At 48.7% G+C, this 72,089-nt stretch overlaps 1 protein-coding gene across 3 annotated transcripts; it reads left to right on the plus strand.

The window, feature by feature from the left end:
• Positions 1-17,406: 17,406 nt before the first annotated feature.
• LOC139760628 (uncharacterized) lies at positions 17,407-29,402 on the plus strand. 3 transcript variants are annotated; one of them, XM_071684033.1, is made up of 5 exons: positions 17,407-17,658; positions 18,396-18,637; positions 18,787-19,039; positions 19,150-19,344; positions 27,381-29,402. In XM_071684033.1, exons 1-5 carry the CDS (start codon positions 17,655-17,657, stop codon positions 28,061-28,063), a joined length of 1,377 nt encoding a protein of 458 aa, XP_071540134.1. In that variant the 5' UTR covers positions 17,407-17,654; the 3' UTR covers positions 28,064-29,402. The 3 variants fall into 3 exon arrangements, with proteins under 3 accessions (XP_071540134.1, XP_071540136.1, XP_071540135.1); XM_071684035.1 differs by having other exon boundaries at positions 18,826-19,039; XM_071684034.1 differs by lacking the exon at positions 17,407-17,658 and adding an exon at positions 17,677-17,902.
• The last annotated feature ends 42,687 nt before the right edge of the window (positions 29,403-72,089 follow it).

Raw genomic sequence — 72,089 nt, forward strand, 5'->3', positions numbered from 1 at the left:
GCTCCTTAGCCGTCTTTATCATTCACAAACGACAGAATAAAGATGATGTCCCCCGTCCGTTCGTGGAACCCAGTCTGTATATGGCATCAGACATCTCGCCAGCAGCACCGATCCTTCCTTGTCTGCTCCGTCGAGGCCTTTCGTGGACCCTAATCTGACTTAATAGGTCGCACTTTTAACGCCTTGGACAAAGCAGAGGTGTTGAGCCTCGCTGACCTGGCCAGACCCCCTGGGACAAGCGATCAGGACACCTGCATGTCGGCTGGAGGGGGGTGGATCACGCCGTTTGACCTGCCACATGGGTGACCTCCTACCGACCATCAATCAATCTCAGTCGTGAAGTTCAGGGGACATTTATGAGGTCATACGGTTTACCGTATCTATGCGAAACCCCGGGGGCACAGTTACGCTACAGTAGTAGTGACATCACGAAGACGTACTCCCTAATGTCGAGTACACCGTTGTATGAGCAAAGTGGGAGAGGGTTGGCTGAGGTGGTCTACGACCATTAAGCACCTGGTTACTAGACTTGGGAATATGAATTGACCTCGCATCATTACGTCCATGGAGTTGACCAACGCTTGTCGTGTTCATGAAACTTAAGATGCTAAAGATCCGCGTAATCTTTACTTTCACAGTGAGACGATTATTGATCCTCTGTGAGAGAGGAATAACAGAGAATGAGGGAACTGTAGACCGCCCATTCCTCGTTAGTGATGACCCCATTCTGGTCGTGTCCCCGACTATGGTCCTAGTCTGGGTCTCTCTAATGATGGCCCTTATTCCGGTCCTTTCTGACCACAGCATCATTTCCATTCCTCTCAGTCTATGGTTTTCGTTTCGTTTCGCCCTTATCTTAGTCGTTGGAGGGGTCCTCTATGATATGGTCTTCTCTAAGATGCTCTAAGATGGTCTAAGTACGATCATCTATCGAACGGCGGCTTTTTGGCCTTTGTCTATTTCTGATGTGGTTTAAGTCTGATCGACTCTCACCCTCGTTCTGGTCTAACCATATGTGTCTATTGTCCTCATTGGGTCTTATGTGTTTGTGACTCTAGGTCACAGGTCTTCCTGACGATGGTCCTCGTTTTGGGCCTGGTGTGGTCCTCCCTAAACGTGGTCCTGGTCTGGTACCTGCTTACTTTGGTCCTAGTGTGGTCCTATCTAACATGGTCCTACTGTGGACTCTTCCGAACCCTGGGTGATGGTCTGATCCCGACCACATTGTCTTCTAATAAACAACAGATCACTTAATGACGCTGCTTATAAAGTTCTGCCATGTGTTTACTTTACCTGTTTCTCGACACCGAAGGTAGTTCTTACTCGCTACTGTCCACGACACCCTGCCTCTTCAGCCTCCACTCGGCCTTTGTGAAAAGTGTCAAAATCTCCCTTGAAAACCTCCCCTTTGTGTACAGCCAGGTCCCGCGAGGTCACGGGCGAACATTGGGCACAGCTCACACACACACACACACACACACACACACACACACACACACACACACACACCAGGACAGTAGGAAATGGTTTTGGGGGGGATGCTGGAGGTCAAGGCCATAAATCTGTTGTGTACTGATGGGAGGCCTTCTGTTGACCATTCGCCACAGAACCTCCGGATTTCAAAGAGCTGCTACCTTCCAAAAATACACAACGAAGAATGGAAGGTAAAGTCATCGTAAACAGTGTTAAGGATGAGAACACAAGGAATAAAGAAAAACGCCTGAGAGGGATACTAACCCAGACGAGGCAGTCCCTATACACACCCAGTCATTCATAAGTCATTTATCTGTATCTAAACCTAAAGTTGAAGCCTCCTGACGTATTCATGTTTGTGACCTCTCGTGGTAACTTGTCCCACTTGAGTAAACCTTCGCACCAACTTCGTTTCTGAATCTAAATCTTCCTCCTTTGATCCCACTGTCACTAGTTCTCTTTTACGATAATATATTCAGTGTTACCCTCATTATTCACCTCATCTTTTATTTGTTTGCCTCTTACCAAGATGTTCCTTACTCTGTGGCTCTCGAAAGAACATGAAAGTCTAGTTTTCTTAATCTGTCTTTGTATGGGAGGATTCTGATGCCTGGTATTAAGTTTAGGCCATCATTCTCTATGTGATCTCGAGGGAACTCCAATCCATTCTTTTAACAACAGTGACCAAATTTGCTCCTCGTAAATGTAAGCTGAGTCAAACTCATGCTGGTTGCGGCTACAACAATATATCCTTGGTCTTAATGCTCCTACGTAGGAAAACCACTCACTTGCCTGTTAAGTTCTGTACTTTACATTACGAAACTGTTCTCTTGGTTATATATCTTCACTGTGTCTGACATAGCTCCCTGAAAATCCCCCTCTTGCCAATCTGCACGCAACCGTGAGGATGTGAGGTTACATAACTAGAAATCTAATCCACAAAAAAACATGAGAGTGAGACGCTCACCTTTTACACTGGCCTGGGTAGATGGTATTCGGAAGTAAGGGCGTTCAATTCTGGTCATCAACCTGGTCAAAGATAAAGAGAACACTTGAGAGCAAATCCAGAGATGAGCAACGAAACTAATTCCTTTAATCACATATAAGGTTTATGAGGAAAGACAAAAAAGACAAAATCATTTTCCCCTTAATAAAAGATATTAGGCAAAGGTTCCGAGGTTGAGCTCTTACGAGTGTTCAAAATATTAAAATTTCCATGAAATATCATATCAGAATTTTCTCACCTTAGACAAAGACTGACTGACCAGCAATAATGGTATGAAGATAAAAGAGAGAATAAAACAGAGAAGATGTTGTAGCAACGAGGGTAATTTTCTTAACGTACAGAGTTGTGAAGCACTGGAGTAAAATTCCTTCCAAAGTGGTAAACTCAAACACTAAAATCACATGTAAATCGAGGGTACGCAAATATTCCCTGACATCCCTAATCAGTAAGGGAACCCCATTCTCATTATTTTCTTCTTCTCTTTAGAACCCAGTCGCCGAGCAGATGTCATAGAACCTGTAGGGGTATTTCATTCGGGTTCACAATTCCCTACTAAAAATTTTCCATGGTTGTATCTTACCCCAATACTGCATAGCGTTATTTTTTAACATCTCTTTCCTGTCGGCAGTTGAGCCGGAGTGAGAGGTGGGAGGGGAATGGCATTCTGCATTGCTAATCCTGTTTCTTCTGCTATATTAATCTTTGTTTTATTTCCTTTCACAGATAACCTTGTTATGGACCATTAGGCCTGTTATCTGTTCTACTTTAAGGCACATGAAACCCACACACACACACACACACATACAAGAAAATGTTCTCTTCCTTTTCCTCACGCTCGTACAAACATAAATACATACAGACATAAAAGGACATTTGCACAGAAATCTAAGCTTACACAAACACACACACAACACACACACACACACACACACACACACACACACACACTACACACACACACACACACACACACACACACACACACACACACACACACACAAGCGCACGCGCGCGTACAAAAATATGCACACAAACACATATACAAAGACACACTCTGTCTCCCCCTTCTCTTTCTCAAACACACTCGGTGAAAAAAACAGAGACCCTCAAACACTAGCGGATACTTGTAAACAAACCATCCTCCGACAGCCTTCCGAAGCATGAAGCTCTCCACCTGGCTGTTTACTCGGCTAATTGTTCAGATGGGCTAAACTACCAATTACTAATTACCCGAAGTGTGCTATTACCACTCTCCCGGCGAGGGTTGACGCAGGGCAGGAAGGAGGGGAGGTGGAGGTGAGTGTGGTCTACAACAGTTTACCTCTCCTGAACAAACCTCTCCCCCTTGGACATGACACTGGTCACTGGAGGAAACTAGAGAACAACGCCTCTATGAGAGCGGGGCCTTCAGGAGACGAGGTAAAGTTATGCGTAATGATTATTGATCTAAATTCACCAGGGTTGCTAGTTCACCGGCAGGGTATGTACTGAAGAGAGGGGGATTCGTTCCCTCGGTTCATCTGAGTCAGCGAAGCTTCGTTTGGTTCGTCGTCGGAGAGAGAGAGAGAGAAATTCCTCTCGGACATTACAAAACTGATCCTTAAGGCGACGAGAACAACTCCGTGCTAGGCTGAGGTCACTGTTGGCTGGCGGGCTGGCTGGGTTGTGTGGTTTGCCCTCGGAGGTACCGCCGGTAGCGGGCGGAACCTCGGCGGGTCCAGGGGAAGTAAATCAGAGTTGATCCCAGCGGCCAGGTAGGTGGCGGGATGGGGTCGTGGCAGGGGGCCCGGCGAGGAGGCTCCGCCGCTACATCCGGCTTGTGTTCGAGTGAATGCCGCCGGGGCTGGAATGCTGCCCGCCAGAAAGTGTTGGGGCTTGAGGGGAGAAGTGGTAGTGAGAGGAGCGGTGTGTGGTGGTGTTGCTGCTGAGGGAGGATGAATGAAGGATCCTGACTGGTGTGGAGCCGGGAGAGTGGTGGAGAGCGCCGGTGTTGGGGATGCCACGGTGGAGACGGTTTGCTCTATGGTGGAGAGAGGATAGTATTGGGATGGACGGGTGCTGGAGGGGGAGGGGAGGATAATGGGGAGTAGATCTGGTAGGGGAGGGCGGTAGAGATGGGGGAAGGAAAGTGTTGGTAATGGGGGGAAGGGTTTTGTTGCTGGGGGAAGCGTGATGGTGGCTGGGTTCACGTGATGGTGCTGGACGGAGGGGGTGAGTGATATCGTCACTAAGTGTGAGGTAATGTTCCCAGCGGACACAAGTCTAAGGAACTGTTGTTTAGGGGGTAATGTTGGCACCTGGGTTCACCACGCTCTGATGTCGCGATGGCGGAGGTGGTAATACTATTGAGATGCTTATACAGCACGTATCATGATGTTCAGGGAATGTCACTGATGTTGAAAATTGTATACGTTTCGACGATCCAGGTCTCGCTAGCAGTTCATTGGTGGACCCCCACAACTGCCGGGGATGTATGGGGATGCAGAGAGACACAATTCAAGGTGTGTGGCAGAAGTTGTTGATGGCTGGGGGGAACAGCGGTGAACAATGAATGTTTAGCGAGAGGTGTGGTGATGAATGAATGACGGTGGGAGGCTGCTGTTGACGTGGTGTATGGAAGAGTCTGGGTGAAGGAAGGGGCCACCGACCTGGAGGCTGTTCCACGAACACAAGTGGCTCTCCTGCGTGAGGCTGGTGGTGGTGGGGTGCGAGAGAGACAGTTCATGATGCGGTCCGGAACCCAACTCAGCCAAGCAGAAAACCTCCGGCAAACATCACTTACCGACGGTTACAGCCTGTGTTTATCGGGGTATCGGACCTTCCCCGGCACCCTGGCCCCCACCATCAGAGGAGGAGGAGGAGAGGTGGGTGTTGGTGGTGCTGGTGGTGGGGGTGATTAAGGGCGAGGAGAGGAGGGGGAGGGGGGGAGGTTGTGTGTGATGAAGGAGAAGGAGTGGTGGTAGAGGTGGCGGTGGTGGGAGAGGAGGTAGATAGTGGTGAACGTGTTGTTGGTGGTAATGTCTAGTGGCGAAAATGGAGATGGTGGTGGTGATGTTGGGGATGGTGGTGGTAGTGGTGGTGATAATGGCAATGGTGTAGGCGGTGGAGATGGACGAAGAGGGTCTTGTCGTTGGGGTGGTGGAGAAAGGATTGATAGTTTTGGTACTGGTGGTGATGGGTATTGGTGGAGGAGGGAGCGGTAGGGGGGGGTAGAGGTGGTGGTGGAGGTGGCCGCCAACCCCGGGTCCTATGACCGAGACTTCCGGTCCTTCTGCTTCACAGGACGAGTGACAAACTGGATTACGTTACCTCGCGTCACGGGGTGAGGGCGACAGCGCGTTACGACGCAGGGGCGACGGTGCGTTATGGCATGGAGGTGACGGCACGTTACGGTGTCGGTGTAACGACACTGGGAGCGGTGACGGACGGCTGACTACCCGTTATATACCAAGCAATATGCGTGCCGGGAGCGTAGAGCATCATCCCGCAATGGGAGGCGAGTCCTGAGACGCTAATTCAGGACTTCGATCATAATTCATGTGTGGCTCTACTCCAAAACCATCGCAGTGCCCGTTTTAACCTTTACATACCTCGATAGATAGCAAATATGTTTATATAAACATCTTGCGACGCAGACGTAAAGAGTATTTCGATCTGACTGATTCTCTGGGATCTGTAAACCACGAGAAGTACTCCATGTAAACTTACTCCCCCACATGCGATGGGCCCGGCACAGACAGCCAGAAATACTGTAGCACACGAGGCAGTCTCCCGTCGCCGCCGCCACACTTGCTATGCTCTTCAAAGAGTGAGACAATTTTCCAATCCAGGCAGCCGCGGCCTCCTGGTCTTATCGATGGAAAGCCAATTCCAGCTGATATAAAAGTTCTTTATCCATGTTTAACTTTGCCAAACTCGATACTTCTCACCTCCCATAAGTAAGCCACCTCACTCGCCACCCACGTATGGCACTAACTGGCCCGTCTTTGAGTCCTCAATGAGGAGACGTCATGAATACATACATCCTCTGCCTCGCACGTAGCGCACGGCTCCGGTAGAGGCGTCGGATTAAGGGAGTCCAGTGTTATCGGGGTCGGTGCGTGGCCACCACCACATCCCCCCCACTCCCCTCACATATTCTTATCACACAAGCTGTCCTTTGTGGGGACCTTTGTCAAGCCGGGTGTAGGAGCTTTCTTGGGTCGTTCCTGAGTTCTTTCTTGCCATGACCACCGCTTTCTTGGGTCCTTTCTTCCGGCACACAGGGTCTCCGGAGCGCTCCATAAAGTTGCTGAAAGAACCCGAGGGGTCGGGTATTGAGGTCCGCAGCGACGCGTCACTCCTCCTTTCAGCCTTATATTTCGGCCACCTTTTTTTTTTTTTTTTTGGCTGTTGGTGCTGGTGTTGTTTTTGACTTTATTAGACAACTTTTTTATTCTTTTCTTGGAGGGGCTGGGGAGGTGCGGTTGGGTGGTTCCTGTTCATCTAATATATTTTCGGTGGACTTCATTTTGCAGCAGCTGTCTGAAAGTACGTTTATGAGAGAGAGAGAGAGAGAGAGAGAGAGAGAGAGAGAGAGAGAGAGAGAGAGAGAGAGAGAGAGAGAGAGAGAGAGAGTAATCGACTGGAATCAACCGTTTGCCACGTCTCTGCGTCTAATTCTACATGAAATGACACCAAACAGTTGCAGGACCTGAGAACCAGCAGGACTCAGAGGGTGCGGTGTGTCTCTCCCCCGCTGCTGCTGCTGCTGGCCTTAGCATCATATTAATTGTGTGTGGCAGCGGCCGCGTCCTGAGCAAGTTTACGACGGAGAACATAAGTGAAGGTTTTTCTTCTCGGCGGATCGGACGAGGTTCCCTTGTTTATACATGCTGGTGCCCTTGTCTCTCTGCCTGTTTGGAGGGAGGCAGGGGAGGCGAGGTGGAGTGTCCTCCGTCCTCTGTGCCTCACTGCTGCTGCTTGCTCCTTCGTGTAGCCATGTGGTCAACGGGTCTTCACATAAGTCACATACACTGAGAAGGGAGAACAATCAGGACAAGAAGCTTTATGAAGAATTTCCCCTTTTTATATATATATATATATATATATATATATATATATATATATATATATATATATATATATATATATATATATATATACAGAGAGAGAGAGAGAGAGAGAGAGAGAGAGAGAGAGAGAGAGAGAGAGAGAGAGAGAGAGAGAGAGAGAGAGCGTATGGCATCTGCAGGTCAGCCCCGCACCAAGCCTCACTCACCCACGGCAGTATCGCCCGTGACATAACAACTCCCGGTCACTCCGATGGTGACTTCATGGTGGAACCCTGCAAGAGTGCGCGTGTTGGCGGGGCCCAGGACCTGCACTTCTGCCTCCCCACCTACAGCCCCACTCAGGATGCCACAGATGATGGCACAGGTAGGTAGAGGCGAGGAAGAGGAGGAGGAGGAGGAGAAGGACCCTCGTGGTGGCTTGTTATCGTGGCCTCCCCTCCCCAGGAGACCAGGTCCCCCTGTTATGCGTTCTTTGTGTGAGAGGCGCGCGAGGAACAGAACCGAGGTGAAGAAGAAGAACCTTCATCGTCAATGCCGGAAACCAAGTGTGATGATCCCATTTCCAGGTCAACTGTTTACCGTTGTGGTCTCCAGCCTGAAGTATGTATCAGCTTTAAGGTTACGAAATATCCTTTTTCGTCAGCAACTACAAAAGAAAAGAGATTTTTTTCTCAACCACACCTCGAGACATACTTTCTCACTGAATCTCATACTTTCCTGAAAGTATTCAATATTCGAAAGATTTTGACAACGTTTTTTTGTGGTGTTGTATGTACGAAGACAGACGAGCGTGGCGACTGCGTTGCTAAATCTAGAGTCATGGTGTCGCTTCTTAGAGGACAATAAGCGATCACTTCCCATCACATCAACCCATACATTAAGCACTCACTACCTCATCCTCCATCACCTCATCCCTCACAGTAAACACTACTTACCCTCCATCACATCATCCCCTACCGTAAGCACAACCTACCTAACCCTCCATCACACCATCCCCTACAGCGAGCACTTACCTCCCCCCTCCATCCTATCATCCCCCTACAGGAAGCACTAGAACAAACCCGTCCTTTATAAAGGGATCAGTGTGTACAATACCCTTGTGTTACCAATACCTCAACACCCTCAGTTAAAAACTCTGCTACACACTAGCACTAAGAGCAGCCCCTCAATGGCCTGGCGTAACACTCTCGCCCTTCACTATACATCGACACTGTCATCTCCATTCATAACCCCCCTAAACACAGCCGGTCTCCCCAATCTCCCTCTAACTGATGTGACTGTTATGCTACATAATGCTGCTAGGTTATCACTGTCGACCCCCATTCTATCGGCGAGGGAGGTCCACACTGGAGGTATAGTGACATGCACAAAGGTCCGCCGGAGAACTCCACAATGAATGACGCCCCGGCCACCGTCACCAGCACGTCCGAGCGCAAATGTCACGCCAACCTCTCTATAATAACACTGGCTGCCTTAAACCTAAGGTTGGGTTTGTGCGTATCAGCAGCTGGTTCCAGGCGAGAGAACCTGCACCACCCCTCGATAATGATTCTTCTGGTGGTCTCTTAAGGCAGACTTTGAAGAAGGCCAAAGGTTACCTACCCCTCAAGCAGAGGAAGAGGAGGAGGAAGAGGAGGAGGGAGGAAAACGTTGGCTACGGTGGCTCCCCTTTTTCTCTTGTGGGAGGCGGCTTTTGGAATGTCGGCTCTGAGTGACTTCGGTCGTGAATGCCTGTCTGTATGGGCTGTAAAGTTACCGTTTACGCATTCATCTTGAATCACAGGTAGTTGAGGACACAAATAATTCCATTATCCTCATTTTTTGGCTCGAACCACCGCACTCTAAAGCCCCTTTTGAAACACCCTTTGGAGGGACATGAGCTCCTTCTGGGATACGATATTCATCTATGAAGTAACATTCACAAGGATTAGCCTTTTGTCTGTTGTGTGTGTGTGTGTGTGTGTGTGTGTGTGTGTGTGTGTGTGTGTGTGTGTGTGTGTGTGTGATGATAGAGAACAGTTGACCTATAGCCTTAAGGGCTAAATGGACTGATGTGATAATATGCGCAATTGCTCCGTGAGATAACCTGTTCACTGTAAGGCCTTTTGCCAAAGGAAAAAAAATATGAATAGATGGATAGAACAGATGATCCAGTAATAGTGTGAAATTATAACTTTATATTTTCTACACCTCACGCAGACCCTGATGGCAGAGATATTGACAGCATCTTCAGGTGAAACTGTTTGTTTCAATTCAGATTCTTCTGAATGAAACACTATGGCGAATATCCTAAAAGAGAACCTGATATATATAACACGGTATTTAGCTCCAGAAGATACATTCGATCTTCAACGCTCTTTTGAGCCCCGAAAAATGAAACATAAAGGTGTCTCGAACTCCGAGAGTCCAAGCTAACGCGAAGCAGGATCGAACACTATTCGCGAATCCGCGGATTCAAACGGCTGCTGAGATACGATGGAACGGATGTGAAAAACACATGGGAATACGTCAGGTCGTATGATCCCCCACACAGCTGCTTTTAAACACAGCTGACCGGTACACACTGCAATAACCCTCTCAATAACATCCCTATCAATCTTTTCCTGGCGCTATCCCGCTAACGCTAGAAACGGCGATCAAACGTGAGCGTATGTGTGTGTGTGTGTGTGTGTGTGTGTGTGTGTGTGTGTGTGTAGATAGATAGGCAGATAGATACATACATACATACATACATAGATACACAGATAGATAGATGGATAGATGATAGATAGATAGACGGATAAACTAACTTCATGGAACACAATCCCAAAAGAAGTTAAGGCTAGCCTGAAACTCTGAAGACTTGTAGGGGAGGGTTACCAATCCCAACTCCCTCCCTCCTATCCCTCTTCCCTTCCAGCAAATCCCTAATCCTTTTCAGGGAGCACTATGGAATGTTCATTAACTCTGTACCCTCGCACACAGCTCCCAAATGCTTCCCGATGACCCCTAGATCATTGTGGCCTTTCATCTCCCAGGGTATAGGAGATGTTTCCTTTTACACCAGTGGTTACTGGCCTATTCAAGTCTAAGGCGTTTCCAAAAGGATTAGCGCCGTCGGTACGGCCGCTTGGAGATGAAAGGAGTTGATCGTGTGTGTGAGGGCGAGTGACTGGTCCTGGCCAGCCGACGTTCAACACTGGACTGGCTTTGTCTAAAGTGGTGAGGCAACTCGTTGAAACTCAGTGGGGAAAAAAAAAAAATATTTTGAGGTGGTCTTGATCGTTGAGCCTCGCTCGTTGAGCGATGATGTTCCTTATTTTTTCTTTCTTGGTATCCTCGGAGAGTAGATCTATAGGTCTCCGAACATCAAAGCAATGAAAAGAAATATTGAAAATTACCAGTATCGTATTCCATTTTCCAATATCTCATTTCTGAATGAATACTCATTCTAATCACGTCACTTTGGATTACATCATTTCTTGGCTGAGGCTGGTCACTTTGTCCTTAAGTTCTCGTGCGTGTAGGAATGGCCTTGAGTGCCACAGTCTGTGCAGTGGATGTTCATCAGACCTGACACTTACCCCCTTACAGACACAGGTGCCATTAAGTCTTTGCATCTCGAGGCCGACGGAGTCTGTTAAGTCATACAACATAGCAACTTCCCCCCCACTGTATGGCTTTGCTAAACTGAACTTCCTCAGTTATTTTCTGTGATCCAGGAGCTGTTCCACTCCGCGCCTGGTCTTACCCTCTGGAACCAACGTTCTGCGACAGTCTTAACACATAAAGACTCCACTTGAAGGAGAAGGAGGAGGAGGAGGAGGAAGGAGGAAAGTCTTGGAACAGCAGCTTCAACTGAAGACCTCTCTCTCTCTCTCTCTCTCTCTCTCTTCTCTCTCTCTCTCTCTCTCTCTCTCTCTCTCTCTCTCTCTCTCTCTCTCTCTCTCTCTCTCTCTCGCCTTGTTATGGTGTGCACACCGCTGGAGGTTGTTCTTTCAAGAGCCAATGCGTTGCTAAAGACAAGGCTGCCAGTAACAACCTACAGCGCCCCGACATACATTCCATTGAGAGGCTTGCGTGGAGCACTGTGGTTGCTGGGCGTTCAGCTAGGGAGGGAGTACTGCTGGCTTAAGTGTTGTTAAACTATACGTTCTTAGCGTGCGACCTCATGGCTCGGTGGCTTTGAAATGCCTCATGGTTTTGTGGTGACTGGCCACATATGGCTAATTGGACTTTAGTTACAAGACCTGGCGATGTTTAGCCTCGTGGTGTGGTGGTAGTGGTGTCCAGCCACATGGTGTGGTGGTGTCCAGTCACACGATGCGGTGGTGGTGGTGGTGTCTCGCCACATAATGCTGTGATCTTCCAGGTATCACGAGGTTAAACAACCATCCCTTGCCAGCAACTCGGAATGGCTTTATGGAACCACACTTTTGGACAGTGTCCAACCACACGAATTTGATGGATGGATTCCAGCCACACGAAGGCTTGGTTTAAGCACCACGTGTTTTATGAGCCAGACCAAATCATCTGGTGAATTCGGTACGGCACAGGGAGATTTATTCACAGGGGCTTGAGTAAGCCGATCTTCATGGGAAAATTGATCCAGTATCTCGTGCACTGCGACTCACGGTGATGTGGCTTTCTTGGTTTGGCCCTTTCATAACGGTGAGCGCAGGCAGATGTCTTGGTAGGTTTAGCTAACTGGTTTACCGGATCCAGTCAAATGGGCTGGTGGGTTTAATTGACTTGTTTGGGTCAGTTTAGTCGCACGGTCTGGTGGGAATCCGGGCATTGTGGCTGTGAACGATACACATGGCTTAAAAAGTTTACCAGTACCGCACCAAACATTCATCCACGGGATAGAAAATGCATATTGAAAGGAGAGAGAGAGAGAGAGAGAGAGAGAGAGAGAGAGAGAGAGAGAGAGAGAGAGAGAGAGAGAGAGAGAGAGAGAGAGAGAGAGAGAGAGAGACTATCTTAGCTAGCAGAGTCTCCTCTGGTAAAGAAAATGAATGAAAACAAATTGTCAATTTGTACTACGATGACATCACCTCCCTGGATGAGTGTTCCCGCTGGCGGCATGACGACCCAGCCTCCCTCACGCTGTTGTCGCCCAGCTGTCTCCTGGACGGACGCAGGAACCAACCAACCCCCGTGCACTGGCGGCAGTTATTGCACATCAGATGAGCCAATGACCCACTCAGGATTGTGGGTCAGAGCTCATCTGTCGTCTGCCAGCGAGCGAACAAAACCAGCGACAGTATTCCCTTGCTTGGACGCGTTGCGACTGAATAAGGAGTAAACGCATCAAACTCTTCGGTAATGATGACTGATGACTTAAGCACCAGCGCCTCGTAGTCTTCAGGATAAAGTAGCCTATAAAGTAGCAGAGGAGCAGCGTCTTTCCCCCCGGGGCCTGGTCATCCCAACACATTCGCCCCAGATAACGTGAACGTCGGCAATTTTCCCCGCCAGGGTGTTGACAAAGGTCGGGGTGAGCCGCGCAAGGGCGGCCAGGAACACAAGCAAGCCGGTGGATCCCGGCCAAAATACTCCCTCAGATCTTCCTCTACCAACACTCGCGTGATGTACTCCTCAGTAACCCATCGATGGAGGGGGTTTTAACACGACGGGAGTGTGAGGAGTAAGATAGGGGCATCTTGCTCGGGGGAGACGGAGGCGTGTTGGTGTCGTCGTCTGGCTTATGAGATGAGGGTTTTTTTAAACCGGGTTTCGGGGATCTATTGAGACCCTCGGGAGTGTGGGGAGGGGAGGAGGGTCGCCTTTATTGAACGACGTCACGCCAAGTAGAACCTGTACAGTTCACCCTCGAGGGGAGTAGTAGCAGGGGGAGGGGGGGGGAGAGGAGGAATAAGCCCAGAGGCCAAGCCAATGCCCAGGGGCTAGGCCTACCACACCGTCGCCTGGCTGGCAACAATGGTCGCCTCCATCCCTCCCCACCCAACCTACTCACCTCACCAGGAGACGTCCTCCCCCTAACCACAATGCACTCCCGGTCAGAACAGGTTGATGATCATTAACAAGTGCACGTCAGCGATGGCCCGGATGATAACTGGTGTGTTGCAGCCACTTGCTACCGTGCGCTGGGTGACTTGCGCTGGGGTTGAGGTGGCGTAGAATTAGGCTACGTCACGACCACCGCAAAACCACTGCAAGTTAGGCCGGTGTGTGTGTGTGCGTCTCTCTCTCTCTCTCTCTCTCTCTCTCTCTCTCTCTCTCTCTCTCTCTCTCTCTCTCTCTCTCTCTCTCTCTCTCAGTGGCATCGGTCATAACACTTCATCCCAGTTGGTTACTGTGTTTATATCTCCACAATTTACACTTTCATCAACTGGTTTCTGTAGGTACGTAAATCGATATGATGCAAACATAACATCTGTCTTGAATAAGCTAATAAACGCCTTCTGCATCTTTCTCAATCCTATATTCGTACATGTTTGTGACCTTTATCTTATATGATGGTTATAATGGTCATTCAGCAGGGGGATGTCTGCTACCAGAAAGGGCATCATAAATACATATAACCTTGTGAGGTAACGTATCAAGGAATTCCCCTCATTCGTGTGGAGGTTCAAGTTCAAGCTGTGGGTAGCGGTGGACGCCTTCCTCCAGGCTGTGGGAACTGGCTGTCTTCATAATAATCTATCACCACAAGTTGTGTTAGGTTGGGACTCATTCCGTTGCATGTTGTGGTCGTGTTATGTTGGGATTCACTGCATCATATGTTGTGGTCGTGTTATGTTGGGATTCACGGCATCATATGTTGTGATCGTGTTATGCTGGGATTCACTGCATTAAAAGCGACGGTCGTGTTATGGTGGGATTCATTCCGTCACATGTTGTGGTCGTGTTATGCTGGGATTCATGCCATCATATGTTGTGGTCGTGTTATGTTGGGATTCATGCCATCACATGTGTGGTCGCGTATGTTGGGGATCCACTGCATCATATGCTTTTTCCCTTTTCCATCAACCCAACCGCAGCCTGCATTACGCAGCGTGTGGTAAACATAGTAAGGCAGTGAGCATAAGGCAGCATGAGGTACTATGTGGCATGCAGCATGAGGCATTACGTGGTAAGCTCTATGAAACATCATGAGGCGGACAGCATGTGGAAGGTAGCACGAGACAAGTGGCATGAGGCAGCATATGACAGCATGACGCAGCCGTTGAAAGGCAATATGGAGCAGAATGTGGGGAAATGAGACAGCATGTGGCAGTAGCATGTGACAGTCATCATGTGGCTGAAAGCACGTGGCAGGCAGTATGTGGAAGGCAATATGAGGCAGCACCGGGAAGGCAACATGAGAAGGACAGCATAATGCAGCATGCAACAGCATGAAGCAGGAAAACAACACGAGGCAGCATGTGGTGGGCAGCATAAGGCAGAGAGCATTTGGAAGATGGCACGAGGCAGCATGAAGCAACATACGGCCGGCAGCATACGACTGCATGTGGCAGACAGCATAAGGCAGCACATGGCTTGCAGCATGAAACATCGCGTTGGATGTAGCATCAGGAAAACAGCACAAGGCAGCATAAAGCAGCATGTGGCAGGCAGTATGAGGCAGATAACACGAAAAGCAACATGTGACTTGAGGAAGACACCACAAGGCAGCACTAAGACAGTATGTGGCAGGCAGTATGAGGCAGCATGTGGCAGGCAGCATGAGGCAGATAACACGAAAAGCAACATGTGCCATGAGGAAGACACCACAAGGCAGCATAAAGCGGCAATGTGGCAGGCCTATGGAGCACGAAGCAACCACACCTCTGCTTCCTGCGCCACCACGGACCCGACCATCCTCTGCGCTGCCACACACACACACACACACACACACACACACACACGCATACACAAATTCTGGACCAAAACAATACATTGCGTCGTTAGTCGAGAGATTCCTGTTGATGGTGGAGGGAGGGAGGGAGGTATGTGTGTGTTTGTTGGCCACGTGAGGCGAGGGCGCCCCTGAGAGGCTCGCCCTCAGCGGGGCAACAACACCTGGCCACAACACCTCTGCGTCTCCCCCTTGGGTATAGGAGACCCACAGCATGTAGCACGAGCAGTAGCGAGAGAGAGAGTTCCTCCCACTGCTGCTGCTGCTGCTTGTATGTATACAAAGACAAAAAAAAAAAAAAAAAAAAAAATCGAAAAATTGAGTTCTTTGGATCAACATAGAAACGCGTCAAACTGATTCGATTATTTCTTCGGAGGGGGGGGGGGAGGGAATTTCCCGTAGGCATTTTAGCCACAACGTGCCACTGACCTGACATGACCTGCTCTCTCTCTCTCTCTCTCTCTCTCTCTCTCTCTCTCTCTCTCTCTCTCTCTCTCTCCGGGGCCCGGGTGTATTGAGGACCCGATGTATAATTTTTGTGTACCGAAGACAAACAAAAGCTTCGGGAGTACATTAATCTCCCGCTACAGTTGCTCCTTACTGATGTCATTGTCCCGGTTCTGCGCTCGCTGGTTAAGCGGACCGCTCGCTCGTGCTCCCCTTCCCCCTTCCCCCACTCCGAGGAAACCATCACGATCGTTTACGGACACGACACAGGCATCTGTGAACCCTGGATACGAGAACTACGTAGGTGGAGGTCCTCGGAGGAAGCGGATTGCTGCAGGTGTGGTCCAGTAAACCGCGTGCCGGTGTGTCCGTGATCAGGGTCGCTGGTTGGTCGACACAATTGAACGCTGAGAAAATCCCACTTTGGTGCCCTTCCGTTCGCCTCTTTCCCACCGGGAAGCCCAGACAGCCGCCGCCGCCTCCACGATTCTCTCGCCATCAAATCTGTTCTTCCGCAGCGACGGTGTTCTCTGGTTTGGTGGAGGACGTTCGCCTCTAAGAGAGTTGGTGGTGGGGTGTTGGAGATGAGGGAGAGGGAGAGAGAGAGAGAGAGAGAGGGATAGTGTGGTGGTTGTGGGGCAGGAGAGGTTGGGCCCCGCGGGGGCTATCCGGCAAGGAGCGGCCCGGGGCTCCCCTCGGGTAAATCTGAGACCGCCGGAGGGCCTTTACGAGCCAGACTTCCAGGTGTTCGGAGCTAAAGAATGTCTATTGAATAGCGGCCCATTCTTTCCCATGCCCGCCCATTCAGACCGTTCCTGCCTCCTGCCCCTGCCCGCTCTCCGTGGGTCCGGTAGGGAGGAGGGGAGGAGGAGGAGGAGGAGGAGCGGAGGAAGGGGTCCCCTCCCTACCGCCTTCCTCAAGGGGCGCCCCTCACTCACAACTTTCACGTCCTGGCGATCCCGTCCCAGTATTAATGCCCTGTTTTACCATATATCACGTCCATAGAAGACTAAGAAAAAAAATAATCTTGCTCCACAAGTCTAACGTCATGACTCAACACGCAGGCCAAGTGGCGAGGATGACCCGTACCACAACAAACAACTCCTGTAAGAAACGACGAAGTCTTAAAATTCGTTTAAGTCTAAGCGTATATGTAGGGGATTTTCCACCTACATTATTTCCCTTAAGTCGTCCCTCCCTGATAAGCCATAAATATCGCAAAAATGATAAAGTTCCCCGGTATTATTCTAGTCACAGATAAAAACTTATTGTGATAAACAATGTATACCATTACAATAAAGAAAATAAAAGCATTATCAAATGTATCTCTCGAGACTGAGGTGTCGGCGGAGTCTTGGCGGTTGGGTCAGGCGGCAGCCAATCACATGCAGCGCTGCGGCCGGGAGGCGGGACTTGCTCACTAGGGGGCCGGTAGCTCCACCCTCCGACTCACCACTTTGTTATTGGTTCGCTGGCTCGTGACGTCACGTGGGCTACTGAGGACCCATTATTATTGGCGGATACTACGTGACGTCACAGAGGCCGTCCGTACTCCATGTCCAGTGTTTAAAATATTTGTTAGCCAGGGCTCTTGGTCATACTTCCTCCAGCATCGCCAGACACACTGTCGTTTCTGTGTCGACATTCGAGCAGTGATTACCCTCCCCCCCTTCGTAATTACCCAGTGTAGAGTGGATGTGGTGAGCTCAGCTGAGCAACAGACGTGATCGTAAGCAGTGTGCGCAGCAGCAGCAGCAGCAGCAGCAAGCTGTGGTCGGGAAGGTTGGAGGCCACAGCACCGACCGTCGCGTCGCCCCGCGGAGCAGCCACCATGTGTATGTGCAGTGCCGTGCCCTGTGTTGAAGTTGTTTGTATGCTAATCCTGCGGTGGGTCGCACGTAGATCACGCAGACGTGTTGCATGTTCTTGCCCCGGTGGTGGTGGTGGCGATGATGATGATGATGATGATGATGATGAGGATGGCGGCGACGTGGTCGGAAAGACACCGTGTTTAGGCGACCATTAAACTCCTCGCAGGCCCAGCGGCGCTGTCCTTCCCCCGGTGCCAATTACCCGCTGGTAGGAGACTTAACGGGGGGTCGCCCTAATTACTAGACCCGCTTGATGTATGGGTCATTACCGTTAAGGGGAGGGTGGTGTCTTGCTTCTGACCCGGTACACGGAGAGAATTATGTGAATCATTAGCCCCGGGCAAATACCCGGGCGCCTCTCTATACCAGGAGGTTCAACTCCTCACTCACGATGGTTTACGAGCCGAGGGGGAGGTGGTCTGTGGGCGGTGTGAGCATCGCCAGACGCAGTTTCAAAAGAGGAGCTTCAAATGGTCTATTTACATAATAGCTAGAAAATATATGTGAGGCTTCAGAATATATCTGTGTTAGCTAGATCGTAGTTTGCGGGGCTATATATATATATATATATATATATATATATATATATATATATATATATATATATATATATATATATATCATACCCCTATAGGGAAGCAACCCTGAAGTGAGTGTATCTATGGATGGCGTTAACGGTGCCAATTTCTATTACCCGACAGATCCTACCATGATGGAGTCGATGCCTGTGTCCTACGCCAGCACCATGGGCGGGATGATGGGCCACTATTTTGGCGGGGGAAGTGCTGCTGCCATGGGCGTGGGGCAGCTCCCGCCCGCCCACCACGGCAACCCCCACACCCAGCAGCAGCCTCCACAACAGCCCCCGCCCCAGCAGGAGGGAGGCCATCCCCACCAGCAGCCATCCCACACTCCCCACGCGCCTGCGCAGAACACCCCAGAGGTAAGGATCTTTGTTGCCGACGTTTTCGTTAATTCGTACCAACCACCGACCTGAGAATATAACTGCTGTGTATCTTGACAATTAGTGACTCACAGCTGATAATCGTCGTCGATTTAACTGTCACGCGACACTCTCTCTTGATCCTCCAGCCGCAGCCACTAACATCGAGTCACCCTCATCTCCGTCAGGCAGCCCTGGTGACGCCCGTGTCTTCCCCTTCGCCTGCCGACTCCACCGCTTCCGGCTGCTCCCCCAGCGGGTCGGCTCAGAAGAAGGAGAACGGGAAAGACGAGCATGTCAAACGCCCCATGAACGCCTTCATGGTCTGGTCCCGCATGCAGCGCCGCAAGATAGCGCAGGAGAACCCCAAGATGCACAACTCTGAGATCTCCAAACGCCTAGGTTTGTCTCGAGCTAATGAGAAAGTTTTGATACTTGTTATCATCAGATAGTGCGATAGCCTCCTGCCGCCTCACTCTCCTTACATTTTACCCCACCTCTAAATCCTACAGGAGCGGAGTGGAAGACGCTGTCTGAGGCCGAGAAGCGTCCCTTCATCGACGAGGCCAAGCGCCTTCGAGCTCAGCACATGAAGGACCATCCGGACTACAAGTACCGGCCACGCAGGAAGCCAAAGACGCTGAAGAAGGACGGGTACCCATACAGCATCCCCTACCCTGCCGTCTCCATGGATCCTCTGCGTGGAGGTGAGCTGCCCCCGCTTACGTTCTTTCCTTCAGTAAACTGTGAAGCCTCGATCCACTCCAGCTTTAGTTTCATTCAAATGCCTTACATTAATCTTCTGGATGCTGACCTCTTTAACTCGAGTGACTCTAAGTATAATGCACTAATATTGGCTTACGGTATTCGATACAGTTTACCACTAAGGAATCCGACGGATTAATTCAGCTTTTGTTTCAAACACCATTAAAATTCTCCTTTGAAACAGCCTTACAACTTACGATCAACTAAACCAAAACATAATTGAATCTAATTGCACCTAAAATTTTTTCTTCAACTTATACATACAAGTACACATGAAAACAGACACTCACATACGTATACATGCTAAAAGAGCAACACACAGACGGATGTGTATCCTGTGCACAAGCTTTCGTGCGTCTCTGTGAATGACTAATGTATTGCTAATAGATGCCCGCATACAAGAGACATGCTATTCATTAAGACAGATATAGACGCAGACATGTACATATATATCAGACAAAGCTTGTTATCATGCCTCGCATGGACACTATTTGTTCTCCATGATCCTAACATCTTCGGCGATCTGTTCAGAGGGAAACTGTACTACAATAGGAAATGTTGATGTGTTTATTGTGCCGTTATTGTCATTTACTCTTGTGTTCATGAATATTCAGATCTGTCTTCGCTTTCTGATGATTTATTGTACGATATACAAAAAGAAAACAGTTTTCAAGCATCTTTCTATTGTGTCGTTTTTCATTCTGTTGTCATTACTAATGGCACTTATCACTGATAGATTAGAATTAATAATTTGTATACCACTGCTGTGGTGACCTTCGCATATCAAAGCGACAATTTAGCTAATTACAGTATCATATTATTACGTGAAAAGGATAATCACTTGTAATTGATGTAATTGGTGATGATCTCCTCAACATATAACACCAACCACGAGATAATAAGGGGAAAAATTGGCGTAACTGCTTCGAAACACTGGACCCGAGAGACGTGGTGAGATGCGTACCTTGAGGGACGCTGGGCAGCGCTTCTGACGGTGCGCGCGCCGGGCGGGCGGGCGGTCGGTCGGCGCGCGGGCCGGCCAGCCCCGCACATCCAGCGGTTGGGAAGGGTGCTGGAACACAGGAGGGGGTAAAGGAGGGGGGAGGGAGGGTAGGGGGAGGTAGTTCTGGGGCATCGTATCACAGGTATCGATCGCACACTCGACCACGACCTTCCGTGTTTCTCCCTGATTGTGAATTCACGTTCTAGTGTGTGTGTCTATTGTGGCATAACGCTAGCGCTGTTGGGTAATGGTGTTTCAATTACTGCGGCGATGGCTCGTGGTGAGGGAGAGAGGGAGTGAGGTGGCCACCGCTGGGCTCCCTCCTGCTGCAACTGCTGGTCTGGAAAACGCATAAAGTGGCTCTGTGGTCGTGTCCATCAATCATTCACGAGACCTTAACCTCGGACCGTGTAGCTGAAGCCCGTCGCTATTTTCCCCATTACGGAGAATTATTACGTATACATATGACGCGTTCGGTGACCGGATTTATGCGCTCCCTTTCATGGCTGGTGAAAGAACGTTTGGGTTTTATTTTGTGCGTTACAAAGCCGCGTTGAACTGTGGTATAGATCGCAACAATGACTGACTGGAAAATCACCTCGGTATATTGTGTACAGAGCACTGTCACGAGGCTTGTTCATCATCATGATAGTCCTGGGAAGTAAGCATGTATACAGGAAAATTAATAATAATGATAAATAGTTATTATCATTATTATTATCATTATTATTACCTATTATCATTATTATTATTATCATTACTATCATCATTATTATTATTAGTATCATTATCATTATCATCATTACTCATTATTATTACTACATTACTATTAATATCTTTAACACAGATTTCAGTCGGTATTTTGGAATCAATGATCGAATCGTTTACAGACAAAAAAGTGCATGAAACTTTGCTACTTGTTCTGAACCTTCGACAGCCACAGAGTACACAAACAGCAAGACTTCAATTAAACCCTACAGATGCTTAGTTGAACCTAGTACCTTAAACCCTCACCCAAAAGAACCCAGTGAACCAACGTTCCCTCGACACTTCGAACAACAGAACCCAAACTCTCGGACCATAGCTTTCTTCTTTCTTTGTATCACCACAAAGCCTCATGGAACCCCATCTCTTTCATTACACTTTTACCCCATCCCGAGACACTCTCACTCCACCCTACTTGAACACTGCGGAGGACTACCCAGTGGTACTTCATGCTGCCTCTTCTTTCCTTTTGCCATTCCAGTTTACTCGGTGGCACTTCATTTAGTCTCCTGTCTCCTTTAGCTGTTTCAGTTTACCCAGTGGCACTTCATCTACTCTCTTGTCTCCACTAGCGCTTCAGGTCGCGTCTCGTGGGCCTCCGTGCATTCCACCGTAGTCTCCTGCTCATTCCAGTAGCACGGCTAGGAGCTCTGCCTACCAACCGGTCATTCCTCGACATAACCAACATTTCCTGGGCAACGCTAGCACCACCTCCTCCAGGACCCCTCCTCTCTCTCTCTCTCTCTCTCTCTCTCTCTCTCTCTCTCTCTCTCTCTCTCTCTCTACCTTATAGTCCTTCCGGTCCATCTTGTAGCGCCTCTCGAGTACCATCTCCTTCACCTTCCTTCCAGTTACCCACAAAAACCCTGCCCATCCAGTGACACTTACAGTGCACACGGTAGCACCTCGCCGCGGCTGCGATGGAGAGGAGGAGGAGAAGGCGAAATAGGAGCTTCCCCCTCCCCAGTATCGTTAGGTCCATGCATCATACCAAGGGAGTAACGAATGGGTCCTCCACTACAAAGCCAGGAGTAAACGCCGTATTGTCCACCTCAACAATGGAGCATAATTGTTATTGTCGGCCGCGATCGAGGTTTTAGTCACATCGGAAATTAAATCAATGACGGTCAATGGTACTTCTCATGTCTGAGTTGTGAGTAATAGTTGTAGTGAATGGTAACAGTGTCGCCTCTTGATTATTGCCATGGTTGTCTGGAATGGTAGGAATGGCTGTGGGATGATTATGAAGAGGTTGACGCTGATTCCAGTGTTTGGGTTCCAGGGTTAAGTAGGTGCTTAAGGAATGGGGGAAGTATAGGGTTAATTTCTACACCTAGTGCCATCAATTGATTATAGAAATCCATGTATATCCATACGTCATGTCATATTAACGTTGTACAAGTGCACATGTACAAAGAGAATCAGCCACGGAAATTCGGTGTATTAATATGTTCATAATACGATGGATACCTGTAACACACAAACACACACACACACACATCACAACACTGTATGACCTGTTCTCGCAACCGGTGGACGTGACCAGCTTCCTGAGTGCTGCAAGAGCCTCATAAGGTTAGATGGGAATTTTGGGGCAGGAATATAAGGTGTTTTTTTATATATATATATATATATATATATATATATATATATATATATATATATATATATATATATATATATATATATATATTTTTTTATACTATTCGCCATTTCCCGCGATAGCGAGGTAGCGTTAAGAACAGAGGACTGGGCCTTTGAGGGAATATCTTCTCCTGGCCCCCTTCTCTGTTCCTTCTTTTGGAAAATTAAAAAAAAAAAAAAAACGAGAGGGGAGGATTTCCAGCCCCCCGCTCCCTTCCCTTTTAGTCGCCTTCTACGACACGCAGGGAATACGTGGGAAGTATTCTTTCTCCCCTATCCCCAGGGATAATATATATATATATATATATATATATATATATATATATATATATATATATATATATATATATATATATATATATATAATTTGTAAACAATTAACCTTCTTCTCCACATAATAGTTTATGATACGGTCGTTGTCTGTCTTGGGCAATCGCATGTTTACCAAATGGCGTCCTAGCTACTTCTCTTCGTTGTATATCAACTGACAGTTATATTTCTCTCTTGTGTCTCGCCTGATGATGTGACTATTACACGAAAGTGCACTTGGGAGCTTATCGTGTTTCATTTTCCCCGTGGACTCACAGGAATATATATATATATATATATATATATATATATATATATATATATATATATATTATCCCTGGGGATAGGGGAGAAAGAATACTTCCCACGTATTCCCTGCGTGTCGTAGAAGGCGACTAAAAGGGAAGGGAGCGGGGGGCTGGAAATCCTCCCCTCTCGTTTTTTTTTTTTTTTTTAATTTTCCAAAAGAAGGAACAGAGAAGGGGGCCAGGAGAAGATATTCCCTCAAAGGCCCAGTCCTCTGTTCTTAACGCTACCTCGCTAACGCGGGAAATGGCGAATAGTATAAATATATATATATATATATATATATTATCCCTGGTGATAGGGGATTAAGAATACTTCCCACGTATTCCTTGCGTGTCGTAGAAGGCGACTAAAAGGGGAGGGAGCGGGGGGCTGGAAATCCTCCCCTCTCGTTTTTTTTTTTCATTTTCCAAAAGGAGGAACAGAGGGGGGCCAGGTGAGGATATTCCACAAAGGCCCAATCCTCTGTTCTTAACGCTACCTCGCTAACGCGGGAAATGGCGAATAGTTTAAAAGAAAGAAATGATATATATATATATATATATATATATATATATATATATATATATATATATATATATATATATATATATATATATGTAATCTGGAGATTCATGTACGTCTCAGTAATTTCATGAACTGATTAATTTGTGGCCATGATAAACAGTGAAATGACTGACAGCATCATTGTTCTTCGCGTTTACCATGTTCTCGGTGTTCGTCATGTTCTCAGAATCTGTTTCGTTCCTGGTGTCCGCCATGTCCTCAGCGTCTGCCACGGTCTCAGATATGTCGACTCGACTGAATGATAATGTCCTACCTCTGTTCGCTGCTCATGCGCTGTGTAATGTCCGGTGGCTTCACCGCTTCTATACACCTTTTTTTTCATCGCGCATATACGTCCTCGATCAGGAGTTCTCTGGTAAACAAAAGCGACAACGAGTAATTCGGATTACGGTTGAGCGTTCGGATACGTTGGCGTTGGGGAGGGGAGGGGAGGGGAAGGGGGATATATGTGCGTTTAGAGATATGCGGGTATCAGTTTCAGCACCAACACCCATCTACACACACACACACACACACACACACACAGAAAGGGAGGGGAGAGAGAGAGAGAGAGAGAGAGAGAGAGAGAGAGAGAGAGAGAGAGAGAGAGAGAGAGAGAGAGAGAGAGAGAGAGAGAGAGAGAGAGCAGGCTCCCGGGCAGCGCCTCCCACACAGCCGGCCACACCAGCTGCGAGAGAGCTTCACAAGTTTAGACTATTTGTGAGGCGCTATAGTTGTGCCGTTGAATATTTCAGCGTTTGGAGGAACAATGGGTCATGATTGAGAGTATTAGGGGCCACAATGAGGCGGCGGCGCCCTATCGATCAGTGGATCCTCGCAGCTCGCCAGGGTCCGGGGGTTCCTCCCCTCTCGCTCCGGGACCACACACACCAGCTTAATCGATCCCCCACTAGATCAGTTGGCCATGCTTCTGGGGTGGGGTGGGGTGGGGAGGTTCTGTTACCTACAGTGTGGCTTGGGGTGGGTGGGGACAGTGTGGATCATGGGTGGGTGGGGGGGGGGGGAGGGGAGGGAGGTATCTGTGCTACCTACAGTGTAGATAGGAGTGGGTGAGGGTGCACGTTACCTACAGTGTAGATAGGGGTGGGTGGGTGAGGGTGCACGTTACCTACAGTGTAGATACGGGTGGGTGGGTGAGGGAGAATGCTCCATACAGTGTAGCTGAGGATGGATGGGATGGGGAGGTTGCTACCTGCAGTGTAGTTATATGTGTATAGAATACATCACATAGGTCAGCTGGCCTCGGTGATGGCCGCCATCAAGGGGACACAATACCGCTCTGTTTACATCGTGACACTGCTCGCGATCCCCTGGGCTTGACACCGTGTTTGTATAGTGTCATATGACACTGCTCGACCACCTCATCACACCGCTGTGTCCTGACTCCCTTAACTCGTAGAGAGACTCGACTGTTTTTGATATTCACGACATCTTCCAGTCGCGGGAGCACAGGCCAATGGCACTTCCCCAAAGTCAATCTTTCCGGAAGAAATTCCGATTTAGATTAAAACGACTCGGGTATCGCGAGTCAAGGTGGAGACGGGTACGGGGTTCGAATCCCACGAGTCAGGGTGAGGTGGGTAGAAGACTCAGGTCCCACGCGTCAGGGTGGGGTGGACGACGGCGCTCCAGCAACACCCAGGGTGGACCCAGGAGCCCTCGCCGTACCCAACCGCCCGCTCGGACGGGCGGGACCTCTCTCTCTCTCTCTCTCTCTCTCTCTCTCTCTCTCTCTCTCTCTCTCTCTCTCTCTCTCTCTCTCTCTCTCTCTTTATCTCTATCTCTTTCCTCCTGACCGTTGCTGGAAGGCCGAGGTTAGCAGGGTTCTGCAGTCATAGTTGAGAGGTGGGGTTGTGTGATGCGAGGCGAAAAGTAATGTTGTGTGGTGCAAAGAGGACCATGATGTTTTGAGGTAGGAGGGGACCATGGTCTTGTGTGGTGGGAGAGGGACCATGGTGTTATGTGATGGGGGAGGAGGAGCAGTGTTGTGTGGTGGGAGGGAACCATGGTGTAGTGTGGTGGAAGGGAACCATAGTGTAGTGTGGTGGAAGGAATGGGGAGTGTTGGTCTGTGTAGAGGGAAGGGGACAGTAAAGAATGTTGCGACGTGAGGATTAGTGCTCCACGCTGAGAGGGGTGCTTAAGGGATAGTTCAGTGTGATGAGTAGGGTAGGGCGATGAGTGAGGTAGAGCGGTGTGTGAAGCGCTGCAATAAGCGAGGTTCCAGATTGTTTTATTTCTTCTGGTCGAAGGGTCCAGCCACGGACAAAAAGTCCTCATCGTGGCCAGGGTTTAATTGATTAACAGAATGAGTTCAAGACAGAATAATACACAAAGAAGACGGGCAAAATGATTCTGAAAGAAAATAAGAAAAAAAAACTTGCCTTTTGATGAGGGTCAGGTCTTGGCTGATGGGAAAGACACGAGAAGGTAAAGAGCTCCAATGTTTAGCAGCGTAGGGAAAGAAAGAGATGTCACAACGGCCCACCCTTGAGTTGACAACGGCCACTGAGTAATCATGGGACGCAGTAGCCATCGATGAGGAGGAGAGCATACTGATCAGTGTCGAGTGATACATAACAGTACAAGAAAGGTAGCCTGGTGATTGGGATAACCTGGTGAGTGGGGATAGCACAGGAAGTGGTGTTGGAGTAGCCTGCCGAGCGATGATGAATGGGGTTTCCTGGTGGGTTATGGTGATGACTGGGGTAGTCTGGCGAGTGGCAGTGTGTGGTGAAGCTTGGTGAGTGGGGTAGCCTGGTGAGTGGCAGTGTGTGGTGAAGCTTGGTGAGTGGGGTAGCCTGGTGAGTGGGGCAGCGCATCTCCGGTGCCTCCTCTGCTGCCGGCCGCCTCTAGCAACCTATTTAATTCCATTAGCGCGACCATAATTACGTTGAGGCGTAAGACAATCGCGTGTTGAGGATGGTGAGTGTCTCCCATTGTGGCGGCCTGAGTGAGGGAGGCTCCTCGGCCCCGCCACGCACGTGTATCCTCCTCCCCTCCCCCTCGCCCAAGGTCCCCCTTCCCTCTCCCCTCACCTCCCCTGCCACGTAACCCTTCCCCCTGGGGCGGCACGTGCTGACGTACTCACCGTTAAGCGTTCGTTCCCTGTTATCTCTCTCTCACTCTCTCTGTCCCATGTCCTGGCGAGCGGTACGCAGCGGCTCTGCCTCATGGTAAATTCGTCGTAGGTACTCGTAGGTAAGGAGGGTTACTCGTAGGTGGGTAGGTATTCTTACCCATCGCCTCTTCTCCCCTAGTCTTCCTATGACACGCCACAGCACAAATGACCTGGCATGACCCGTCACATCCAACACACAACAGCACAGTGACCTGACGTGACTCGCCGCCGCCACTGAACCCTGTCTTCTCTCTCCTCTTCCAGGTTTCCCGTCGCAGCTGTCGCCGTACTACTCCGCCAGCGCTGCCGCGGCCAACTACGGCTCCATCACTGCGGCACACATGGCCGCTGCAGCTGCCGCCGCCGCCGCCGCGCAGCAGCAGCTGACTACCCAGGCGTCGCAGGTTAGCCCCGTCGGCTACGGCTACGACGCCTCCAAGTACAGCAGCTACATGAGCGGCTCCTCAGGCTACCCTATGAGCATGTACGGGTCAGCCAGTGCCACAGACCCCAAGTACGGCGACACCAGCAAGGCCGCCGCCGCCGCTGCCGCCTCTGCCGCTGTCGGGGGATACGAAGCCGCAAAATCCTACCTGGACAGCAGCAAGTACCTCTCCGACAAGTACGGACTGGAGAAGCCCACCTCGTACCTAGATAAGCTGGCACAAGAGCCTAAGGACGCTGAGATGAAGAGCGCGTCCCCGGGGGTGAGCAGCGTCACCCCTGGTGCCGTGGGCGGCTACGGCTCAGCCGCGGGCGCCCTCAGCAACTACTACAGCCAGGCTGCCGCCAGTTCATCAGCCTTCCAGCCCTCGGGGGCTCTGACCCAGGGGGTGCCCTCCACCATGGCCGGCCTCCTGCAGCCATCCCAAGTAGCATCGTATACCAACGCACAGTACCCACCCGTGGGGGCCGATTACAGGAGGCCGCTCTCCGTCATCTTCTAGACCGGCACGATGGGAGAAACGCTCTGGGCAGCCGAGATGTGTCCGGCCAGATCTGTGGTAGCTGCTCCCTCATGTATATACCTAGTCACGGGGGGCTTCTGTAGATATGTAAATAATGGCCAAGTTTAGACGTCTTTCACTTTATTTATGCAAGTGCCTGGGTGTTACTGTTGTTGATCCTGGAGGTTGATGCGTGTTGAGTTCCTGACCACAGTACAATTTATGGGAGTGCCTGGAAGGAGGAGGGACCGTGATCTCTGAATGAACTACATGTTGTTGACCAGGGGTCGTAGGGGGAGTATCTGTAATGGTCCTGTGGTGTTGTGTAATGGCCAGGGGGGGTTCCTTGTGTTGAAGCCATGGGTTCCTTGTTGTGTAAAGGCCATGGATTCCTGTGGTGCAGAGGCCAGTGGCTCCTGTGGTTTATAGGACAGGGATGGGGGTAGGGGGGTTCTTATGGTGTAGAACCTGGGAGTCCTACGGTGTACAGGTCAGGAGTTTCTGTGGTGAAGAGTGCATGGGTTCTTGTGACGTAGAGGCCTTGTGGTTCTTATGACGTAGAGGCCTTGTGGCTCTTATGACGTAGAGGCCCTGTGGTTCTTATGACGTAGAGGCCCTGTGGTTCTTATGACGTAGAGGCCTTGTGGTTCTTGTGACGTAGAGGCCTTGTGGTTTTTGTGACGTAGAGGCCACGGGGTTCTTGTGACGTACAGGCCTTGTGGTTCTTGTGACGTAGAGGCCTTGTGGTTCTTGTGACGTAGAGGCCATGGGGTTCTTGTGACGTACAGGCCTTGTGGTTCTCGTGACGTAGAGGCCATGGGGTTCTTGTGGTGTTTCTTTAAGAACCTGTCATGGTTCGACATGCTGGAGGATGACATCATCTGTTCCTACCAGGGTCCTGGTGTCCCAGGTCTCCTCACAAACTGCTGCGGTGGGTCAAGGGGGACCACATAAGGTGTACTGTAGGCCCTCCCTCCAACACGAACTACTGCAGGCCACAGGAGGTCTACCGTAGGGCTCTTCAGGAGGATGTGGAATGTTCCTAAGTCCAGTGCATAGAATGCTTTTGGTTGTTTCATGTTAGATGTAAATTTGTTGTTGTTTGGTTCCCGATGTGGGCCAGTGTTGTGGGTGTGTAGCGCGCCCTCTGCCCAGTAATGTTCCTAACCCCAGCGCGGCTACCTGCACCTATATGGTAGGTGGTGGTGCTAGCCATCTGCAGGTACACAAGGCAGGTGTGCTGTCGCCTGACACCTGCAGGGCGTCGAGCGCCGGCTTATGGTGGTGCCAGGTTCTCTGCTGTAGTTATATATATCCAATAAAATGAAGCTAAATTCAACCTCGCTTTTTATTTTTCTTTACACATGTGAGACTGGGGTCCTCCTAGTGTCCCCACTCCTGGGTAAGGATGGCACCCAAGGAGGACGCTTGGGTAAGACCCAGAAGAGGAAGACACTTGGCTACGACCCAAAGGAAATACCATCAACTGAAGTAAGACACATGCTATTTCATCACAGGATCACATCTTTCGCTACACCGTTGACCTCTGGAACTCTTTACCCTCTCATGCCTCCCCCAACAGCCCCCCCTTTTTTTTTTAAACAGCAGATTTTCCACTTCCAAGTTTTAAACTCTTCTCTCTCTCTCTCTCTCCCTTCCCTACCCCCTCCCCCTGTCTCACTCTCTTTAACCGTCGTAATACTCGATAATCGTTTCACGATTATCCTGTGGCCGTCGGCAACTCAACAGCGGACCGTTAAGTCGTCTGTTTCTTTCCCTACACCGCTAAGCTTTGGAACTCTTCACCATCTCATGTTCTACCTGACAGCTATGAGCCGACCCTTTTTCCAAGCGCCAGCTTTTCCACCTCCTCAAACACTCTCAAGTGTTCGACTTTTTTGTTCCAATTTCTTTATGTAACTAGACTCCTTTTCGCCCTCATGTAAGGCATGACCTTGGGAAGGACTTTTGTAAAAGAGAATACAAATATGACCGAAGATAAATCATTCACGATTTCTGAGACGATGAATCTCCCCAAAATGAGATGTAATAGCAAAAAAATGACCCTTGAAACGCGACTGTTATTGCACGAGACGTGGGACTGCCTCTCCCAGCGATGATCCATCCGCAAACAAAGGAGTCATTATATCTATTAGGTACCCCTCGCCCTCAACGGCCAATTCATCAGCTAAACAACGGGAAGAGGTCCTAATGGACTTGGCTGAACGTCGTCAAAAAAAAAAAAAAAAATAAATGACGAACAACTACCATAAATCATAAAGAAAACGGGAAGTTATTTTTCCGCTGAGCAGCTGAGGAGTGTGTTTATGTTTAATGCTCAGATGTTTGGGTCGAGGGGGATGATGGGAGTCAGCTACCCTTGCAGAACACAAGGACATATAATGCTCCTCAACCTCTCCCTTTTTCCCAGAATTACTGTCCACTTATGACGGCGTGTTTACATCAGAGAGGGAGAACAAACCATTATCATGATTCCACGAAATGAGGAAGACATGACACATCAAATGTGATACTACGTCAAGAAGTAAGTGAAAAAAGGTCCTCAGGGATATTTTTTCCCCCCACTAGTGTGTGTGTGTGTGTGTGTGTGTGTGTGTGTGTGTTTGTGTGCGTGTGTGAGTATGTGTGGGATACGCCACGGTGTTCGGCCGGAAACAAAGCATATTCTTATTGTTGTCGTTGTCATGGTAATTTAACAGTGAGGGTGGCTGCTGGTGGGAGGTCAAAGGGATGCTGGGAGGATGGGCAGTCTGTCACACGCTCTGGGGTGGGAGCTGGGGAGTATGGGTTAACGGGGTGCTCACACTATGGGAGAGGAAGGATCACATACTCTGTGATGATAGAGGGGAAAGACACTCTTTTTTTGAGAGGAGGACGAGGCGAAGACACTTCTCACTGGGATAGAGGTAGGATCGTCAGAGGTGTCCACACAGTATGACGTCGTCACTTACTGTGTAGGGTAGGATACTCACACTAAGGAGAAGGTGGTGTCATCCTGTGTAGGGTTGATTCAGGAACTCGCTGACGGCGGAGTGTCATTCACACACTTGATTGTTCAGGGTTACACACGGCCGGGGAGCCACATGCTGGGAGGAGTGGGAGGGCCTCACTCCCTGTGGTCGAGAGGGTCAGCTCTGTGAGGGCAGGAGGGTTGTGGAGAGTGTGGTGGGCAATGACACATTGTGGGGCGAAGGACCAACAGTGAGGTGGGGAGAGTTGCCTGCTGTGGGTGAGACTGGTGGGAGAGAAAAGACACACATTGTAGGGTTGGAGAAGAGGGTCACACAGTGTGAGTGAAGGGGCTACATAGTATGGGGCACACTGTAGGTGATGGGGTTACACACTCTGGGGTAGAGGAGTCGAAAGGTGTGGGGTTCAAGGGGTCACATACTGTGGATGGGGAAACTTTACACACACACACACACACACACACACACACACACACACAACGAGGGAAGGGTGCTATGTGTAAAACATCCATGTAATACACAGGTGTCTATCCCGCCTCACATCACACGTAAACATTGATAAACACTCTCCTGGCAAGTCGGCTGTGAGCACACACTAGACGACCTCCACAGGAAATCACACACCTCTCCAAAGTCTAGGGACACAACACCTTACATTTCACTGTCCAATCATGACCAGCTTTATGTGGTACGTGGCATTGGTGGAAATCGCCAACACGTTGCGTATCACAGTACGAGACCGGATATGAATTGGCGATGCAAAACCCACTTTGGTGCTAATGCGAGGCCAGACAAGCATAGAAAACGAGTGTCCTCACATAACCTTCGATGGACACATGATATAGAAATACACACACACACACACACACACACGCGCGCGCGCGCGTGGCGTTCCATACTCGACCACTGACCTCACGAGGAATATTAGCTTCCCCTGCTCCGTCACTGTATTAACAATAACACCATTTCCTCATCCCTGATCTGAATGAGCATTCACAACTATTCCGCTGCTCTTTCTATCCACCCCTTTACATCCACCGACATTATCCACATCCACTTGTGTCCTCGCCAGTCTATATCTCCACGTCCGTAGGACTTTATCCCTCTGTCCCCTCGGGTCCGACTGACCCCCTCCTCGCCTTCAACCAATTTCCTCCCCATCGCCACAAGAACGTCAGGAATCCACGCGCCGCCCTCCTCCAGTATACATCTCTGGGTGACGAGACTGTTCTCTGGCGGGATCGATAGCGGCCGCAAGGTATAATTTACAATCCTAAGCTAATTGGTTGTGGTGTGCGAGGTCCGGTGACGAGGGGAGTCGTAGTTCACACTGTGTTCGAACTCCGTACACTCTTGTATGCTGCGTGACGAACACCGTGGCTCTTCTATGCTGCGCTACGAATGGCGTAAATTGTATGCTGAGTTATGAACAACGTTGAACACCGTAACTTCTATACTGCGTTATGAACACCATACCCCTTTTTTATAGAACACACACACACACACACACACACACACACACACACACACACAATGATCGTGATGTATTCATGGGCCGCCAGGGGTCGAGCGCCTTGGTTCGAATCCTGGGTGCAACAGTCGGCCCACAGTAAGCCCAGATGTTCAGCCTCCCCAAGCAGTTGCTCGATAAATTGGGACCTAATTTGGGCTACGGTATATGTATATACATATAGTACATAATCATAATACAGACTTAATACGGTCATTCAGTTGCCCGTGTCGTCTTAACTAAAAAAAAAATACTAAAAAATGATAAAAATTGACAGAAAGAAATACGTATGTATAATGAAGATCAGATGCAAAGAGAAGACGGGGGAGAAAAAAGGAGGACCCTACTGCCATTAGCATGTGTACACAGGAACCCACTCAGCAAATCCAACACGGGGGGCAGCTGGAGGAGGAGGAGGAGGAGGGGGATGAAGTCACTTCCTTCTTTACAAATGGCATGAGGATCGTGTTTATAGACGACACAAGGCGGGTAATAGTGCTCACAATAATGCTGACTTTGTCTCGTAATGGCGGCCGTACATCCAACCCCAATATTTCCCTCTCTGCTTAACCTCATTTCATCTACTTTCGTGTGTTGTACGACTGGGTGGTCGTCCATTAGAACAGAATATATCTACTGGATTACGGAGCGGCGCCACTGTATAAACACCGTGTCGCAAAACTTGTCATCTATAATATCGACAACAAAAGACAATCTGACTACGGAGGATGCGATCCCGAAGAGGGAGACTTCGAAATCCTACCTCTCGCTCGATTCCCCCGGAGCAGACGTTCTGGGTCTTCTGGGGTCAGGGAATTATTTCCCTGTTATTAATGGTTTTGGCACATCAGGAGGGTGATTACACGGCCACCAGTAGGGGTTAGGGGGTGGGGGAAGAGGAGGATGGGAGGAGGAGGGGTAGCAGCTGGCTCTTGTCTGGTAAGTGTTTTCTTGTGTGTTTGATGATTGGAATCAACGATATTTTCAATCACTTTTCGGGGTCATGTTCTTTTCATATTCTGGTGCTTGTTTTGGTTGTGTTTGCTCGTGATAACTGGTAAGATACGTATTAATGGCAGTAATTGATCTGTTGTGTATGTGTGTGTGCGCTAGTGATAATCTCTCTCTGATTATCTGATTAAACAGCCCGGGAGGGGGAGTTTTATATACTGGCTGGGACCCACGAGTCAGTTATGAGTTACATAACAACAGAAAGAGTAAGTGTGTGTGTGTGTGTGTGTGTGTGTGTGTGTGTGTGTGTGTGTGTGTGTGTGTGTGTGTCTGAAAGGCGCGCTTGGGAGACACTGTGTGGCAGCCCGACGTTCTCATGTGTTTGCGCTGGTACACGGATTTACGTAAGAGCGGTGTACGTTCAGCGTCCTTGCTTTTCCAACGGATATGTATCTGGCGATCAGTATAATGTGTGCAGTATATCACCTCGCCACACAACCCGGCGGCTTCGCATACATTCTGGACGTGAGGTAGGGCAAGGATCGCATTCACACATCGAGGAAGTGGAGGGGGATCCATTGTGACACGTACACAGGAGTGCATATACGCCGACGGTGGACATTCTTCATGAAATTCTAAGTCTTTTACTTTCTACGTCAACGCGATTCTGGTGAAGCCGGCGGTCGGGTTATGGGGGGATAGACAGGACGGGAAAAAATATCCTTGTCATACATTAAGTCTCGCTCGTGCAAGATTGTTTACATCCAATACTTCTGTCCGTGGACAGAACCATTGTCATCGGACTTGGCTATTAATGCTCGAACAAGGCACCGGCCCAGTAATGATTGGAAGGTGAGCTTAACAAGCTTGATTATACTTCGCGGTGAATTACCGGGTCATTTGTCGTCGAGACATTTTGGAAATCGTTAAATCATGACATTCGAAAAACAACTCGGTTGACCCCCATGACGTGAGCCTCGTGGTGTAACGAGAGCGTTGTCGCTTGTATGGTATCTGATTTCTTCTCTCTTTTTTTTTTTTAGAGAGAGAGAGAGAGAGAGAGAGAGAGAGAGAGAGAGAGAGAGAGAGAGAGAGAGAGAGAGAGAGAGAGAGAGAGAGAGAGAGTTTAAGGTAAAAGCGAGGTCTTGGAGAGGGGGTCCATCACCATCCACGCGTCCCGTCTGGAGACGAAGGTCTGCCTCACACACACACACACACACACACACACACACACACACACCACAGGCATAACACAGACACAGGAACTGATCATCTTCGCGAGGAACTCAGCTCTGGAACCTGGATGGATTTCCGGCCGTCATCCTACACTGGACGTAAGTTAAGAAGGGCAGAGACAACGATGTTACTCCTGTAGCCAATCATTGCATTTTAATATTTACAAAAATGGTAACATGTAACCCCAGTACACGGAGGAGGATTAAAGGCAATACCACATATCAACGGACTGGAAGATGGATAAAAGATAAAAATAGTTTTTAAACGAACAGGAAATTGAAATGTGTTGCCACAAACAAACTCGTTCTGACAAAAGATGTTCTTATCCAGCGACCCACAACGAACGTTGCTAAAGTTTGTGAAATAAGAATGGTGGAACAGCTTATACAACTGCATGCTGGGTGAGGAATGACTGGTGATTAGGGAACACACCTGGTTAAGTGACATCAGACGTCGACAAGGGAGGCAAAAGATACGTACAGCCAATTTCTTTAAGGAGGACATTGCTAGCGCCAGCTAACTGATAACATCAAAAGATGATCGTGAAAGGAATGCAGGAGAAAAAAAAAAAAAAGAATTCGATACGATCTTACAAATGGGCCGGAGTGAACCTGACTGTGAGCAAACATACGTCTGAACAAGTGAAGTCATAAAATAATTAGCAATATATTGACGCCGCCGCACAAAAGGTTCCCCAACAGGGAATGCGGCGCAGAAAATGAGGCGAATATTAAAGATCTGGACGTGATCGCAAATAGGAAAATACACTTCAAGGAGCATATTGAGAAGATAGCACTATCGAGCCCAGCAATGAGTGGTGTTGATAATGAAGACTTTCATGACAAGAGGCAGGACGCTAATGGCGCGAAAATGTTGAATGTGTACGGAGTACGGAAAGTTGAGGACCGCTCTGTTGTGCTGTACGGTCACGTAACCAAGGAAAATAAAAAAGAAAAAAAAAAAAGAGGCGGGCATAAGTGAATTCAGAGACACTGCATGAGCTCAAGTGAGGGACTGGAACGCCTGGCCTGATGTGAGAAGCTCAAAGAACCCGTGTTTTACGGTCTGGAAGGAGGACGGGAGAGAGAGAGGCACTTGATAATGTGGTCATCACCAGAGAATCCCTTTTTGATGGTATTGACTTGTGATAAATACTGTCGCTTTTGTGTGAGGAAAGAGCCCTTGTGCAGGGACTAGGAGGAGGAAATTGAGGAGAAAAGCGACGAGGCGGGCGATGGTTTCTCTCCATCTAAGGAACATGTATGGTGTTGTTGCTGATGATGACTGGGTCTGGTGGTCGTGTTCTGCTGGGCCTCACACTGGCCATCACTAGTCCCGTGTTGTTACCGTTCCAGCCGTCGCTCGTGGGGTAACCTCTTGAGCAAGACGGTGTACAACTAACCCTTGAGCACGACGGCACGACCCTTAAGTACGACGGTACGACTCTCGAGCACGACGGTACGACCTTTGAATACGACGGTGCGACCCTCGACTACAACGGCACGACCCTTGGGTATGAGCCGGGCCATCATACTCAAGGGTCGTGTCGTCGTTCTCAAGGGACGTACCGTCGTGGTCAAGGGTCGTACCATCGGTGCTCAGGGACCATATACCCCCTCGCTCGAATGATCGCACCGTCGTGACATAAGGGTCGCATGGTCGAGGATCGTAGAGTCGCGATCAACGCTCGAGTGTACCGTCTCTCTCAAGGGGTTACCAAGAGCCAACACTATCCTTCCTCGCCAGTTGCCGGGTAGTGGCGGCAGTGGTGGTGGCTCTGGTGTTCCAGTCTTCCATTATCTGCATCCATTAGTTTCCTTCGTGACTTGCCACTTCCTCTCCTCCTCCCTCCCAGCTTTGTGCTAACGTTAACCTTGGCTAATGGCTAAGGACCATTTACCATTACACAGACTCTGATCACACTATTAATGGCTTTTTTTTTTTTACAGCATATGTGTGAAGTCTTTGGCATTATGCTGAGGAAAAATCATGTGGAGATGAAAAAAAAATGATATTCTTTCATACGTAACTTGAACTTATGAAAAAACACAAAAATACTACAGAAAATATATCTATTCAGTTTGTATATATATAGCGTCCTCCTTTTGCCAATCTTCTCTCTCTCTCTCTCTCTCTCTCTCTCTCTCTCTCTCTCTCTCTCTCTCTCTCTCTCTCTCTCTCTCCTACGTATAGGGAGGGTTTCGTGACGGCAGGCCAATGACCCAGCAATTCAGTGGTTGTCAAAGTCCCCCCTTCTTAACCCCACTTTGGTCTCTTTCCTTTCCGTCTCACATTCACTACCTGGGTTGTTGACATCTATAATCCACAAACACACACACCCAATATCTAAATACACAACCAGAAAGAAGAAAATCATCAGTAGGGCATGAATGACAATAACTACCAGCCACAACAATCTTCCTAACTATAAATTTCTGCAGAGCTCTTGAGCCACGATATATCTAGTGCAAAAAGATAAAAAAAATCGCAGCATACAACACATAGCGCTCGAGCTACGTTCACGCACCACAGGCTTGATAACAGAGCACAAACTTAATGTTTAAATGAGCACAAAAGTACACAGAATAAAACTGTACCTTTCACAGACACGAGAAAAGAAAGTCCCGATATCTGACACTTCTGGAATAACACACGAAATTACATAATCAACAAACGGGCCGGGAAGATGTCCACAATAAAACTGTCGCAAGTTAAATGACAGGAAATAATTCGACACAAATAATGAATTCTGTAATAGGAACAACAGGAAAGAATGAAACTAAAGTGTGTGTGTGTGTGTGTATATATATATATATATATATATATATATATATATATATATATATATATATATATATATATATATATTCTACTATTCTCCGTGCTAGAATAAGCCTCTAATGGTCTGCTGTAGAAATTAAGGATCATCCACCTTGACCAGTATCATTCGGCCAGCACCTCCAGAGCAACAAAGATTCCACGGTTTCAACCTAGACGTTGATCACCTGTAGGAAAACATAACCCAGCTGAAGACCAGGGGACTTTCTCATCCCCAAGATCACTCCTGAGGCGCTAAGTACAATTGAATACAAAACACATTCAAAGATCAAAAACAGGCCACTGGGTCCCTTCGAGTCTGCTCGATACAGTGTGGGAAGGAATGGGAGAGGAACAGCTCCGTGTGGCGAGAGGAGAGAGGCACACAGATGGTTCACAAGGGATACACTTGTCATAATCTGATCATGTGACTACGGCGACCACGAATAATGCCAGTCGTCGGCAGGGACTCTCCTGACGAGTCTTGACGTCCCTTCCGCCCTAGTCCCTCCACCGCTACCACCGCCATCATCATCTGTCGTTCCCCTTCCTCTTGTTTTCCGCTAATTCCCGCCGAGTCATAGGATTCGCCCCCACTCTAGACTTCCGCTGTAGCGATGGGGAGGCTTCGAGCGTGGGGCTTGGGGTGCAGGAGTGCAGGGATAGTTGGCCGGGTCGCTGGTCGGTGTTAATGGGATAAGTCATACTGACCCCCCAAACGCACTCTCTCTCTCTCTCTCTCTCTCTCTCTCTCTCTCTCTCTCTCTCTCTCTCTCTCTCTCTCAATGATCATGCCTGTATTTCTAATATTCATCTTTTTTTGAACTACATTTCTTGCACTTTTTATTCTTCCTTGTAATCTTATTTCTTCTTCTTCTTCTTCTTCTTCTTCTTCTTCTTCTTCTTCTTCTTCTTCCACAAGTTCTTGTAGTTTTCCTGTATTCTACATCTTTTCAGTCTTCACTGACATCTTCATATCGTTCTCCTTCTTCTCATTTTATTTCTTTCCATTATTTACAACCCCAATCATCACATTCAATTATTTTCTCTTACTCTCTTTCTCGTCCATCTTGTCACACCTCACATTATGTCTCCTTCTACAGGAGGGAAAACTATTGTTTTTTCCTCAGTTTTTACCCTAAGCTTACTCTTTGACCCGTCCCTTAAGGGTTAGGTTACGGACATGTGTATCGAGGGTGTAGTGAAGATAAAGGTGTAGTGAAGATGAGCGCGATGGTGTCTCCCTCAACAGTGAACATGATGGTGAGTGACAGCGTGGAGAGAAATAAAATGCGTTTGCTGGAGTTTCCGTCGTTATCAATCCTACATCACTATCATTATTATTATCACTACTATCATTATCATTTCTACTATCATTATCTTTATTACCATTACCATTGTTAACCCAGGTCCCCTTCACCATGGGGGCCCCTGAAGCTTCACTGATGCGCTACCATGACCATCAGGGAAAAGGGAAAACGAGGGACTCCTTTGGAGTGGGTAGTTCTTCGACGAGAAAGTACTCACTATCTTTATCCTCTCTCTGCCTCTAACAATCTAACCACAGATTCTCCACATGAGAAAAGAAGGATAAATGACCACGATTTTAGAAAGATAAGAAAACACAGAAAATGTGAAACGGAGGAAACGAGACACAGCAATTACAACAAAGAGGAAGAAACAGAGGGAAAGAGAAATTTCGTAAATGCTTCATAGCCAGAGTCAGCTGAACTACACAGCGGCAGCAGCAGTAGCAGCAGCTAACTCACCCTTGCTTGCCTCCTCTCTCTGAAGCCCCTCGCACACCGGACCCCTCACCTCCTGCCGGTTCCCACACCTTTCCAAGAACAACAGATCATTTCTCTTCCTCCCTCAGGTGCCTGTTGTCAGTCAGAAACTTGTTACTGTCGCCGTTGTTGTGAAGCCTTTTGCTCCTGTTGTTCCTCCTCTCTGTACCGTGATAACAGATATTGCTGCTGCTCTGTTTCAGAGACCCTGACACAACCAATATATATATATATATATATATATATATATATATATATATATATATATTGTGTGTATGTGTGTGTGTCTAACTACCCACTAGCGTAATGCCTTAAAGGAGTTCTACAGTCGTTTGGCCCAATCGCTTGAACCTTCTCTACCATCAGCCAGCATATTCAACTTTTGTATGCTGTCACCATTCAACATGTCCTCACCCAGCTTGTTTTCGTCATCCGCCCCGCCCGCCCCCGTAACCCCTAGTGCTGGGACAGCACTTGTCTACGTCCTGTCTTTCATGCCTCTTTCTTCGCTTCTTCTTGCTCCTCCCTTGTAGCTACGTCACTGCCTTTGACGAGGAGTTACCACTGGCTGTCCACGTCATGAAAATGATGTAGAAACTTAGGCCGTGATCAAACCACCCCTCCCTCCATGATGGGAAAGTCATCGAAGGGTTCCTCCAGCCTCTTTGTGTATGGGTCATCTTCGTGAACCCAGGTACTGGACCCTTCCAACGACGTGTGAGAGGCATGGCCTGGAGAAGTTGGGTGGTGCTCGAGTCCTGGGGGTGTACTGGGGTTTTGGAGGTTGGTGCCATACCAATGCATGGCGTCACGTCACTCGTACAAACAAATGATTCTGCAAGCTTGGCATATATGTAGAAGACCACCAGGAAACACCTTAGGAGTGTTTGACAATGGTGTGTGAAGGATCTCTCAGACAGGCGCTTTGTACCTTTCACATGAACACACACACACACACACACACACACACACACACACCCACACACACACACACACGCATAAGCACACAATATACATAATACGTACAAACGTCTCTCTCTCTCTCTCTCTCTCTCTCTCTCTCTCTCTCTCTCTCTCTCTCTCTCTCTCTCTCTCTCTCTATCTATCTATCTATCTATCCATATATCTATCTATCTATCTCTCTACATACATTATATATATATATATATATATATATATATATATATATATATATATTTTTTTTTTTTTTTTTTTTTTTTTTTATACTTTGTCGCTGTCTCCCGCGTTTGCGAGGTAGCGCAAGGAAACAGACGAAAGAAATGGCCCCCCCCCCCATACACATGTACATACACACGTCCACACACGCAAATATACATACCTACACAGCTTTCCATGGTTTACCCCAGACGCTTCACATGCCTTGCTTCAATCCACTGACAGCACGTCAACCCCTGTATACCACATGACTCCAATTCACTCTATTTCTTGCCCTCCTTTCACCCTCCTGCATGTTCAGGCCCCGATCACACAAAATCTTTTTCACTCCATCTTTCCACCTCCAATTTGGTCTCCCTCTTCTCCTCGTTCCCTCCACCTCCGACACATATATCCTCTTGGTCAATCTCTCCTCACTCATTCTCTCCATGTGCCCAAACCATTTCAAAACACCCTCTTCTGCTCTCTCAACCACGCTCTTTTTATTTCCACACATCTCTCTTACCCTTACGTTACTTACTCGCTCAAACCACCTCACACCACACATTGTCCTCAAACATCTCATTTCCAGCACATCCATCCTCCTGCGCACATCTCTATCCATAGCCCACGCCTCGCAACCATACAGCATTGTTGGTACCACTATTCCCTCAAACATACCCATTTTTGCTTTCCGAGATAATGTTCTCGACTTCCACACATTTTTCAAGGCTCCCAAAATTTTCGCCCCCTCCCCCACCCTATGATCCACTTCCGCTTCCATGGTTCCATCCGCTGACAGATCCACTCCCAGATATCTAAAACACTTCACTTCCTCCAGTTTTTCTCCATTCAAACTCACCTCCCAATTGACTTGACCCTCACCCCTACTGTACCTAATAACCTTGCTCTTATTCACATTTACTCTCAACTTTCTTCTTCCACACACTTTACCAAACTCAGTCACCAGCTTCTGCAGTTTCTCACATGAATCAGCCACCAGCGCTGTATCATCAGCGAACAACAATTGACTCACTTCCCAAGCTCTCTCATCCCCAACAGACTTCATACTTGCCCCTCTTTCCAGGAGGAAAGGAGGAGGCAAGTGGTTCATTTGCCTCCTGCAGGAGTCTAATTATATCAGGTAATATTCCTTGTGTTCAGACCAACGAACACACGTCTGGTTCCAGGTTCACATCGTACGGCACATCAAAAAATTGACGCCATCGCTGGCCAGTAACACGACAGAGACGCCGCCGGAGCGACGGACGCCGACAACACAAGATAGGAAAAACGATGCCTTGCCAACCTATCGCCAGCTGCAGAAATGATCGGCTACCAAGCTTATTGGGTCCACGTACAAACGTACCTGCTCGCCAAAGCCCTGCAAGCTTAATCAGCGGTGCTGAATATCAGGATTTCTTAGACCATGGTCAACTATACACATAATTTCTGTTGTAATCTGTGATGAGGCTATGACCAGGGTATCCGTGCTGGGGGAGGAGGTTATGACTGGGGCACCCGTGTTGGGGGAGGAGGTTATGACCAGGGCATCCGTGCTGGGGGAGGAGGTTATGACTGGGGCACCCGTGCTGGGGGAGGAGATTATGACTGGGGCACCCGTGCTGGAGAGGGAGGAGGTTATGACTGGGGCACCCGTGTTGGGGGAGGAGGTTATGACCAGAGTATCCGTGCTGGGGGAGGAGGTTATGACTGGGGCACCCGTGCTGGGGGAGGAGATTATGACTGGGGCACCCGTGTTGGGGGAGGAGGTTATGACTGGGGCACCCGTGCTGGGGGAGGAGGTTATGACTGGGGCACCCGTGCTGGGGGAGGGAGGAGGTTATGACTGGGGCACCCGTGCTGGGGGAGGAGGTTATGACTGGGGCACCCGTGCTGGGGATGCGCCGCGGTCACCGCCAGGGTAGTGTTGGCGCTCACTCCGCCTGTGACTCTGTCAAAAGTTGACTGCCCGTGCGGGAGGCTGGGACCTTGACGGATCTTGTACCCGGGCTGTTAAATGAGGAGGCTGTTGTGGCACGCAGAGTGACGTGCACACACACACACACACACACACACACACACACACACACATACACACACAAACTACATATCAATGACAAACACATACACACACGTACACGTAAACACATCTCGTACTCAAACAAAAACAAACAGTCGGTTTCTCTTGCATACAGACGAGGTTACATCATCTGCCGTGAGATCGCTGCCTCTCCTCTGTTACCATATTATATTCCTTGCCGCTCCTGACGGACATGTCCACCCTCCTCCTGCAGGTGCAGGACCATCTTGACTTCACCATCCCGGTCCTTGCCCTTCCTCCGATGCGTCCTCTAAACTCGTCTTCTGCCTCCCTTCCTCTTCAGCTCCTCCTCCGGCCTCACCTCACAATGTCCCTCCTCTCTCCCTGGTCGTTAAGGAAGTGTTTTCTCCCTCATTCTGCCTCACTCGCCCCGGCACAGCCTCTCGACGAGAGCGCCTCCTCCTGCAGCCCAGTCGTCCGGGATTTGTTCCCCTGAGATTGTCTCTCGCATTTTCTAAGAATTTACACATCTATTTCTCTCGCTATTCTCCTTGGTCATGGGGGGTGGGGGGTGTTTCCTTCCTCCTTCTTCTCTCCTCTGCTTGGAATGCGTCTAGGCTCTGCAGACATGCGTCCTACATACTCTGATGTCCGGTATTGTCAGACGCGATCATTTGCATCCTTATCCATCCTCCCTCTCTCTGACTCTGTGTCCACAACCCCCCTACACACAAGGCACAAGATGACTTAACATTCACCTTACCATAATCCCCCTCTCCTGTAACCCCCTCGACAACATCACTTCGCTCCACTCTCATCACGCCTCGCCTACTCCTTTCACAATAGCCTTTGCTCTCCTCTCGGAGAACTCCCTCCCTCCTCCTGTCACAGCGTCCTTCTCAATCTTTATATATCCTCTCCCTCCGCTCCACACAGTATTCCTCACCTCATCTCCACCCCATCCAGCCCCACAGTATCCAAACATCCTCCTCCTACGAGATCCTTATATTCCATATAGCACCAGGCTCCCCTACCACGCAGCATCTCTAGTCTCCTCCTCCCACAACATCTTTAAACCCGGCATTCCACTCGGGCTCGCTCACAGGAATCCTCCCCTCCTCTTCCAGTGTCTCTGTCTTCGTCACTCCTGCTCCTCAACCCGCACAGCTGCTAGCCTCTCCTCTTGTTTTCCCGCCCAACACGGCATTCCTCCTCCTCCGCTGCGCCTCTTACTTACGTAGAATCTCATCGTCTTTACACAGCATCTCATCTCTCTTCTCTCCCGCGTCGCTCACCCACTCCAGCATCCCGCCCTCCACCCAACACCATCTTGAGAAGTGTCGGCTCGCCTGACGATCCGTTTCTGCGAGTGTTTACTCTGGGATGTTGTTGTTGATAAACCTGGTCATTCTCAAAGCTGCCACGGACGTCCAATGGCGGCCCCAAATGACGCATTCTGCTCGGGCAACAAAGGAAATTAAGCCCCCCTTGTGGGGCGCTCTGTCCACTCGTGTTTACCTGGGAAATATAAGACGTACCTTCAGAGACCCAAGTTGGTTTTCTTAATACTTCGCCGCGAGGGAAGGTGGCCAGGAATTATTAGATAGCTTATATCAACGTGTTTCCTCCACACGTCCGACAGTACGAAGGAATGCATGGTTTTAGGAATACAAATAAAATGGTTTAAATGTACGTTCACGATCCTCTTTTCTCCTCTCTCGGCAGATATGTTAAAACATGAGCCAATAAGGCGGTGCAGGAATGTGTTGAGGTTTTCTATATATTCCTTATGTGAAACGCCACAATACCGCCTCTTCACTGTCCGTCGATCGGTGAAACACGACAACATATACGGCGACGATATGCCTATAGATGATGGTATAAGAGAAGACCTGATGACAAGAGCTTGTGGAGAAGTCATGCACAGCTGTTGCAAGCCCCAACACCACCACCACCACCAGGTCTACACACACACACACACACACACATACACACACACACACACCTACATTTGGCAAGTGGACAACAACGATTAATCAAGATTCAGGGAGGTGGATGACACGCCACTAAAGCTTCATAATTCCATTGGCTGGTGGGTTTTCCGAGGGACACCCGGTGTGAGGAGGAGGAGGAGGAGGAGGAGGAGGAGGAGGAGGAGGAGGAGTGGTAGTGCCAGTGGGAGTGGGAGTATGAGTGAGAATCTGCCATCAGGATACTGGAGGCGATTCTTTGGTTGGAACTACTACTGCGACAGATGCTTCCTCTCCCGTTACAGCTGGTGTGTTGCTCGCACTTCCTACCCAGGCGGCGTGGATCTCCTCCCCTGGCAGATGGTTCCTCAGGCGTCTCAGCTGGTGCGGTGGAGACCCTCACCTAACTGGACGCTTAGTGACTGGGGAGACCCATCTCACCCAACGGGCCACCGTGGGTCGTCAGGAAGAGCAAATATTATCATATTTGTTCGGTCTTTGTTATGTCATCACCTGCATCATCCTCTCATCTTGACTTCAGGTGTCCGGGCATCGTGTTTACCTTTACTCTATGTGATAAGACACTTGCAAGTCTGATCTGTTGTTAGCATTTTTTTCCCTTAATGTTTCGACTATTATTGCATATATCTGACGTTTCCTCATCGCTTACCCTTCATTCATTCTCGTGTCATTTCCTTTTTACTCATACTTATTCTCGTCTACTTGTATTTCTGATCTCTATTTCGAGTTTCATTTCCCTTCTTCCTTCATCTGTTTATCTTACCTTTTTCATTCCCCCTTTTTTCACAGTATGTACTGCGTATTCCCTCTGTATACTGGTCTCTGTATACGTCAGCTGTTCGCCACGTATTCCCAGCATCTCCTCCTGTATGTCCGCAACTCTTTCTTCATTACACCTATAATCCCTTCCTTAATACGTCTATGGTCCCTCCTTTTACACATCCTTGTTCTCCCCTCTGTACACCGAAAATTCTTCCTTCTACACCCTCTCTTCTAGCTTCTATACACCAATATCTCCTCAGCTCTTTCTTCTATACTCCTTCCATAGCCCTATCTTTCACTTCATTTCCTTCTCTACACCAACAACAGTTCTTCCATCTATATCCTAACCGGTATTTCCGTCTCTACGCAGATAATTCCTCCATCTATACACCCCAGCTCTTTCATCTCCACAGCTACTGCTCCTCTGCCATCTATATACTCTGTTGCACCATATCCATCCATGCTTGAATTGCTGAGAATAATACGTCATCACGCTAAAGGAAACCCATTCGGGTGTGTCCTATTAGACGGATTGTTCATCGGGACTAAATCCTTCGTCTTTAAGCTCGTCTTGAATACGAGATAAATAAACTCCTTTGTTACCGAGAGTAACTGTACTCGCGAATGCTATGATTAAGCAAGACGCGAACGCGATTCCCTCCTTCCTCCCTTTTCCCCCGACTTCCTCCTACCATTACACGAACCAATTTCCAAAAGTGGCACCACAAGGGAGGGTAGTAGTAGTGGGAGGAAGGTCTCCTCTCTTAATTTTGTTTACCCTTGCGAAGAAAATGAAGTCCACACTTGAATTGAGACCTATCGTGTGTTTGGGGGTCGGTTGGACGCCATCCCATGCACCCGGATGAATATAAGAGTTTTTTTTTCTCTCGCCTCCCAACCCGGAAAACGAACGAGTCATCGGCCGGACAATATGGCCCCATGGCAGCAAATAAATCATAAGGTTATTTTTCCCTCCCAACATGAAATAGAGACACACAATGAGTTCTTGGAAGGTATTGTGCGGTAATTGAATAATACACAGTGATTCGTCTATTCCTGACGTGGAGGCATTATCTCTGAGGGAGGGAGGGAGGGAGGGAGGGAGGGGAAGGAGGAGGGGATGATGAGGAGAGAAAGACCTCCCCCCTCTCTCTCTCTCTCTCTGCTCTGCCAATGCCAATACTTACATTACCGCTCGCCCGCTGCAGATCACAGGCTCGTTTGTGTGCCAAGTACCTGCACAGACGTGTCTAAACTTACCAATCAGAGAGAGAGAGAGAGAGAGAGAGAGAGAGAGAGTGGGGGAGAGTTAGTGACCACTCAGGGGAGTAACTAACCACTCAGATGGGTGGTGGGGAGGTGGTAGGAGGTAAGATAAGATGAGAGAAAGAGCCACTCAAGCCTCGCCCTGTCGTAAGTGATGAGTCACAAATTATACGCAGCACCGGGGTCAGTAAAGTGCTGTGAAATTCGCGGCTACTCTTGCCTCCTCCCCACCTCCTGGGCCAGTCCCCAGCTACTCTTGCCTCCTCCCCACCTCCTGGGCCAGTCCCCAGCTACTCTTGCCTCCTCCCCACCTCCTGGGCCAGTACCCAGCGGCTACTCTTGCCTCCTCCCCACCTTCTGGACCAATCCCCCTGCTAACTTCTGCCTCCTCCCTACCTCCTGGGCCAGTCCCCGACTGCTACCCTCGCCTTCTCCCCAGGTACCCTTCCGCTTTCCACCCACTGACCCAACCCCCGCCACTCGCCCTATCATAACAACACTCTAACATCACTAATACATTTGGATATGGCCTGCCGCTGGACCATTGTATACAAATTGAATAATATGCATCCAGCGTCGACCTTTAAACCTGCTGTAAAAGCACCGACCTGTGAGAAGAATGAAACAAAAAAAAAAAGAAATAATAATAAAAGCTTCGGTTCGCTGAGTCGTTCGTGGGTGCTTCGGTGCTCCGGACTGCTGGCTCTCGCCTGAGATAGTGATGTAACCAACCCCTGGCAAGCGCAGGGAGGCTGGTCGGATGAAGCTAATTACAAAACCCGGGGCTTCACGTTCGCCCCGATGAAAACATGTTTATTTCCCCAGTTTAGTACGCTCCGAGGGGATGTTCGGAGTAGCCACCAGGATGCCTTCAAACACGCGGGATTTCCTTTCTTCCCCACACGCGACTCACAATGGTTCGAGTCAGCGCCAGACTCCGGGTTCCTCTTACGGGGCTGGCTGATGCTCTTGTGGGGTTTGCGACGACCAGCGTGAGCCGCTGATGCCAGGCAGACATCGATAATGAGGCCACTCCGGCACGGCACCCGCGCCCCGCGCCGCCTGGGTTCGCCTAACACCCCCGCAAACTGAAAATTCTCACAATGTTTCGGTTCCGAGGTAGCATGCAGTCGCCATGACAGGTATTGTTGAGCGATGATAAATGCGCGAGCTGGCCGCTTTGTCGGGCCGGAGGAGGTGGTCAATAGATTCCCGACCCATGACAGCCGCCCGGGCCCGCTGCTGCTCCGGCCCGGGTGCTCTGGGCCCGCCACCGCTCCGGCAGGGGCGTTTCGGGCCCGCCACCGCTCTGGCAAGGGTATTCCGGACCTCCTGGTGGTTCTGGGCCCTCCGCCACTCAGGCCCGGGTGTTCTGGGCCCGCCGCTGCTCTGGCCCAGGTGCCCTCTGGCCCGTAGTTATTTCACATCAGTCGAACGTTCCCTCCGCGACCCCTCGATCATCCGGGCCTCGTCTCTCGTTTTTGCTTCGTTGTTTCCTACACCTAAAGAGGTCATGTCTGTCATCTGTAATCTTCCCCTTCACTAAATCTCTTGTCTGTTCTACTGGGTCTTGCGTCGTTACAACCATCGTAACACAGCATTACACACGACCACAAACGGCAAGAGACCACTGGGTCCTTAACGAGGTCGTTTGTGGTAGCGGAAGAGAACGGACACTCATTAGACTAACGTGGCAGGAGTTGTGGGTTGTTAAGTGCGACTGACCGGATAGGAACAGGCTGGTCGTCTTCGTGTATCGGCCGCTTACGGGGGAAGGAGGGAGTTATGTCCGGGTAGTTCGTTCTCTCATCTCTGTACATGTTCGTGACTCGCATTATTTCCCCTCTACCCCCACCTCAGAGAGAGAGAGAGAGAGAGAGAGAGAGAGAGAGAGAGAGAGAGAGAGAGAGAGAGAGAGAGAGAGAGAGAGAGAGAGAGAGAATTAAGGGAGAGAGAGAGAGACAGGGGACAGGGAAGGGGAGGAAGAGGAGGAGGAGGAGGGAGAGTCGGAGTGAGAGTGGAGAGGTAATCCCCATTCTGTGTGTTTCATCTTGTGCAAACTGATAAATACGGATTAGCGAAGGAAGTCGTCCAGCTCGGAGGGGCCGTGAGACTCGCTACACACATCTCTCAGTTTCTACGACATATTGTGACTTAAGCTGATGAAGATGGTTGTTTGGGAGGAGGTGTGTATGTGTGTGTGTGTGTGTATCTATACAAACACACATACATATACATATATACACCCTCTCCTTCCATCACATATTATACACACGAGTGTACACATCACGCATACACGAATCACAGCCCGTATACGATCCACAGATGGACAGTAACCCAAAAACAAACGAACGCTTCCAAGACATCATAATGACACCCTATGGAGCAACGCACTTGAAGATCCTAGTGCTGGACGCAACCTCGTCGGCCAACGTCTTACCTCAAGTGAAGACAAATACATTCTTTTGTTGTTATTGTTGTTGTTGTTGTTGTTGTTCTTTAGCACTGTTAACATATGGGACGTTCTTCCAATTTGAGTGACTGATAACACCAGTACTGAAGGTACGTTTACGAATAGACTTAATACCCATTTGAAGTCCACGATTGACACTTCTTGTCACTCCTTAGCCACACTGACAGCCTGCAGTTGTCTTTATCCGTGTATTATCTGCATACCTTCCCTACTTCTACCACACTATTCTGCGAGTTTCTCATAATTTCCACGATCATAGACAAACCTCGGAGGGACCTGGTGCTCTGCTGCTGTTTGAATTCTTTCGTGGTCTTCTTTATGTCTAACATTCCTACCTATGCTCGCCCGGTCTCCCGCCTGTCAACTCCTGGTGTCTTAATGGGCGCCAGGAGGAGGAGGAGGAGGAGGAGGAGGAGGAAGAGGAGGAGGAGGAGGAGGAGGAGGAGGAGGAGGAGGTCGATTAATTCAAAACAAATTGCGCCACAGTTTAGCTCGGTCTGCCTAGCACCCCTATATTTCCCCCCATTGTCTCGTGGAAATTAATAAATCGGGTTTAAAGGAGGGCTGGGGGAGAGAGAGAGAGAGAGAGAGAGAGAGAGAGAGAGAGAGAGAGAGAGAGAGAGAGAGAGAGAGAGAGAGAGAGCTAAGGGCTAAGGGAGGAGGACAAGAGAGAGAGAAAGGCTTTCGTTAAATCGTCTCAGTTTTCTTCGCCGCGTCTGGTGACATGATTAATACCTTGCACACGACGGCACGACCCTTGAAACGACGGTGCGCGTTCACAGTAAAGGGATACATAAAGTGGAGATACATACATCCCAGGTCCCTCGTCACACTGCTGAGACACGTCCCTCGTCACACTGCTGAGATACACACATCCCCAAACCTTTCCCATACGTCTGTCGAAGCCGTTGCTTCTGGGTCGTCATTAAACCCACTCACCTCCTACACAGTGTAGGTGGTGAGTAGGTAGGTGGCAGTGGCCAAGCTCTAACTTCCCCTCTATTTTCTAACATGGTGCGTGCAGCAAGGTGCACAGGCCTCGAGGCCTCCGAATGTATGATTGATGCAAACTGAACTTCGGAATGTCTTGGTGTCTGGGAAGGCTCACTGTAGATCCTTCCATGCCACGCACTTATTCCGGTTCCTTTTTTCAATACCATGTCGTACTGTTCTAATATTTGATTCATTGTTCCTACCTCTGCGATGTCTTCCCTTGCCTATCCATCTTCCTGATGTCATATGGCTCATCTGTCCGATCTCCTCTTTCCGTTTCAACGCGTCTTCTCTTCTTCTTCTTCTTCTTCTTCTTCTTCTTCTTCTTCTTCTTCTTCTCCTCTCTCTCTCTCTCTCTCTCTCTCTCTCTCTCTCTCTCTCTCTCTCTCTCTCTCTCTCAATCTTCGCATGCCTCTCTCTTCGCCTCCTTACACTGACTCCTTCCCTCCCTACCTCCCGCCTCTCTTCCTCCTCTTCCTTCTCATCTTTGCCCCCCTCAACCTGCTACTCTCTCTCTCTCTCTCTCTCTCTCTCTCTCTCTCTCTCTCTCTCTCTCTCTCTCTCTCTCTCTCTTTCCACACACACACACACACACACACTATCCTCCCTACCTACCCCGCCCCGCCCGTCCCCGCCAGGCTCCTAGCGTTCGGGTGGTGTCGAATACAATAGATATTGTTTCACGATCGCTGCCGAGTATAATCCATTAGCCAGCAAGGCCCCTCTACCACTAAGGACCAGTTGTCGGAAGTGGGACAAGCCGTCGCATTATTACCCTCCCTCATCACCGACGGACGCCTGGGAAATGAGAACTTGCTCCACACTGGGTGCCCGGCTCTCATCACTTTCCTTGGAGGAGGAAGATTGCAAGAAGAAAAAAAAATCTAAGACTCGCACAATTAAGTGTTTTAAAATATCATATGATCTTAGAGTTTCCGGTGCAAAGACGGGATTCAGGAGGCTGCAAGTGACACAACCAAACTGCTCCTTTGAGGCAGGTGCGTCCAGGTGCGCCTCAACGATATAACCCACACCGAAGTACGACGTTTGTTGAGTGAAATCACACAGATCACTCGACCAGACACCGCCGGTAGTTAGGCACGCCAACACCCTCCCAAGCTCACCCTATTCGCACAGCATTCATAATAGCCTGAGACAAGCACCATCCATTTTGCACTGATGATAAATTCTCGACCAGACAATATAATCAATTGCATCCGAGAGCAAGGGTTATCAGCGGGAAGGAGAAGGGGGGGCTCAACCCCCAACCCACCCCAAGAACAAGGGTCAAAATACAATAGGAGTATGAAAGGATTTTGGGCTCTAGGACGCCGCAGAATAGATGCCTTTCTGTACGGGATTTGCATTAGGGAAATATATCTTAATGCTGGGGGTGGGGGTGGGAAGGGGTGTCTGTGGTATAGGGGATGGGTGGAGGAGAGGGGAGGTGGTCACAATCTCCGACGACGTCACACACACACACATAAGGAGGTGGAGATTGAAGAGACGACGAGATTTCGCCGGGTGAGGGAAATCCCGGAGGGAGGGAAAAGAGAAAAAAAAAATAACAGCCCTAGAACAGAGGCAAGATTGGCAGAGATGGAGGAGCTGCCTCCGCCTCCCTGAACCTCTATCAACAGGGCTTCGCCTGAGATGATATCATCATCATCGTTCGACGATATCATCACCTGCGCGCGTGACGGATGAGCCACGCGACCGCCGGAGCTTCTGGTTATCACGAGACGAAGTCGTACTTGGACTGACCATTGGGGACGGTGTGGGAATATATGGATCACTGGCTAAGGGGCATCTCAGTGGCTACTAGACCTTGGGGTTGATAGGATCCCTAGAGCAACGAGCTCCTTGGGTTGCAGGCTCCTTAGGACTAAGGACTCCTTAGAGCTACAGGTTTCTCAGGACTACGGGGCTAGAGATAAAGTCTCCCGCCGGGGTAAAGTGTTACACATTACCCAGCGTCCTTCACTTAACGCCACACGCGGGGACGACACACGCACCGAGGCATTCATAGGAGAAGGAGCGTCCTGCAGCCCAGAGGACTAGCATACCCCGTCGTGAGGCTTTCATTTATGCCGTCATGCTTACGGTGGGTTGGTCTATGCCTATGGTGTAATGGTTTCGCCAGACTCAAGACGTATCAATTATTGCTGCCACCACGCTTATGGTGTATCATCATTAACTGACGTTGCTACACATGAAAAGTCTACTGATATTTTCATGCACACAGCATCAAGTGATGTTGCCATACACGAAATATCTGCTGATGCTGCCATACATGCAGCATTAATGACAGTCGCCACACATATAGCCTTATATGATGATGTTATGCATAAAACACTCCTGATGTTGCTATACTAGAAAGCATTAAAAGATGTTACCACAATAACAGCATCAACTTATGCTGACCTAGCTATAACATCAACTATATGCTGACCTAGCTATAACATTAACTATAAGTACAGCATTAGCTTACCCCAACCAGGCTATCGCACGCAAAACAAGGCAAGTTTTACACAGAAAACACCAGTTGGGTCTTTATTATTCACTCAGAAATATTCCCAAAGGCTGTCATTACTTAAGCTGAGTGTGACGTAAGTGCAGTGTCTTGGCACATGAGGACACTCGACACACTAAATACATTGCAAATTGAACTGGAAGTTCTATACATGCTTAGTGTTTGATGGTGTAACTGCAGACTGTGGAGTCTCTTCGTGGACGACAAGTGAGAGAAGATAATATGTGACAGTGGATGACATGCGATAGTGGGTGATGAGTGACAGTGGGTGACAAGCGATAATGATGACGGGTACCAGAGGATGACAAGCAACAGTGGATGACATGTAACAGTGGGTGACAAGTGGACACAAGTACCAGTACGTCATAAGATACAAACAAGGATGCGACATCAGGGAAAGAGAGCATCATCATCATCATCATCATCATCATCATCATCATCATCATCATCATCATCGTCATCATCATCATTATCATCATCATCATCATCATGGTATGTTTACAAATTATCTTTTTCTCTTTTCAGGACACTTTCCAGTAGAGTTGTGTTGTGCCAGGGAGACAGTTAAGAGGCGTTGGAGTCTAGGTGTACAGAGGAGGAGATGAAGGAGGAAGAGAAGGAGAAAGAAAAGGAGGAGGAAGAGGAGGAGGAGAAGGCGAAGGAAAAGGAGGAGGAGGAGGAGGAGGAGGAAGAGGAGAAAATACCTGTTGTTTACTTTGCTCCTGATGTGTCTAGATGGAGTGAGTGTTGTGTTCGCTATGTGCTTACATATAAACAGGAAGGACATAAAAGCTGACAATGAACACGTGCCATACCAACATATCAACACCTTCTACACTCTCTCTCTCTCTCTCTCTCTCTCTCTCTCTCTCTCTCTCTCTCTCTCTCTCTCTCTCTCGCACAAGACACACAAGATACACGACCGTCTTTAACAGAGAGAAGTCTAAACCAATCAGACCCGCTGTCCATTTAACATTCTAAGCCTGAATCATTGTCGTAAGATGGAATCACAACTCTGAACATACCCATTCACTCCCTGTGCCTCCACACGACGGCTTTAAAGATGTAATTGTACAAGTAATCCGCATTAGTGTTTATATAAGAACCTATAAGGTTGGATTTGCTCGTCCGTCGCGTATATCATCAGCTCATGCGTCCAATCAATTCTCGCAAGAAATGAGTCTCCAACCTAAATTTATGATCATTTCTTCTTCCTTTTCTTTTAGCGTCATGAGCAAAAAAAAAACTTGGTCATGCAATAAAGGCTTGGTGGCTACGGCGGCCGTCACAACGGGGCGCATGGCGTCGCGTCACTCACGTCTTCAAACGCTATTTATTACAACAAATTAAACTCGCAAAAATTTCGTTGATATTAAGGCTTGTCCCCGAGGGCGAATAACCAGCTCGGGCCCCGAGGGCGAGAAGACCGATCTCCATATTCCCCGGCGACAGAATCTCACCCACGAGCGATGGCTGCTCTTCGGGAGACTTTAGTCCCCAGGCCAATGCACTTGGACCTGCATCCGAAATTCATTAAAAGGCCTCACTTGTCATCCTCGCCTTGCAATTGTGACTTCGTTGACACAATGCATTTCCAACTTGGCTGACTTCGATTTCCTAAATGGATTTCCTTTGTAACCGCCTTTGATTAAGCAAGGGTGAAACAGGAGGTGGCGGCCGTGTCATATTTCTTCGTCCTTCCTGGTGCCCGGCATCCCTCCCTCCCTCCCGTCTCCCGGCACCCCCTCGCCGCCCACCGCCGCCTCCCTCCCCCTAACCCAACCAAGATGATAATTACTACTGCCTTTGTCGCCAGCCAGTAATGGGACTGCGTCGGCCGTGGCACTCCACCACATACCTCATAATTAGAGTTTTCTGTCTTACCTGTTATGCTGGCGGGAGGGGTTAAGTGTCGTGGGATATTAGTACTGGTTTTATTAATGGGTGTGTCGGGGGGGGGGGTTGAGGTGGGGGAGGGAGATGATGACGATGATGCGCCTCGTTTTCTGTGACCCCCCCCCCCCACTGTGGTGGGAGCAATGGTTTGGGTTTAATGGTGTACGTGGGAGTTATGGTCCGCTCGGTGGTAGGTAGACAGTAAGGAGTTCCTGTTGTTTTCAGAGCGTGCACGGGAGTCATGGTTGTTTTAAGGAAGTGGGTTGTTACAACTGAATCTCGGCGCGTCGTCCCTTCGTGGGGTACAACGTGGCTGGTTTCGCTAGCGTTCTTATGTGCCTAGAGATCTTATGCGCCAGAGATCCTACAGCGAGACCCGACGAAACAGACCAGACAGACTCACGCTACGCCCTCGTAGAACGTCAGGGTTCGACCAAAAACGTCACGCCCGGGGACACGAAAGATCGTAAATTTAAAAAACTAAAATCAATGAGTATAACACGCCCGTTTCAGGAAACCGTGACACACATCAATGAGTTCCCCAAACAGGTCAGGTGTAGAGAATTCGATTTACAGACCCTATTGAACAGCCGATAGCAAATAATGCGCTGCATGTGTCGGGGTTGTGAGGGGTCCGTGAAGTATGAGCGAGCTGCTAGGTGCTGCTGCTGTACCGCAAGGGGAGGTACTTGACTCACACACACTGTTGTACCCAAATGTAATGTTCTCGGGACAAGACAGCTAACGGGTGAGGGTGATGCATTACTGGCATGTACGACATAAATGTGAAGCAGTGACTGGCAGGAGGTGGTGCTTACAGAGGGACGTAAAGGAAACAAGAACAGAATATTTTGAATTGAAAAGTGTAAATGCTATAAAAAAAAAAATGATACATATCATATACGAACGACATGCTGTATATATACACATATATATATATATATATATATATATATATATATATATATATATATATATATATATATATATATATATATATATATGTGTGTGTGTGTGTGTGTGTGTGTGTGTGTGTGTGTGTGTGTGACCTGGATGAGATGATGGACCATTACTGCAAAAGAGACATTACTGATACAGGAACTACGTTCAAGTTGTCACCACGAGACCTCAACGTTGCTATAAAGAGGACGAGAAGTAGGTGCAAGTTGAGGGAAGTGATGAATACGGCGCCCGGTAAAAATACTGACATCACCATAATAACATTTCCTATGCTGGAGAAGGACTTCTGTCCAGCAGGGGAAGTGAAGTTCTTTATTTCTTTAAGACCATTTTGTGTTATGGAGTTGAGCTGCGCCGACGCTGTATGTGACATTTCAGTAACTGTTTTGGAAGACTGGTGAGCGAGGTGCAACACTCCCAACCCGCCCACAGTACACCAGACACACATATGTTTACTTAAAGCAGCAGACATTACCGTCAGCGGCTGATTCAACCAGCTGACATTACAAGGGCACCACCTGGCAATACAAGACCCCCAGTTGACATTAAGAGGAACCAGCTGGCAGTACAAGTCACCAACTGGTATGACAAGACACCAACTGGCGTTACAAGACCCAAGCTGACATTTTACAGCACTAACTGACGCTTTCATCCACCTGCCCATCTTTCATCATCCAATCACCCACCCAGCCAGTCATCCATATCCCCATTACTCACCCACCCATCCAGTCATCCATATCCCCATTACTCACCCACCCAGCCAGTCATTCATATCCCTATGACTCTTGTACCCATCCAGTCATCCATATCCCCATTACTCACCCACCCAGTCATCTAGGCATCCATATCCCCATTACTCACCCACCCATCCAGTCACTCATATCCCTATGACGCTTGTACCCAACCAGTTAGCCACTTCCCCATTACTCATCCACCCTTTAACTTGTCCTTAACCATTTACACGCCATCCTTCTCTCCCTCCTACCCACTCACGCCTCACTATCCTCTCTCCATCTATATATAAATCTGGAACGTAGGATCGTACCACTATCCTCCAACATATAACCTGTACTCCCACGTACCTATCCTCCCATCTTATTTCCTCCTTCATCCACCTGCCCTCGCCCCTCTGTCTCCCTCTTCTTCCCTCCCTCACTCCCTCCCTCAGGGAAGGGCAGGGAGGGAGGGTTATAGCCTGGCTCTCTTCCCTTCACCAGTTTGGTGAGAATCAGTCAACAGGAACCAAATGCCTCTACCACACTGGGTCTCTTTACATACACCAACCCCAAGTTAATCTAATTCCTTGTTTCTTATATGTTCTCTCTCTCTCTCTCTCTCTCTCTCTCTCTCTCTCTCTCTCTCTCTCTCTCTCTCTCTCTCTCTCTCTCTCACGCTCTCTCTCTCTCTCTCTCTCTCTCTCTCTCACGCTCTCTCTCTCTCTCTCTCTCTCTCTCTCTCTCTCTCTCTCTCTCTCTCTCTCTCTCTCTATCACGTTTGCTCTCTTTCTCTCTCATGCTCTCTCTCTCTCTCTCTCTCTCTCTCTCTCTCTCTCTCTCTCTCTCTCTCTCTCTCTATCACGTTTGCTCTCTCTCTCTCTCTCTCCCTCTCTCTCTCTCTCTCTCTCTCTCTCTCTCTCTCTCTCTCTCTCTCTCTCTCTCTCTCTCTCTCTCACGTTTGCTCTCTTTCTCTCTCACGCTCTCTCTCTCTCTCTCTCTCTCTCTCTCTCTCTCTCTCTCTCTCTCTCTCTCTCACACACACACACACACACGGCGGCGGCGTTGGCGAGGACACGACGCTAAACACTCCGAGTTTTGCGGCTTTATATTCAATTAGAGCGGCCATTGAGATCAAAAACAGATGTCGGCTTACAATATGGGTGGGAAGCATTTTAGCGCGCAGTCCCCCCCACCCCACCCCCGCCAGTGGCAGTCATGGGGGGGGGGGCCCTTCCTCACTCCTTCTCCCCCCCCCCCCCCCTCCCAGACCATATTTTTTTTAAGAGGGTCCCTCTTTTTTTTTTTTCCCCTCCCCCCGCCCCACTTCTTTTAAGGAGAGGTTTACATATTTTGTTGATTAATTCGCCGCGAAGTTGTGGATGAGGTGTGAGAAGCCAGCGTGTTCCTACGCGTGTCAGATCAATGTGTGTGTGTGTGTGTGTGTGTGTGTGTGTGTGTGTGTGTGTGTGTGTGTGTGTGTGATTCTTCCTTTTTTTTCCCCTAAAGTCACAAAAGGCTGCCTGTAAAAATCTGTCATTTCATAATGACTCTCCCTCTCCCCTAAAGATTGGGATAAATGGGGTAAATCAAGTAAATAATGTCCCTAAATGGACTCCTCCGGTATACGACGATGTTGCCCGCAACGTGAGGAGGAGGAGAAGGGGGTGGAGGTGTGCGGAAGGGGGTGTAGGGAGGGATAGGGGAAGTAAGGTGGGTGTGGACACTCCCGGTCTTCTGAAATATCTGGCGAGGTTGTGAGGGAGAGGAGGAGGGGTCGTCCGTGACCAGCCGAGGTCGTCCTCAAGACGACCCGACCTCACATGGGATTTTCGCAAAGAAAAACAACAAAAAAAACCACACCCGCCATTGTAGTCTAAACAAGACATCATTCAAGGGGGGAAAAAAAGAAGAAATAATCATAAGGGTTTCCGCTCAGAAGACGTAATTAGAATTATATTATGATTCTCTTTGAAGGGAACTGTTGCGTGAGAGTTAACAGAAAACCTTTTGTACATTTTTGTTTTTTTTGGGGGAAAGGGGTTATAAAAAACATCTCTAAGACTGTTGATATAGGCCTTTCCAACACCACGTTCAGTGGATCCCGTCTTGATCAGTAATTCGCAGAGCCTAAGTGAATGAAGAAAGTTCCCCAAGAGATGGGGGGAAAGTTCTCACAAACACGGGAAGAAGAGAATACGAGACGATCTCTCTCGCTGCCCTTGGCCCTCCCGGCTCGTCGTGTTCAGTGAGATGAACGCAGGAATTTATCTATAGTCAGAGAGAGATTCTCTCATGGTCTGGTATTACACTGACTTTACTAAGAGCCTAGAGAGGTTGCTAGGAAGTTCAATGTATGTACTATTAAGGTCCAAGGAAAATACAAGCTCTCATTACAGAAATACAAGGCCAAAACAGTGAGAATTTACGATGGAATCTCACGAAGGCAAAGTAATCTTCTATCTTTTCACACTGCGTTATCAGATTATCCAAAATTCTATCCTTAGCAATGTCTCTGACGCGTACTTTAATTAAAAAAAAAAGATCAATTCCTACACGTGAAACTAACGATTCATTTGGGTGAGTACACTGAGAACCGTGAGAGACAGACTGGTAAAAAGATACATCACATTCCCATGTTTGGGCCCTCGACCACGTCCACGATTCATGACGACGAACACATCGACATAAATCAAGACAGAATCTCCGGGCAGAGTCGTCACACCACATTTCTCCAGCCCCGCGAGGCACAGTTCGACATACCTATTGATGATGGTCTCTGCCAGATCATTTCTTCGTAAAGTTTCGGTTCGTAAGCAACGCCCAGGAGGAAATTTGGAGCACCTCTTGTCAAGAATGTCATCGCCTCTTTTCTTTCTTCCTTTACCCAGAGATGAGATGTCAGGTAAATGAGTGGCAGTGGTGTGTGGCAGGTGCCGCTGGCGATCCTCTGTGACAGTCTAGTCTTTTGATAACTATTGGGGTCGGGAGGCCGTACGGCAGGCATAATGCATGGGAATGGGTGCCATGCACTGTCGTCTGAGAGACGGAAGCGACTGGGTGCTACCCTCCACTTGACTACTGTCAACGAACTACTGTCACCTGGCACATGACATCCGTCTACAGGCGACAGCTACAAGCCCCGGGCGGGATTGGACTGAGACTTAAGTGACTTGAGAGTCAGCCTAATCCACCGGAACATGATGGACGAGGTGGAGGTGAAGGAAATAATGTGAGATCTTTCTCTTCTCTCGGTGACAATGGCATGACGCAGACTCACCTCGGGCTAGGGGTGTGTGTATCTGGGGAGTCAAATCCCTCCGCCCAACCACCAGACTATTCCGGTAGCAGCACCGGGAGACGGGATTCACCAGGACCCATGATAAGGGATGTGAGTGACGCCCCCAGCAGTAGGTGACGAGATTCACCAGGTCCCACGACGTGGGATGTGAGTGACGTCCCCAGCAGCGGATGACCGGGTGCACCAAGGCCCATGACGTGAAATTTGACGCCTTCACTAGCGTGTGATACTCCCCCAAGCAGCTGGTAACGGAGTAAGATAGAAAACAGAGCGTACACCCAGATGTTATGCTGACAGAGGCGAAACTCCCCCCCCCAAGGGACCTGCACAAGACGTGGGTAATCAGTTGATATCTTCCTTAAGGAGTCATGCCTCGTAAGCACAGCATACCAAAGCTGTCCACTAAAATGCGTGGATCCCAGACACTCCCCGGTCAAAGACACTTTCAACCCCAAGTAATAAAGAACAGGTCTTTATGGACTCTGAAGGAAGATGTAATACAAGTCTCAAGTCGTCATCGTTCCATACAAGTCTCAAGTCGTCATCGTGTCATATAAGTCTCAAGTCGTCATCGTTCCATACAAGTCTCAAGTCGTCATCGTGTCATATAAGTCTCAAGTCGTCATCGTGTCATACAAGTCTCAAGTCGTCATGGTGCCATACAAGTCTCAAGTCGTTATGGTGCCATACAAGTCTCAAGTCGTTATGGTGCCATACAAGTCTCAAGTCGTCATGGTGCCATACAAGTCTCAAGTCGTCATGGTGCCATACAAGTCTCAAGTCGTCACATGGTGTATCTATCTGTAGACAAAAACGTAGTATTTCTTCACTGTGTGTATGTGATTACCTCGGCACGAGGAGACAACCTGTACACACACACAGTACCTTCAGACACATAGAGCTGGAACCTGAACTTTCCTGCCTCAGACCTTACTTTTTTCTTTTTTTCGGATGACCGTTCTGGAACTTTGTTCACAAAGCGTTCGTCCACATCGGCGTCGTATGAACGAGGATGGATGCAGCTGCTTTATGTTACAACGGTGTATTTTTTCGTACTGCCTTCGGTGGAGTGCGATGAAGTGGACGAAGAAATAAAAAAAAAGGGGGAATTGAAATCAAATGGAAGCATCGAGCCCCTGTGGTGAGAGGAGTCAGTGCCCTGTGTAAACAAACATTGCACAGGTAGTGGGGGGGAGGAGGAGGAAGAAGAGGAGGAGGAGGAGGAAGAGGAGGAGGAGGAGGAGGGGTCCGAAGCAGGCGTGTGACGGGCAGGGAGGGAGGGTAAGGACGTGGAAAGGGGGAGAGGTACGAGGAAGGGAGAGGAGGAGGAGGAGGAGGAGGAGGAGGATGAAGGGGAACGAAAACGTGAAGTGGGGAAAGAAGAAGAGGGAGGAGAAGATGGTGGAAAGAGTTGGTAGGGATGGCGATGGTGGGCCTTTTTCTGGTGGTGGCAGAGGGGTTTGAGGAGTGGTGTTGATGGGAGGGGTTAGTGTGGGAGGCGGGGGAAGAGCTAGGTCAGGGAGGAGGGTAGACCTGTAACGTACCTGAAGGCCTTGTACGAACTAGTTAAAGTGAGTAATATATTCTAATAAAGAAAAGTTCTTCCAAGTAAAGTTCTTCTAAGTAAAGTTCCTCTTTTAAGTAAAGTTATTCTTGTAAGTAAAGTTGTTCTTCTAAGTGAAGCCGTTTCACTGATTTAGTGATGTGACAGCGAGTGAGGCGCAAGTGTACGACCCCTCACGCTGGTGTTGTAAGAAAGTGCGACTACCAGCCATATCAGCATGCCAGTGTTTACCTTCGACGCGGCTGACGTGATCATTCAGTATTATAGGATAGCTTATGGCCTCCTCCCACAAGGGGGGGCTGTCTGACTGTCGACCCCTTGATCACGATGGTACGAACCCATTGAGCACGACGGTGCGACGCTTGAGCACGATGGTACGACCCTTTAGCACGACGGTACGACCCATTGAGCACGACGGTGCGACGCTTGAGCACGATGGTACGACCCTTTAGCACGACGGTACGACCCATTGAGCACGACGGTGCGACGCTTGAGCACGATGGTACGACCCTTCAGCACGACGGTACGACCCTTGAGCACGATGGTACGACCCTTGAGCACGACGGTACGACCCTTGAGCACAATAGCACGATCCATGAGCACGACGGTACGACCTTTGAGCACGACCGTACGTCCCTTGATCACGATGGCACGACCCTTGAGCACGATGGCACGATCCTTGAGCACAACCTGACGGCCTCTGAGCATAATGGCACGATCATTGGGAATAATGATCTGGCCTTCTAACCTGACACTTCAAGGTCAGGTCAAACGCCACGACATGATGCCCAAGGCTCGTATCTTCGTGCTCAAGGTTCACCCCGTCCTGGTCAAGGGTCATTCCGACCTGCTCAAGGGTCACTCTGTCCTGCTCAAGGTTCACCTCGTCCTGCTCAAGGTTCACCCCGTCCTGCTCAAGGTTCACCCCGTCCTGCTCAAGTTTCACCCCGACCTGCTCAAGGTTCACCCCGTCCTGCTCAAGGTTCACCCCGTCCTGCTCAAGGTTCACCCCGTCCTGCTCAAGGTTCACCCCGTCCTGCTCAAGGTTCACCCCGTCCTGCTCAAGGTTCACCCCGTCCTGCTCAAGGGTCACTCTGTCCTGCTCAAGGTTCACCCCGTCCTGCTCAAGGTTCACCCCGTCCTGCTCAAGGTTCACCCCGTCCTGCTCAAGGTTCACCCCGTCCTGCTCAAGAGATTAATGGCAATTCGGGCGGAGAGGAGTGCCCGGTACGACCCAAGTGTTCCAGTGCAAAATCATCAAGCAACGATACAGACTGAGCCATGAACACACACACAAACACACACAAAAAAGGAACACTCAAAAGAAACTGCAAAGTCGCAAGGAACTCGGAGTTACAGACACGGGGCGCGGTCGCACAATTACACACACAAACACCTTTAAGAAAGACCAGTGAAGGATATACTGGATTTACTGTGGTTTATATTAAGAGAGATCAGGTACATTCCACTGGGGGGAGGGGAGGGGAGGGGAGTGGAGGGGAGGGGAGGGGAGGGGAGGGGAGGGGAGTGGAGTGGAGGGGAGGGGAGGGGAGGGGAGGGGAGGGGAACAATCACCTCCTGCATGGGTCCCAGGTGTTGGGTGTGGGGGTACAGCGGGCAGGAGAATGCCATGAGTCTTGTCTTATTATATGCTATTCATGTTGCACTTTTCTCTGCTGTATTCAAGAATCGTAATAAATCAACAAATTTATTCACCCACCAGTACGTCGGGGATGGGTAGGTGGTGATGGGGGGAGGGGAGACAAGAGACGGAGGAGGAGGAGGAGGAGGAGGAGGAGGAGGAGGAGGAGGAGGAGGAGGAGGAGAGAGGAGGAGAGGAGGGAGAAGGGGACTGCGACTGGCTAGGATGGGATATCCCGCGGGGGGTCTGAGGTTCCCACCGGCGCTGGCTGGGAGGAGAGGCGCTCCCCCGCGGGGAAGGAAGAAGTGTGACGAATCAAGCAGGCCGGGGAGGGAGGCTGGCCCACAGCCACATAGCCCCGTCCGCTGCTAGCGACGCCAAGACGCCGCTAAGAACGTATGTCCCGTCCGATCCTCACTGATTGCAGGTGCTCTACCCCTAGTCTCCTGCCCGCCGGGGGCGCGCTTCTGCCGCTTGTTTCTCCTCCTCCTCCGCCTCCTCCGCCTACAGCAGCAGGCGCTTGAGGGAGCGAAGGTGTGCCAGGCGAGTGTCCCCACCACATGACACTCAAGGAGAGAGAGAGAGAGAGAGAGAGAGAGAGAGAGAGAGAGAGAGAGAGAGAGAGAGAGAGAGAGAGAGAGAGAGAGAGAGAGAGAAGAGGTGCCGGACCTCCTCCACCTCAGCCGACAACCCGTTTTCTTTGATCCTCCGCCCGGGATCGTGGGTGGGATGAGAGATGTAAGATAATCAGGCGCTGTTATCGTGTTTCCACGTTCCACAGTGCCGAATTATGGCCTCTAGTGACACTGAGAAAAGCCGTGCTTGATACGAATCTACGAATGTCAAAGAAAATTACTCAAATTCCCCCTCGACAGAGAATGGAGGGAGGGTAAAAAAAAAAAAAATAGCTTGAGAAAGAAGATGGAGTGAGACAGCCGTTATCATCAGCGTCCGAAAATAAATGTGTGGGAGTCGCTATTGTTCGCTCCATCCGTCCATCAAACAAATTTGGGAGGGCGTGTGGGAGGATTCCTGTACAGCTGGCTGACTCCGAAGGAGCTGCCATTGATATTATTGATTCTGCAACATCATTCTTTCCAGGGACAGATGTAAGCGCGCTTTGTCCGCCTTTGTTGGGCGGGCCGAGCGACTTTTGACTCTTTTTTTTTAGCGTCCCCGTCCCAATAGGTCCGGCAGATAAGTAACGTGACATTGTAAATGGTCCTTGTGCCGTCACAACACTTCGGTGGACTGACTCACGGGGGAGGGAGTTGGTATGGGGTGGGGGAGGAGGTCGAATTACCCTCTGGTCACTCGACTCAAGCAGGACTGCAGAAAACATCTTCATTAATCTACTTGTTTTTCTACTTTTTCTCCCCTCGTGAGAAATGCGCAGATCATTAGACTGTCATTTCGTCTAGTTTCGTTTTAGTTTGCGTCTGCGACTGTCACGTTGTACAATAACATCATCTGTGAAAAGTAAATGCGTAGACACTTCTTCGCAACCTAAGCTTTTAACAAACAGAAAACAAAGCAAAATGGTTAGATAGCGTTATACGGCGTACATCACAACAGAATATAGAAACAGTGTGAGAATAGAATCATTTTCTATAGTCGCTCTAACTACAGCAAGGTTTACGTGTAGTGTAGGCGAGGCACATGAGCCACACAGGTGTGGTGGCAACCACGGTGACGTCAGCCAGGGTGGCGTCAGCCAGGGCGGTGTCTTCCCCCCTGCTCGGGTTCTCTGCCCGCATAGCCATTACCCAAGATAAGCAGCTCTTAACATTCCGCGAGGATAGCATCGGCAGCGGTGTCACACCGGCTGAAATAATTCATTACCCGATTGGTCACGGGTTCCGAACCCGGGCGGAGCAGCCCCGGTGGCAATTACCCGAAAGTCTCGTTCGACGCCCTCGGGAGCCCACCGGGCCATCCAAACTATGGGCGTCCTCCTACGGGATGTGAGCAGTCACAGAAAGCGTCGCGTCTACGGTCAAACAAACACCCAGATTTAAAGGCAAATTTGTGCGTTTTCTATACGTAGATTATATCTGAAAACTCATTCATCCCTTATATGTGGGTATAATGTTAATTAACATGTTACAGAGCTCAATGAGAGAGACTAAATACGCAGGCCCCCCTATTACTAACATTACTGCAATTTTTCTATTATCATTGTTGCCATTGATAAAGCAGTAAATTCAGTGATGATGAAAACAGTCAATAACATAGACAACAATGAAAGCACTAGCAAGAACCACAACAATAACAACAACAAAAACAACAATAATGATAATGATAAAAAAAATGATAACAATAATCATAATAATAATAATAATAATAATAATAATGATAATAATAATGATAATAATAATAATAATAATAATAATAATAATAATAATAATAATAATAATAATAATAATAGTAATAATAATAATAATAATAATAATAATAATAATAATAATAATAATAACAATAATAATGATAATAATAATGATAATGATAACAATAATAATAATAATAATAATAATGATAATAATAATAATAATAATAATAATGATAATAATAATAATGATAATAATGTGAATATGAATATGAATAATAATGATAATAATGATAATAATAACAATGATAATAAATTGTTGTTGTTCCAGTCATCACCATACGAGGATGGAGCGTTGTATGTCCTTGCGTCCACGTACAGCCTCACCTCTATGGGCCGGGGTTTACAGACACCTGACGGCCTCTAATCAACCCTTCCTCTCCTCTTCTGATACCTGTTACCTCACCGTTCATGTGAGACGGCCATGACTCGGGCATGCTTTTGGTTGTGGCAGACAGGCGAGAGGAAAGTCACCTCTAGAGCAACTGCTCGATCGACAATGGACGAGAAGGACTCTCCTATATTGTATAGGATCCATCATTTCCCCAGTGCTGACTGTAGCGCAGCCTTGAGGCTGTAGGCGCCCCACAAAAAAAGGCGAGCCCTGATTAAGGTATTAGTTCTGTAGATGGGACAGTGGAGAAAAAAAAAGGCATTGTGGTCACCAAGGAAGAAGGAATAACCCCTCTTAGCATTCACTGTCAGACTGACTGATACCGCTGCTGTCACAATCATACACAATCATACATAAAAGTGAAGACTATCTTTGTCTCTCATACACTGAGAAGCAAATCATGTATGAAAATAATCACCAATGTATTCTCAGAATGCTATACATCCAGTTCACCATGTCATGAACGCTTGATTCAATTTTGTATGATGTTTCGTTGACGATAATGTCATTCGGGGAATTCCCCTTATTTATTGAACAATGATGTGTACTAACGCTTTCCCGAATTCTGTTTCCGCCCATAAAGGTAATTTTCATTTCAACCTGTTAATTAACTCTGCACCTGTGTCTAGCGAAGTTACCGCTCTTCCTCAAACGTATTTCCTGACATATCGAATTTCTTTAATTTTGTCCCACTTTATCTTTTCTTTTTTTTTTTTCTAAGGCCATTCTTATCGAAGCGAAAAGTGCTGGATTCACTTCCATTGAAGCACTGTCTATCATTCCTCCTATCTCTAATCTTCGCTGATACTGGCGCCACTTTTACTCCACTCACTGTCTTCACTCCCTCGTGTAAGATATTTCGAGTAACATCACTTTACATCATCTCTGATGTCACTATGTTCAACCCTACGTATAACCCTCCTGATGTGGGTTTTCCTTCCTTCCTTCACCAACATCACTATCAATACAGATTCTGTGCCGTTTTCTGAAGTCCTACACTACTTCCTTTCTTACCATCTTTAGATCCGTTATTAAAACTTTTCTTTATTTCCTCCATCTCCATAAGTTGATTCTAACATCTTTCAAACTTCCCTTTCTTATTTTTCCCCTCAAAAAAAATAATTCGTCTCCCTCATCATCAAAAGCTATCATCAATTCACTCATCTCCTCTCATCTATCTTAATCTATGATCTTCGCTCCTCTCATACCATTCTTTATCATTTCTCTCTTTCTATGTCTTTATCAGCATGGCATTTTCTCCTCAATTTCTCCTCATTATTCTCTTACTGAGTTTTCCTTCCGAGTGCATCAATCGCTCATCTTCACACCTGCCTCATCGGGTCTGTCCGGCTATACACACACACACACACACACACACACTCACCTGTCACCCTAAATCCCCTCTCTTTCCTCTCCTCCAACTTGTCCTCCCTCTCTCCCTCCGTTGTTTCCCTCCCTGACACCCTCAGCAATTACAGCGCCGGCCTCACCACATGACTGATGAGGGCGACCTGATAAATTTGCCTCCGAAATTAAGGGTGCTGGGTTCGGTCGCCCGCAGCCCCGGAATACTTCGTCCACATTCTTTAAGGTGAAAGGAATTAAACGGCTGTTTAGGGAAAAAAAAAGATCGAACCCTGATCCCGCTTTGTGATCTATATTTTGACTACTGCGTCTGACGGTGTTTTAACAATTTTAAAGTCTTTATTTCTGCCCAGATTCTGCCAATAACCTGACAGCGTTCTGGCGCCGTTCAATATAGGGGATACGGGACTAAACACAGTGGATCCCTTTTTGCTCCGTCAGTGATGTCCTTTACGCCCGTGATCCCTTGTGCTCACGTGACATAAACAAATGACGATCGTGGAGACAACAATAGTCGCCATGTTGGAACGCAATGCGAAAATCGACAATGTTTGTTGGCGAGCACACTGAGGATATTGTAGCAGAATATTGTAGGCATTAAACTGTAAGAATATTACCTGTATGCTCGTACAAAGACTAATGCGTCCGAATACAAAGGGGTTTTGGTAATGGCCCAGTAAATAACAAGATACATGAACAGCAGGCCACTTGCAGCCAGCCTCGAATGACGTCTGATCGATCTTCACTTGGTCAAGGCTCGGGTAATGCCCGCCCAGTCAATGCGGTGCCTTAAATCATTCTCAAGGAGTGCCCAAAAGCGGGTATTTTTGAATGAATCTTTTGTGCTCGCGGGGGGGAGGGGGGGGGGCAAAGTCACTCGGTAAATACTTCGAAGAAAATGGCCCGCGAATTTCGCATTCTTTATTCCTCGATAGGATAATAACAAAACCAGAGGGAACACTAAATCTCTGTTTGCTTTTCGAAGATGTACTAACTCTTTGGGTCGAGAGAAATCACGCACCACAACCTGCCACACAGTGAGGGAGCGGACGTCGAGGACCAGCTCTGATGAAGTGTCAAGTTGTTGGGGAACAGATGTGGCACTCACGTATCAGCAGCTGCTGGCTGTCTGGCTGGCTGGCTGTATGGCTGGCTGGCTGGCTGTATGGTGGCGTTACCAGCCTGGCCTATGGCTCCTACACCGTCACCAAGCAGCAACACAGGAGGTAGCCAGACCTGGGCCTGAGGTGGCACGAGGGGAGTACTTGAGGCCAGGGCATTACGGTGCCACAGGGGAGTGCCTGCCTGTTTGTGTGTTATGGGGGAAAGAGTTTTCCACTCGTGCTGCCCCGTCTCTTGACCTTGTATGAATGTACCTTGTCTTTACTGCTACACACACACACACACACACACACACACACACACACACACACACACACACACACACATGCCAGCTTCATGGGAACAGACCCAGTGCATGAAAACTGCCGTCATAGTTGAAAAAATCGTCTCATTATTCACCACAATAAGCATAATGCACAATCGTGATGACGGGCGATGCCTTTACGCTCACGAGAGGCTGAGAAGGAGACAGACTGGAGTCCCACCTACGTGTAGCCCCCTCGGTATGTTGCTCATGGCAACCCTTGCATGTGTTCTACGACATCAGCAGTAGTTCTGGGCATCGCAACATCCTTTACATAGGGACGACGGTGGAGGTTGCAACTCTGAGCGAGGTTCAAACAGATACGGTCAACATTTTTTTTTGGGGGGTGATGATTTACCACTGTATGCGTTGCTTGATTATGCCTCTTCATTTACGGCTCTTCTTTTCTTTTTCTTTCCTTTCCCTTGCTGCTCAGTTGTCTCACCACCTTTTCCAATTCATTCTTATAGGTTCAACATCAGTTTCATGACTCGGGTCTCAAAGGTAAGTCAGTTAGACAGTCGGTCAATTCACACAAGCAACGCTTCGCATATTAGATCCAGCTGATCAAACATACCATTCTCTCTCTCTCTCTCTCTCTCTCTCTCTCTCTCTCTCTCTCTCTCTCTCTCTCTCTCTCTCTCTCTCTCTCTCCACTTAGACTGGCCTGTGACTGACGTCTCGTGGGTGACACATATTTGTATATACATATATATATATATATATATATATATATATATATATATATATATATATATATATATATATATATATATATATATATATATATATATTTCTTTTTTGCCTCCTCATTTATTCGCTAATCCTAACAACATTTCCCGAACGGTAGCCAACCCGAAGAGAGGGGGAAGGGGGGGGGACTTGGAGATGGGGGGGGGGGCATAGGGTGAGGCCTATTATATTAATGATCAACACTTCATTTTCATCCTTACGAAATGGTGTTATAAGGTTTGATATCTAGGCCTAAAGCGCCTTGGGGTTATGTGCTGGTGAACGCTCTCTCTCTCTCTCTCTCTCTCTCTCTCTCTCTCTCTCTCTCTCTCTCTCTCTCTCTCTCTCGTTGACACTTAACAAGCATTCACAGGTTGTTTGCTCATACATACAGGCCTGTCAGGAAATTCTCGACACCAATTTGGGCTACACTTTTTCCCTATTTTTTTCCTCCGAACGGAGGGGGCAAGACTATATATATATATATATATATATATATATATATATATATATATATATATATATATATATATATATATATATATATACACAAAGAATTACCCAGAGTAATGAGCTTAGTATCAGACCACATCAACGGAGGTCAGAGGTCAGTAACTATAGTTTCAGCAATCTTTGAAGGTGTCACTCTCGCAACATCCGGCAGGAGGAATGGACTTTACGGTCACCTACATACATACGTATATAGCACGTAACGGAGAAGATATACTGGGGAGAGGTATAGTGTGATAGTGAGCCCTGAGATGAAGGAGTATAGTGTGACAGTGAGCCCCCGAGATGCAACCTTTGAAGGTGTCACTCTCGCAACATCCGGCAGGAGAAATGGACTCTACAGTCACTTACATACATACGTCTACATCATGTAACAGAGAAGATATACTGGGGAGAGGTATAGTGTGATAGTGAGCCCTGAGACGGAGAAGTATAGTGCGATAGTGAGCCCCCGAGATGAAGGAGTATAGTGTTATAGTGAGCCCCCGAGATGGAGGAGTATAGTGCGATAGTGAGCCCCTGAGATGGAGGAGTATAGTGCGATAGTGAGCCCCCAAGATGGAGGAGACCTTATCTCAAGAAGAGATTTAGTTACTTGACTCTTATCTATTCATGTCTGGCATGGGCCCCCTCGCCGCCCGGATTGGGTTCATTTACAGGCATCTGGTATGGGGGGGAGGGGGGTTGATCCGGAGGGGGTAATCCGGTGATTACCAGCCAATCGCTCACTGTCACGTCGTCGGCCGATGGTCACGTGACCGATGACGTTTCCTGGAGGCGTTCAGCGAGGGTATGACTTTAAAATCCTGTGAGTCTTGTGAGCTGGGAACTCTGGGGTGGACGAGGAAGATCAACTGATGAACATACCGACACACACGCACACACACACACACACACACACACACACACACACACACACACACATACATGCCTAACTGATTTTCCCGCCTTAGCGACGTAGTAACAGTATCAAACTAACAGCGACCTCCCTTGTACACATGTACACTCTACCTGTCATCTACAATGCGATGTAACCAGATCCTACCGTCCACAGCCAAGCCCCATACGACACTATGCAAATGGCTTACCATGAACGCTTCATAGATCCTGGTTCAGCCCAGTGACGGAATTACTCCCCCCCGCTCCCTATATACCGCAGTGAACCAGTTTATTCTATCCTATGCACGCCTCTCGCCCTCCTGGATATCTAGGCACCGATACCCCAAAACTTCCCTCTCCCCATCCGCCAACGTTCTCGGTCTCCCGCCTACCACTGCTTCCTCAACATCTGACGCGTAGATCCTCGTTCGTCGGTCAGTCATCGCAGCACCAGACAGCAGCACCTGGTGTCACCAGCGCCAGATCACAATAAAGGACCAAACAGACAACAACAACGGAATCAGACAACGACAGTATCAGACGGAAACAGCGCTAGGAAACAGAAGCAACACACACAACAAAAACAATACCAAGCGACGTCGGACAACAGACGACAACTGCACTGCCACACGGTACCACCACCAGACAACAACAACAACAACAACAACAACAGACGACGACCTCATCAACAGTCAACAACAGAAGTGGCTAACAGAAGACAACAGGGCACCAAGAACGACAAACACACGACACCAGCAGAAAGGGTTAGTGAGCCGGCAGAACAGGGGCAAACAGACGTAACAGATAGTACCAGAAGATAGCAATAGATATCAGCGCATATAACAGGCCAAAAAAAAAAAAAAAACAGAAGGAAGCGACAGACGGCGGTCAACAGAAGGGGAAAGTTACCGAAGACACTGAGCGGCAGCAGAAATAGACCCTGGCCAATAATATTGACAACGGCGGACAACAGCTGACAACAGCAGCATGAGGCAACAGCCAACAATAACCTTCAAACGAGACTATCACAACAGGCTGTGGAAACATCACACGACAAGCGGACAACAGAGACGGCTTTACGATGCAGCAGACAGTAAGCAGCAGACGTCAGGCAGCAACAGCATCAGACACCCGGGAAAAAGAAAAAAAAAACAGACGGCGGACAACAGACGGAGAGAGAGACAACAGTATCAGAAAACGACGCCTGAAAGCAGGCTAACAGGATCATCAGCAGACGCCAGTAGCAACGGGCGGCAGGCCGCGACAGCAGCAACAGCAACGGCGGCGGCAGACACCACCAACAACAGACGGCAGGCAACAGCAGCAAGAGGCAGACAACAGAAGCAACGACAGCGTCCATAACGGTAGCGGGGGCCTAGAGACTAGAGCTCTTTGTTCCCCCATTGATTCTATTAAGGTGACCGGCGGAGGCAATATCGATCCTTTTGTCTGGGCTCTGTGGCTCATTAAGGAAACACGTGATATAAAAAAAAAAGAGGAAGAAGAAGAAGAAGAAGAAGTAGGAGAAGAAAAAGAAGAGGAAGAAAGAGGAAGAAGAAGAAAGAGTAAGGCTGGATAGTATGGAGCGGAGGGGGAGGGGGGGAGGATTAGCACCTGAGGTGATGGGGGTTGGGGGAGGTGGGCTTGAGGAGGCAGCAGGACGCGGGACTCGCACGGACGATAAGTCCGACACAAACAACGACGTCAGGTCCTCCGCCCTCGGCCTCACCCACCGATGAAGACGCGTCGC

Source organism: Panulirus ornatus, chromosome 37, assembly GCF_036320965.1.
Source record: "Panulirus ornatus isolate Po-2019 chromosome 37, ASM3632096v1, whole genome shotgun sequence".
NCBI classification, from domain to species: Eukaryota; Metazoa; Arthropoda; class Malacostraca; order Decapoda; family Palinuridae; genus Panulirus; species Panulirus ornatus.

Excerpts from the sequence above, each read along its gene's own strand:
- LOC139760628 (XM_071684033.1), top strand. Across the intron at positions 18,638-18,786 it reads CTGCGCAGAACACCCCAGAG|CCGCAGCCACTAACATCGAG; the intron begins GTAAGGATCTTT and ends TTGATCCTCCAG. Across the intron at positions 19,040-19,149 it reads TGAGATCTCCAAACGCCTAG|GAGCGGAGTGGAAGACGCTG; the intron begins GTTTGTCTCGAG and ends TAAATCCTACAG.